The 70338-nt window shown below is 40.9% G+C and overlaps 8 protein-coding genes across 18 annotated transcripts in view; 5 read left to right on the top strand and 3 right to left on the bottom strand.

Moving 5' to 3' along the window:
* The window catches only part of RB195_005838 (uncharacterized protein), a gene marked incomplete at both ends in the record, with an annotated part of 4042 nt that extends 1008 nt beyond the window's left edge, over positions 1-3034 (top strand). The window contains 5 exons of one of the 2 annotated variants that reach the window (XM_064178610.1): positions 1591-1647; positions 1759-1786; positions 1882-2007; positions 2680-2793; positions 2859-3034. In XM_064178610.1, coding sequence (XP_064035639.1) covers positions 1591-1647; positions 1759-1786; positions 1882-2007; positions 2680-2793; positions 2859-3034 — 501 coding nt within the window. The other variant, XM_013440504.2, reaches the window with a different exon arrangement.
* Positions 3035-5003: 1969 nt separating this feature from the next.
* RB195_005837 (uncharacterized protein) lies at positions 5004-5249 on the top strand (the record flags this gene model as incomplete). Its single annotated transcript, XM_064178609.1, has 1 exon — positions 5004-5249. One exon carries the CDS (start codon positions 5004-5006, stop codon positions 5247-5249), a length of 246 nt encoding a protein of 81 aa, XP_064035638.1.
* An 8896-nt stretch (positions 5250-14145) lies between these two features.
* RB195_005836 (uncharacterized protein) lies at positions 14146-14514 on the bottom strand (the record flags this gene model as incomplete). The annotated part of the gene is made up of 1 exon (XM_064178608.1): positions 14146-14514. One exon carries the CDS (start codon positions 14512-14514, stop codon positions 14146-14148), a length of 369 nt encoding a protein of 122 aa, XP_064035637.1.
* A 734-nt stretch (positions 14515-15248) lies between these two features.
* On the bottom strand, positions 15249-15860 carry RB195_005835 (uncharacterized protein; the record flags this gene model as incomplete). The annotated part of the gene is made up of 1 exon (XM_064178607.1): positions 15249-15860. One exon carries the CDS (start codon positions 15858-15860, stop codon positions 15249-15251), a length of 612 nt encoding a protein of 203 aa, XP_064035636.1.
* An 18226-nt stretch (positions 15861-34086) lies between these two features.
* On the top strand, positions 34087-38598 carry RB195_005834 (uncharacterized protein; the record flags this gene model as incomplete). The annotated part of the gene is made up of 3 exons (XM_064178606.1): positions 34087-34176; positions 38159-38238; positions 38517-38598. 3 exons carry the CDS (start codon positions 34087-34089, stop codon positions 38596-38598), a joined length of 252 nt encoding a protein of 83 aa, XP_064035635.1.
* A 4828-nt stretch (positions 38599-43426) lies between these two features.
* RB195_005833 (uncharacterized protein) lies at positions 43427-44409 on the bottom strand (the record flags this gene model as incomplete). Of its 2 annotated transcripts, XM_064178600.1 has the most annotated exons (4): positions 43427-43524; positions 43621-43767; positions 43885-44023; positions 44071-44409. In XM_064178600.1, 4 exons carry the CDS (start codon positions 44407-44409, stop codon positions 43427-43429), a joined length of 723 nt encoding a protein of 240 aa, XP_064035633.1. The 2 variants fall into 2 exon arrangements, with proteins under 2 accessions (XP_064035633.1, XP_064035634.1); XM_064178599.1 differs by lacking the exons at positions 43427-43524; positions 43621-43767; positions 43885-44023 and having other exon boundaries at positions 44050-44409.
* Positions 44410-44778: 369 nt separating this feature from the next.
* On the top strand, positions 44779-60739 carry RB195_005832 (uncharacterized protein; the record flags this gene model as incomplete). 6 transcript variants are annotated; one of them, XM_064178594.1, is made up of 17 exons in its annotated part: positions 46031-46075; positions 46230-46319; positions 46517-46608; positions 46728-46930; positions 47022-47151; positions 47312-47384; positions 47450-47572; positions 47635-47715; positions 47778-47897; positions 51675-51754; positions 51813-51873; positions 52496-52636; positions 53358-53458; positions 54873-54927; positions 55008-55106; positions 60610-60663; positions 60719-60739. In XM_064178594.1, 17 exons carry the CDS (start codon positions 46031-46033, stop codon positions 60737-60739), a joined length of 1569 nt encoding a protein of 522 aa, XP_064035627.1. The 6 variants fall into 6 exon arrangements, with proteins under 6 accessions (XP_064035631.1, XP_064035632.1, XP_064035627.1 ...); XM_064178595.1 differs by lacking the exons at positions 46031-46075; positions 51675-51754; positions 51813-51873; ... (4 more) ...; positions 60610-60663; positions 60719-60739 and adding exons at positions 44779-44817; positions 44912-45010 and having other exon boundaries at positions 47778-48107; XM_064178593.1 differs by lacking the exons at positions 46031-46075; positions 51675-51754; positions 51813-51873; ... (4 more) ...; positions 60610-60663; positions 60719-60739 and adding an exon at positions 44915-45010 and having other exon boundaries at positions 47778-48107.
* On the top strand, positions 51772-66889 carry RB195_005831 (uncharacterized protein; the record flags this gene model as incomplete). Of its 4 annotated transcripts, none has more annotated exons than XM_064178592.1 (19): positions 62207-62284; positions 62701-62897; positions 63486-63670; positions 63786-63909; positions 64011-64161; positions 64223-64276; positions 64351-64438; positions 64905-64982; positions 65064-65178; positions 65235-65394; positions 65696-65752; positions 65810-65893; positions 65953-66069; positions 66213-66275; positions 66351-66434; positions 66532-66603; positions 66668-66695; positions 66754-66800; positions 66857-66889. In XM_064178592.1, 19 exons carry the CDS (start codon positions 62207-62209, stop codon positions 66887-66889), a joined length of 1815 nt encoding a protein of 604 aa, XP_064035623.1. The 4 variants fall into 4 exon arrangements, with proteins under 4 accessions (XP_064035625.1, XP_064035623.1, XP_064035624.1 ...); XM_064178591.1 differs by having other exon boundaries at positions 64905-64991; XM_064178589.1 differs by lacking the exons at positions 66213-66275; positions 66351-66434; positions 66532-66603; ... (1 more) ...; positions 66754-66800; positions 66857-66889 and adding exons at positions 51772-51873; positions 52680-52768; positions 56394-56562; positions 60610-60860; positions 66125-66211 and having other exon boundaries at positions 62206-62284.
* Between the last annotated feature and the right edge of the window lie 3449 nt (positions 66890-70338).

Raw genomic sequence — 70338 nt, 5'->3', positions numbered from 1 at the left:
GATGTTTACTGTAACATCAATATTTATTTGAAAAAGTCTTATAAGAGCCATTATTATATGGCCAATTGAAGAGTTACATCCTAGAGAAATCATTTCTTAAACCTTCATCAGATCCTTTTCCATAAGATTTGAGTACAAATAACATTTATAATTTTACATGAACAAAAATACAGATATAATGGAAAACAGTTCTCATGTTTCTGAAGAACGATGAACATGATGAGGTCCTAGTTGAAGGGACTGTATGGTGAGCATAGGTGTTGCGCTCTTGTGAAAAAGATAATCAGAAAACATTCTAACGCTTGTGAAATATTATGTGCAGGCACGTTTTTCATTCAAGGCACGCTTCAACCTCTCTGAACTTGAAAAAATACATATTCATATCCATGTAATGTATTCACATGTATATGTAATGTATTCATATCCAAACGACATCAATTCAGCAGCATTATTTAGGAATTGGACCTTTTTTCACAAGATTCAAAAGAAAACAATATTTGTATTATTTGCGTACAAGGGTGTGCGAAGATGAGATTATAAGGATGGCCGTGAGTCATACATATTTGTGATGTGATAACTATCAAGGGACATAACGAACTGTTCACGGGAACATGCTCGAATAGAATGTCTGTCGGTTATGTAAGAACTGCCGCCATTTCTCGGATAGCTCTACTGATTTGAATGGATAAAAATAAAGCGGATAAAGTGTCTGGCGTTATTCAATCCACTTGGGATCTGCTATCACGTTCACTGCGGTGCAGAATCGTTTGAGATTTACGAACATGTAACTAGCATAAGGATTGGTTGGCTCTAGGCTCGATTCTAATCTCCGATCGATTGTGCAGACACAGCGGAACCTCGACTGTGCTTCGGCCACCCCATCTGATTTAAATGAAACGTATGGATCGATCGTTTTCGTTAGTCAGCGGTCACTACTAACCCTCTCCAAACCAAGATAAGCATTTAGTGCAGTCGCAATGTTAGTGATTGAAAAAACAGACTTTAGAGTTAGTTTGCGTAGTTGTGGAGATTCGATCGCTTAGATTTTGAAGTGAATCACCCATCTAAGGTGCTGAAGAAGCCGATTAGCCGAAACTTCTGCTAGTAAGATCATCAAACTTGTGCACAGCTTACCAAAAATCAGTACAACAACCGATCAGTTTCATTATGCCGAGATTTATTGAAAGTCGAACATTCCCACCCTCAAATCCCTTATCTCTTCGCATTTTTCTACTCTGCGGTAGATGGTAAGATCGATGAATCGATGGAAAAGACATTATGCATATCATTTGCGTCTTCCCGCAGTTCTTCCCACTTTGACATTTTCATTTTTCATCTTTAATTCCATTTAGTTGAATCAGAAACAATGATAGAACTAAATAACTAGCTGAGATACAGTGAGTGGGTTGCTGTTACTTGTCATGTCTGGCATGTCCGGTAACCGTCTTGCTTGCAATTTTTACTCAAAAATGTCCAGAAATGAGCAAGAAGGATGAGCGCATTGCTATCACAAACGAGTTATCCCCATATCAAGACTTATGCGGGTTTTGATCTGCGGGGCGGACCGTGAGGTCTTTATATAAAACCCTTATGACTCGTAGTTGTGGTACGTGGTGGTCTGTTGCGTTACCAAGTTTAGCTAATGAGGTAAGTACTAGCCAATGTGTTGCTGTTTGAGTTTGCCTACCGTTTGGATGCTTTCTGTAGGGTGATGAGGCGCTTGAGAGGATAAATCACTACTGGCTTTGAATTTTCCAGGCTCTGACGAAGGCGATAACGCCGAAACGTTAGCTGTTGTTAATAAAGGCGATCAATACCAATCTTGGCTACAGCTCAAGAAAATCAATTCAAAAAATGTATTCGGAAATTTCTATTTTTCAGTCACCGTAATATATTCACTACAATACACTACGAAACTTGAGAACATCTTGGATGACAATGGCGAGGGAATGAAACGAGTGGAAGAGATGCTGGAGACCGCACGTCCGGTGAAGACGGGCCATTTAAGTATCTGAGTAAGTAAGTAATATATTCGGTCGGGAGCATGCAACGTTCTCCCACAAACTCACAAGAGTAAAGCAGTGCATCTCATCCCTAGTCGACTTTGGGGAACTTAAGCAATGGACAACATCGAAGTACGACCGGTTCGTTGAATACCTTCAACAGCTGCACGAGGACGGCTGAGAGTTTTAAAACCACCAAGAGACGCTTGTATCTTTGGGAACTCTTGAGCTGATGCGCCAGCGTGCAGGAGTTGCGAGCCGCGCGCAACCAAGAACTCACGTCCGAGTTCACAACAACCAAGCGATAAAGGAAGACCTCAGAGAGAGAGAGGTTGTACACATGTGTAAGTTTTTTAAAATCTTTTTCAACACTTTCATATTGTTATGTTAGGCCCCAAAACGAGTTCTTGGAGCAAGTTAAGATAACATTTTCATTCGATAAGGCATTCGAAGCAACCTAAGGTTAGGATGTTCAGGTTCTGCGCTACCCTTCAAAACGAACAAGTTTTTCTAACCCCGCCAATTATTCTTCCAAGGGGTGGTCAGTCAATCGAATCAGTTTGTGGTTCAACCGGTGGTGAGGCTTCCAATAGTTGTACATTTTATTCGCTGTAAAAGATTTTTTCTTACTATAGGTGTTTTTAGGCGATTTTGTCCATCTATTTTCCCATTTCAGGACGATCGTTTCTCCTACAATCACATAAACTGATTGGTCCCATGGTAGATCAGATTGTTCAAGCAATTCAACTCAATGGTATCATCGTTCGCTTCGAGTGTCCAACCCTTGCAAGTCTGTATTTTTGCTTTTTGTCGACATGTAATTAACTCGTCTTCCAAAATTCTCACTACTTTTAGGCGTTCGAGAAGGTAATGAAGATACGATGTCGGATCGAGACAAAGCTCGCCTTCGTTTACGTAATCATATGGAAACTAGACCATTAACACTCGTCTACGTGAAAGGGCTTGGTGGACGGCCGCCGACTGGGCATTGGCCAATTCCAGAGGCTTTCTGGCATGATCGGATTGAGTGAGTTTTTTTTGTTATCGTATCATTATATAATTATGATATATCTCTGATAATTTTTGTTTTCTTGTTTCGCAAACGAAGTTTTAGCGCAGTCTTATTTATGGCCTGACATTTCGGCAATATCATCTTTATCAAAGCTCTGAAAATGGGTCAAAGTTTCTCATACTCAGCATAACACAGCAAAATCCTCCTCCCTCCTTGTCAAGGCTCGATACCGATTCAGCTACATTACTAGCAACACGATTTACTTGCTGGGAGAGCATGAAAGCATAAATTCAGCGCATAATGCGGCGGTTTCGAGAAGGGAGGACTTTGACAGAAAAAATTGTAACACTAGTTACAACTTTATTTAGATTCCCAACTTAACACCTGTAAATTTGTTTTGTTTAGATGTACGCTGGGAAAAGTGCTATGTCCGTACTTAAGATAGAGCAACTCCTCTTTAAAGGCATCATCCCACGAATCTGGAGTGGTAAGAATTTCCGATGGAGTATTCGTATACGGAATTGTAGATTATTGAGAGAAGGGTGATTCCGTTCATTTCTTCCTAATTGCCGCAGAAAATGACCCGGAAGATACGGTTTCGATCGTTCCGGCGCACTATTTTCTACAAGGAGTTCGATTGGAGCGCGCCAGCCTTGTGCACGAGCCGCATCTTCCGTTTTTTTTACGACAATTAGGAAGAAATGGACGGAATCACACCCCTCTCCATAATCTACTATCCCGTATACGAATACTCCACCTGAAATCCGTAGCACCTCAGATTCTTGCAGTGATGCCTTTAACGCAGGGTCAAGCGTGTAGTTGGGAAAAAAGCTGTGCTGATAGCGACTCCTTCCATAGAAGACCCTCCAGAAAACGACCCTTTCTTTCTCATTCTTCCTAGTATAGCCGCTCATGTAGAATGAAAAATTATAAAAAAAACTGAATTAGAGAAACAAATTGGACGCTTAACAAATAAATCAAATAATATAATATGCCAAATACTAATAAATAGTGCTATGATGGATTATGCTATGTGTGTGTTTGTTTGTGTCACGAAAATACTCCAAAATGATGTGAAACTCTGAACCGGACCATCGCCATGCACCTGATATGCGAACAGTCTACCTTTTCACCATTGTCGAAACCTATGTAGGCATGTATGTTGGCTTTGATAAGGCGAATTAGTTCCTCTCATATGTTAGCGAGGGTAAATAACCTTTTATGTGAATGTATACTGCCAAGTTTGCAAACTTTCATGCTATATAATAACGAGCTTATTCTGTCAGGTGTGTGCGTCTGTGTATGTGTGTGTCTTAGTCAAAAAATTCCAAAAGGAGAGAGGGACGGATATCATGACCATGGCGTTGGTTTGGTGTGGTGGAGCCTCGGTAAAATTGTGTGAGAGGGGTCCCACGGCGTTCGTGCCCCGGAACCAGATAGCTGTAAAATGGGGTGGGACTGTTCCAATGCGTCGGATTGGTGCGCGAGACCCCAAGGCGGTACAATGGGTTTCTATGGTCTTTTCGCATATATACTTCCCAGCATGTCTCCTAATGCTGCTTAAAAGATGTCGCTCTATTCTATCTCTCCTCCGTCGACTTGTAGAATGCCTTCGACTCACTTGAAACGGAAGCTGTCATGGAACCCTCGAACAACCAAGGCGTCCTTACTCAGTACATGAAGTACTGCGAGAGTTGTACAGCAAATAACTTCACGGCCGGAGTTTTCATTTTTTTTTCAAATTTTTGATTCTACAAGAAAATCATCATCGACGTGAAGAGAGGGGTCCGGCAGGGTGACACAATTTCACCTAAAATATTTACTGCCCCTCTCGAGAACGCAACGCGAAACGTGGAATAGGATGATATAGGAGTGAAGGTTGATGGTCGGCTGCTACCCCATCCGGGCTGTGCTGGTAACATCGTTCTGAGAACACATGGCATCAGTCAAGCGGAACGAATGCTAATCGAATTCGACGAAACATGTAGATGCATCGGTCTTCAGCTGAATCTGCAAAAGACGATGTTCATGCGCAACGGATGGGTCTCGGATGCCCTTTAACGCTCAACGGAACGAACATATCCGAATGTACCAGCTACGTTTATCTGGATCGGAAATTGAGTATGATAAACGACCTGACCCTGGGCAGGAGGAGACGAGCGGCTTGGGGAGCGTATAAGAGCATCGAGGATGTAGTGAAGAAGACCAGGAACACCCTGCTGCTCACCTCTTAAACACCACCATACTTCCTGCTTTGAACTATGCTTCGGAGACCTAGACTTTTCGCAGCAGGAAGAAAACGCGGTGGGCGACATTGAACGCGCAGTTGAGAGAGTGATGCTAGCCCGTTTTACGCAAGTGAGGGACGGGATTCGAAGTTCTCTTCCACGTTAGCAATCGAAGATTAGAGACGCCGCTGCATTTGCCAAGGAAAGTGAAATAAGGTGTGCCGGACACGTGATGCGTTTCAACAAAAACTGTTGGACCAGAGCCGTGAGCGACTGGGTTTCACGCGATATCAAGCGCGCAACAGGAAGACCGCCGACCCGATGGTCAGATTTCTTCACGAAGTTCACGAACGGACAAATGGAAGAATTTCTGGTGCCCCTTCGATCAGTTCGAAGATCAACGGGAGTCAAGATGATCAAGGTAAAGCAAACATATTCGGTTGACTGAGAGCTACAGCTCAAACAAATCAATGGGTTAGACTAGAAGAGTCTAGAACTATGCATACATCGTTACGTACTTGTGTCTAATATGTGTGAACAAAATAGCTACTCTCATTTTTTAGAATTGACAACCAATTGCAGTGTTTGTTCGCTATGTTCGTGTTCCATCTTATACGAAAACGTCGCGCGTTGCAAAAATAAGCTCATTTCCTTTGATGTTTTTTGAGTTTTGATGTTTTCACCTGTCTTCTAAAATAATTCTTTTTTTTTTTGCAGAAGACTCTCAATTGGTACGCTTAGTGTTCAAATTTGTTCACGGAAAATCTGTCACCTATTGATTTTGACTTGATTCGCATTTTATTTTATTTTCCGGCGCATTAATGAAGATGATGATTTTTGTCTTATGCGTTTTGGTTATTTTCATGAATTCTTGCAGGTTTTATGAATTCCTCCAATAGAAAGCTCATAAAAAGCTCTTTGGAGCGATTATTTTATTGTGCGGACATTGTTGTTGCGGAATAATACGAAAAGTGAACATACCTTCGGGGCATTACCTAGAATGAGCCAATTCACTCCAATAAAGTGATGTAAGTGCATTATTCACTGAAGGTGTCACGTGTCTTGGAATCTAGCCAGCCCTCGATCAGTATTTCTTGTTATATCTAATCTTAGTGACTTACAACTGTTTAAAAGAGGAATTTCATCTGGCTCCACATGAAGTTATCCTGACTTTCAAGAACAATTCTCTTCCCATGATCGTCGACAATCGCAGTTCTACTAAGCTGAGAAATCTGGTAATTTTTGAGGGAGCATTCTGTTAAGAAGTCAAGAACCCTTCAGGAATCCTCCTCTTCTTGCTTTCCAATCTCGCCGAATGTTGACAAGTGAAGTGAAACTTCGTTTCCGGTGAGGATATTCAGTTGGATTCTCGACGACATCACTTCTTCAACTGTGCACATCAACAACTCGTCGTTCTTTCGCTTCGTCGAACACTGAAAATCAACACGATCATGTTTTCAGGATGAAAAATTAGCAAAGAGTCTGTTGTCGCCATACGAAAAGTTGTGCATGATTTCATCGTGAGGGATCCCGAGAGTAGCTGTGCTGAGGACGTGTTTTTTTTCTGTATCGTGTTTTGCAGTTTATCATCCCTTTTTGTAGCCTTAAAGCGACACCAATCGCAAGTGGATGGTTTATTTAAATTCATCCTATCACGGAACTGACTGTGTTGGAAGTTCTAAGCGACGAGATAGGAGTAAGGGTGACATTCCCAGACATGTGCGTGATCACGAGTAGTTCTTCCTAGTGATAGCAGAACGATGATGATCAGAAGTGAATCTACGACTGTGTTAATGTGTCAGCTTCTGCTGCTTATTTGAGTTATGCTAGTTGTATCGTGGACATAAGACGATGAAGGAGTTGTACGCGTTCTATCGCGTACCAAGTTGTATCTTTGGAAAGATGGAATCATGCTCCCACGCCTTTTTCTGGACTGCTGGATTAGAGGGGATTGAGGGTGATCGCGTTCATACTTGTAAACTAGTCCGCTATTCTATCTATTCGTAGAAAGATCCAAACATTGTTGTTTTGTGACACACTGTTTAAAATTATGAATATCATTTCTGTGTCAATCCTTGTGATTGTTATTTAACTGTAATTGTAACCGTGATTTCTATTTGTTACAGTATTTGTTACAACTTGAAATATTCTTCGGATGGTGACTCGGATACTTGCTTATTTATTCGTTAAACCGCTTAAAGGTCCACGAATCGGCTGGTGTTTGGTGGGTATTCGTCGATGGGGCCGGGGGGGGTCTTATTGCCGACGGCCGGGTGTTTTGGTTTGGTTGTTGGGCCGCTGGCGCGTTGGTTTTGTGGATGGCGACCCCTCTGGGTCCTTGGTTACATAGTAAAGTCAAAACGAGATGAAGCACGGTGCAGTTGCGTAAGCGGTTGCGCTCGAAGCGGTGTGGTGGAGCATAGCGGCTAGGATCGAAGGAAGACAACTCTTGCCACCGTTCATTGGTGCAGTTCGCGGTGGTCCACATCGATTCCAACCGCCATCTCCACCGCGTCGCTTCGAGCGCAACCGTTTACGCAGTAGCACTGCGCTTCATGTCGTTTTGACCGACAATACATAATGACATTAGCAATGAAGGATAAATGATGAAAAAATGGACTTACATGGAAAAACAATGTGAGAACAGAAACAGAAAGCAACTAAACTGTGTAGACTGTATATACAAAGAAAAGCAAAGGGAAAAAACCTAAGAAAAATGAGGCCTTTGCATGCAGAAATGTTTCAGTGGCAATACGTGGAACAGACGTAATTAAAGTTCGTGAATTGAGAAAACATAGTCGGCGTTCATTCTTAAAGTCATTTCAGAGAAGGAGTAACATATGCCAAGTCAAGTCATCCACCTGACGTTGACCAAATCTTCAGATGATGCGAGCACGACAGTAAAACCAATGTGTGTCAATAGCTGGAACAGTTCTAGGGCTGATAGTTTATAAATTTATATACCGTCGGAAGAAGGAGTACGATACTTTCCTGACTACCATTTCGTAGATCGTCGCTGACCAATTACAAGTACATGAGCAAAGTTAACAAATAATATGACTAATGACGATAGGGTGGAGCAGAGAAGGGAAATATTCAAGAAGACGAAGCATTGCCATCAATAAATGGATTAAATTCTACCATGAGAGACATTAAAGGCATCACCCCACGAATCTGAGGTGGTAGTATTTCAGGTGGAGCATTCGTATACGGGATGGGAGACTATGGAGAGGGGGGTGATTCCGTCCATGCCGTGAAAAACGGCCCGGAAGATACGGCTTCAGGCGTGCTGGCGCACTATTTTCTACAGGGAGTTCGACGCCAGCCAGCCCTGTGCGGCGCCGCACCTTCCGGGCCGTTTTTTACCGCAATTAGGAAGAAATGGACTCTCCATAGTCTCCCATCCCGTATACGAATACTCCACCTGAAATCTGCACCACCTCAGATTCGTAGGGTGATGCCTTTAAATGTTCAAGCTAGTAGAAACCTCAGTGTGGAGGTTAGTAATGAGAAGTGATCATTGATACGAGGATTATGATATGACGGACAAGTACGCAAAAATTCGCTTCGGTTTCTAACTTATTTTGCTTCCACTACTTGAGCAGGTTTTTTTCGCTTGCACTTTAGAAGTTTGCAATTGCGTGCTGCAAAGTTCGTCTGGAATTGCATGTAACTGTCGTGAAAATCCAACGGTGTGGTGCTAAAGAAATCACTCGAAAGTCCTTTCAATGATTACGATTCTTTCCAAGGGTTTGCGAGTGATTTCCTTCCTTAAAGCTATCAAATTGTTCGATTTATACGACAATTACATGCAATCGTTGCTGCTTTCTTTCTCCGTACCCTTTTCACTTTCTTTGCACTCTTCGTGGATTTTTATTCTAATGTTCTCGACACATAACGATGCACATAGTTGTCTTCTCCGACGGAGGCACTCATCTGCGGCCTCGATACTGCAGTCGATACTCGATACTACTGAGTAGTACGGTAATTCGACGATTCTTCTTGTAAAAAAACTCCAAATAGGAGTTCGCTTCGTTTGGGAACCAGTTTTATCTGATCTTAGAATTTCGTTGCCTAACTGCTTGCTCCTAGTGCTTTATCGGATTCCGTCTTTTTCGCGTTATAAAGTGAGAATTTTTGAGAATTTTCTTGTCGTCTACTTCCCTGAATTTTTTCAAAAAACACTCATTTGATTTTCTCGACTTTTATATCAATCATTAATGTAGCATTGTTGTTGTGTAGACAGTAGTTTTTTTTTCTATTACCGTCTTCCATCTGCTTTTTTGATCTTCTATAGCGAAAGTGTTTCAATAATGACGTGGGATGCATTTCTTTAGGCGATGCTTGTCGTACCGATTGGCACTTAAGTAGACAATTTCGTTTCTAAAAGTGGGCGGATCGCTCGGCGAGGCTGTCATTAGACAAGCTTCTCTCAACAATACGCATTGAATCTAGCTATGTATACAGACAGGTTGGTTGCACTGCATTTACCGTATACTTCTCTACAGTGTAGCACTAAGTTGGGACACTGTCGCTCCTGTGAAGAGATTGCATGCCTAACACGGAGTTTGCTATTTTTGCAACTTTGTGCAGTGCGTACAAGAAGTAGATTGTTTTTCCTCCTTGGTAAAATCAGTTTGTTAATTGTGTTGACTCGATCGTTCTGCATCGTCCGCTCAATCCGCATCCGGGCTCAGAAAATCACACAATTTAGTGTGCAGTTGTGATTTTCCCTACTTCTGGTAAAGTTTCCGTTCGCTCATATTTATGTTGGAGTTGTGAGAAAAAATTAGTTCTTCGGTTTTCTTTAGAGAAGATGAAGAAAATAGTCCTGCTACCTACTGATGGTTAAGGCAGTTGTTAAGAATCTATGCGTAGGGTGCCCACAAAATGAGGTATAGGTTGCTTACTGTTTCTTTCAGTTTATTTTTGTTTTTGTTCCTTTTAGTGAGGACTTCTTTTGAGTAGATACTTGTGAAAAGTGTGGAAAATGAAGTTACAACATTAAAGCGTGCTACTTATCAGGTGTGCTTATCCTACTTGTCTTCCGTCTTCTTAACTAGGCATCTGTACCTGTTACGTACTGTTTTTACCCAGTTTACGACGCTCTTTCATACTTGAAATTCTTTATGTTTTGTTTGTGAGAAATCAGGTTGAACTTTTATATACTATAATTTTTGTGGCGCTAAATCATTGATGCAAGCTAACGAAAATGTGTATCCTTAGAGTTTTGTCGTTTTTGATTTCTTTCGTTCTCTTTGAATAAAGATGGGACGACCATTTGAAATCAGCTGGTTAACGTTTTCAATTACCATTGTACCTTTGGTATTATCCTCGCGGATAAAAGCAATTTAAAGGCATTAGAAAACGTATCACAAAACTAACCTTGTTAAAATGCTTTGGGAACATATAAATTTCGTGGTGTAGATTACGAGCATGAGCGTTACCACGCTCAGTTCCCCTCAATAGTCCTAAAAAAACTGTGGGAAACGTTTGCTCCTACCAGGTACGTGAAACCGCTCCACCCTCCTGCCTCAGCAGCTTATTCATTGGTTTTACGTGAAAGGGCCGTTGAGAAGACCTCATCGATTTTCGACTGCTCGCTCATAGATGCAGAGCGTGTACAACAAACAAACATCGTCGTAGGGACAGTCGCAATTTCCCACTCTTTCCTTTCACCACGATAAAGTGGACTTAAGTGGAGCCACACTTGGCTATCCGTACTTGTAATCTACAGCCTGAACTCTATTTTTGCCCGCATAGACCCCTAGTTTTTCCGACGCTGCCTTTAAATCAAATCTGTACGTTAGATGAAAAATTTTTTCTCACTTCGGAATCATATAAATTTTGTCATTTATGTTACGATGACTTGTCATTTTGAACTTGGGACTAAATTTCTCTGGAAAAAGCTTCCACAGGAAAATGAACTTTACTGAACCTTTCATTCTAATTTGTTTTATGACTTTTTTATAAGGTAGGAAGTATAAGAGTTGTATGAATTTCAGAAAGTTTAGGAATATGAAACTTTATAAAGTTGTTTAATAGAACTATAAAAAAAGATATTTTGTTAGTAACTCCATATGTCGTGAACCTGTTTTGAATTTAGGAAAAAGGGCAAAGAAAAAGCGTAGCGAAAAGAGCTGGCATCGAATCCCTTTAATTAACGGTGGGACACGATTTGAATCACTGCCGTATGCAAAATGCAAGGGTTATTCTGGAGAAGAAATTGGCCTCGTTATTTTGTCTCATTTCGTGTTGTCTACGCTTTCCATTAATTTCTCGCTAGGAACAGCAACAAAAACAAGAAACGCATCTGTTGTGGATGACGTTAATCGTTGCAGTTCCTCTACAGTAATCGGAGACATCTTAAAGAAATCAAATATTTGATGATAAATAGATGTGAACGATTTTTGAGCATCGCAGGTGTGTGGCGAAGTCATACGATTCTCACGTATCGGTTTATTCATAAGCATATGCATGACTCGTTACGGGAGTGGGAAGTTTTGCATGCTTCCCACGGTTATGGAGATTCTCAGTGTTATGGAAGAGAATGTGTATGCCACCTCCAGGGATTGGACCAAACTGTACAACTACGTCACCATGTTATAATATTTATGATAGTTGTCGGAGGAAAAGGTACGAACTGTTTCGTTGACAAAATCGGCCCCGAAAACTGTAACACTGGTTTTAAAAATAAATTCAGGTAACTGTAATGGGATCTGGGTGTTTGCAATAAGCATACTCTTTCAATGCAGTAAGCATCCAATAATTTTCGATTCACTTTCTTTCTATTCGATGATAAATAGATGTGAACGATTTTTGAGCATCGCAGGTGTGTGGCGAAGTCATGCGATTCTCACGATTCGATTCTACGATTCTTCCGATGTCTCTAACAACTCTTTGCAACCTTTCATTTCCCTTTTTTAATTAAAAATAGCCTCGATTTCAATGATTCTACTCATCTTCATCTAAAGTTTACCGAAGAAATGCGGCTTACAAAAATTTAGCAAAATCAAAACAAAAAATTGTCGCCTGTCAGCTACTAATCTAGTTGTAGCGTTGTTTTTTGTAGCATTGGTTTTTGAGATTTCTTCTCTTGTCTGAGCAAAGCAGAGTAATAAACGTCTTTCGTATAATTTTTTGGAATCTCGGATCCTGGTTCTCTCATAGCGTTGAATGGGACGTTATTATCCTTTCCAACATGTACAAGAACTGAAAAAAAAAAACGAATAAAACGGAAGAATAGGCAGTTTTCCTTTGACCATAGTTGAAGTTCTCTTGCATAATTCCTTAGGTTTGCTAAATTAGCATAAAATGGCTTCACATCACTCACTTAGTGAACTGGCAACCAGAAAACACATAGTTCACGTTCTTCATTCGCTTCAAACGGCAATGTGCACATTAGGATAACACGACTTAAGTTTCACATGACATTAAACAGGTAAATCGACTGCTACCATTTCCAAAACCACTCTAGTTTCTGGATTGGGCTCTATGTGAATTGTTCGATAAGTAACTAGAAAGTTGCGCAGTTGCTCGAGGGAAGCTCAACTGTATAGCTCTTGATACAGACTATGTTTTGAAATGAAGACGATTTCTATCAAAATAAGTCTGCACGCTTTTACAGAACTTATGGAGTGATTGTCGATCGTTGCAAGTGACTGTACTTGTCCTAGCGGCGACACCCCATCCTAGCTTTCTTTGCTTACATGGATTTCTCTGCGCTCTGGTTCGCACTAGTTGAAGGTGCTTTGTGGTCGTCCAAGCAAACATAATTACGATGCCTAATGCTAGCGGTGGTAGTTTTTCCGTCCACTTGCAATTTTAAGGCATAAATTCAATTCCAGTCCTTTTCATAATTTCGCCTTCTAGTCGCCGCTACGAGAAGAAATGAAGGAAAATAATGGTGACTTTGCCTGATTGTTTTCCACATTGAGCAATAGAATGAAGATTGTTTCCGATTTGTTGATGAGCTCCTAATGTTCACGATTTGTAAACGTTTTTTCAAACAAGATATTTCAGGACGGAAGTAATATGTCTGTGAATGTCACACCTTGACGTGGATTTGGCAATGGAAATATTTAAACAAATAAAAAGAGACTGTATAAGTTGGAGCTACTCAAATTAGAATATCGGTTAATCGGTTAATCGGCGGGTAATGTCATCGCCTGATGTGCTTACCCGCAACTTCGCCGAAGTGTGCCGTCCTTGGACATAGCTCTGCCCAACCGTCTTAATCTTCTGCGAGAGCTTGCACGGAGTCAATCCATTCGTCGCTATTCCATATTGTACGAAACTTTACGTCTGAACTGCCTATCCACGCCGAGTGTCCTCAGGTCCTCTTTCACCAAATCAGTCCAGAACTTCGGCTTTCAGCCAGGTGGCCTCTTCCAGCTTGAACCTGACGAACTCCTCAGAGCTCGTCGAACAAAGCGATCTGCCGGTTTCCTTAATATATGACCGAAGAAGCGAAGACTATTTTCTGTAGCCACTTCCTGGAGGTGCAAAATGTTGATATCTTCCACGTGTTATCCGTAGGTATACCACATCAGTTTTCGCGTAAAGGTTTTACGGCATACCCTAGGCTAAAAGTAGCCAAGTGGCCGTCTAAGCAGCTTCCTTCCCGTGCAGTCAAGCCTTTCCATCACCGTAGATGGTGCTGCCCAAGCCTCCGATCCGTACATCATGATAGGGCGAATTGCGATTAGGTAGACTCGTAGCTTGAGTGCACTGGTGATGGGGTCTACCATAGGCCAAGGAGTTAAATGCAAAAATGGCCTTGGAGCATCTTTGCTGAATTTCTTTCTCGCTTTCTCTAGCTGCTGTTGTTCTTCAGCATGCAGCCCAGGTAACAGAACTCATCGACGAGTTCTATCGGTTGTCCGTCCACCCTGATTCCCGTTCAAAGATATCCACATCTGCTTGCATTTATCAGACGTAGTCCATAGGCTGCAGCCAGCTTCGATACAAGGTTGACAACGTGTTGAAGTTTCGTACTGCTTTCCGCGAATATAACAACATCGTCAGCGTACTCGAGGTCAGTCAAGGGGCATCCTGACGGTGCTAAGACAATGTCGGCAGGACACTGATCTACTGTTCTTCGCATAATGTCGTTGATAGCGAAACTGAACAGGAAGGGTCCTGCCACTGCCCCTTGTCTTACTCCAGTTACCACCTCGAATGGTGTTGTACATCCGGCTGGTGTTCGAACTGCAGCAGTTGTTCGTTGATTCATGTTCAAGCAAGCGAACGAACTTTCCTGGTATTCCATCGGGGCGGAGCGCGTTGAGAAGACGGCCTCGATGAAGAGAGGTCGAACGCGGCCTCAAAGTTCAGAAACGCAAATTGCATTGGCTTCGAATACCGATGCCAGATTTCGATCACTTTCCTGACGATGAACACCTGGTCAGTCGTAGATCGGCCAGGACGAAAGCCACCTTGCTCTTCGCACGTTGTTTCTTCGCGATGTTTAATGAGTCGGCTTAGGATAATGCACTCCAATACCTTGTACATAACACACAGCAAAGATATTCCTCGATAATTCCTAGGGTCCATAACGAATGGCTTCTTGTGAAGGGGAATTATGATAGCGTGTCTTCACAAGTCAGGTATCCTTTCGTCTATCCATGTTCATCTTTCATCTTTCTCATCTCACGAATTCCAGACGGAGGAAGATATTCCAGCATTTCTGCGCGAATCCCGTCGTCTCCACTAGATTTTCCATTTTTTTTTTCTTCTGGACCAGAACCTCCGATTAGGTGTCGGTGGCCTTGAAGTGATCCCTCCAAATTGAAAAGTCTTTTCAAACTCCTTCGCTCTTGACATCAATTCTTTTTCGTGGTCTTTTTGCAGCTGACGACACAACTTCTTTCTCAAACGCTTCTCCTTCTTTCCTTCCTGGCTGAAGTCATTAGTGCTGCGGGCGGCGCATAAAGAATTATTCGTGAATTTTGTTTCAGTAGATGCAAAGGCAGACTTCTTCTGCGGCAATAGGACTGGTATCGTTTACCTTGCGATGCAAGGGATGTCAGCGTCCTGGATGCACTTTGTAAAGAAATCAGCATTGCAAAGTTTCTTCCTGGTCCGTTCTCCAGCATGAATGTACACAAGTTGGCGAATATTCGTTCTGCATTCTTCGTCTTTCAGACCTGCCATGTCGATTTTTGTTTGAAGAGGAACTTTTCGGTTTCTGTTGTGAAGCCGTATGAAGCTGAGAAGATGGTGGTCAAAGTCGAAAACAACGTTCCAAACAGCTCTGGTTTTCGGATGTCCGACTGAGTCGAGTTGAGGTTTGAGAGACTTCATCTCATCAAGAAAGGTTGACCCCTGCCACGTGCGCTGATGGCGTCGATGATTCCGCTCGAACGTGGAAGCGATGATGAGGCCCGTCTGTTCGCACAAGTCAACCAGACGGTCACCGTTGTGCGACCTGCGTTCCGCTAGATAATGCCATTTTCCTAAAACATCGGACTGTTTTTCGAGTCCAATCTTTGCATTTGCGTCGACTTCTACAATGACCACCTGCTGGCCGGGTATTTTAGACATCAGCACATTGATTTCGGTTTCCGTGGGTGTGAAGGCAATTACAATCCAGATCTCTTTTCTTCTCATCAGCATCGCCGCGGTATATGGTGTAATTTTCGATGCTGATGACGGGGCGATCTCTCGCAGAGGGTACAGAGATACCGCAGAAGAATAGATAGGCCTGTTTGTTGGAGTTCACTCGACTGTTTTCGGAAGTTGAGCATGACGAAACGAATGGTCGTTGCCTTCAGTTTCTTTCAGGCAATTGACCTTCCAGGTTCTGGCAATGTTCTGGATGAAAGTACCTTTTTGCAAAGTATGGGAATTATTCGCCATATAACAGTGCAGGTGCTCGCACGTTTCTAATGCGTACACTCGAACGCCTGATTGCATTTGGTAAAAGGAGGGCCACTAGCAGGTAGCAGTCAGACTCGTATTCGCATCCCCATACCAAGGAGATCAGTTAAATAAAATTTGGCTAGTGTAACGCCCTTTTTTTCGGTTTTCTTTTTAATGGATGTAAAATAGAATGCGTTTGTTTGACGAAAGTTTGACGAATAACTACAAAAGTGGGAAAAAGTTGTTGTTGGTGCGAATTTCCCATGTTATTCTTATCTAACACGTTGCTCGAGGATATGTTCTGCTTTATTGTATATTATACAGTAGAGATCTATAAGAAAGTGGAAAGGATACGTTGTCATTGAATAAGCTTCACGTTCAGTCCAATGGTAATTGCTCTATTACTTCTATTCCAGAATTGATTATTTCCGTTCAGAAACTTGTCACTGGTATCTGTGATTTATCGCCAACTTCCTTCACCTTTATATATAACCCGCATCCCATATCCCTGGGTATTTTTCCGCTCCGTACTACATTCTTTCCGAACGCCGGGATAACTGAATACTTTAATCATTTCTAAGGTAGTCTTTCAGTGTGTCAATTTCTCTCTGACGACTAAGTTCATACTGAAGATGGCATTGGGATCTTTTGTTTGTTTTCAAAAATAGGCCTGCATCTATGCTTGGAGCTAGGAGCTAATGAATATGCAGTCCTGAACGTATCAAGACAGGGACATACAACACTCGGGTGATGAAGTGGATTGCTGTTGCAGCATCGCACAACCATGCACAACTCAACTGAGTTGTTGTTCTGAGTGATCCACACTCGTGATTAATAATTTTGTTGCTTTTGTTGCTCAAAATTATTGTTCTAAGACGGGCAGACTTTATCGAAATCCGACATTGAACTCTTGTTGCAGTATTTTCTCATTTTCGGTTAGGATCGAAGAGGAACCTTACTACGTTCGTCCGCGACGGTCCCACCGAGATTCCGACCGCTGTCTCCAGTGCTCTGCTTCAAGCGCAGCCGCCTAAGCAGCTGGACTGTTTCGGTGTTTCATGCCATTTTAACCCGACTATACACATGAGGACACCAGGATTATCGTGCTAGATCATCCATTCAATTCGAAATTGGTTAGTTAGAACTCTTCAGCGAAGTAGAAAGTAGTTCATTGATTCATTCGGGAACACATAAGCGTCACGTCTTCCAGCGAGCGAGAGAGGTAACATCAGCAGAATTTGCAAGCGATGGCGTTTGCGAAATAAATACTCATAGCAGTTATTCAGTTGAGGCCTGAGCTATGAACATTGCCATTGCACTTCCTCAAAAAAGTACTCTCCTCATTTTTTTAAGAAGTGCTTCGAATTCGATCCCATCAGCTGGCGAAATTGTTGACTAATAGTTAGTTATACTTAATGATTTTGGGCGCTAACACCAGAAACGAAGGATGCCGAACAAAGTGGCAGGATTCTCTGAGCATTGGCGGAGAATAGGCGGCTGGGTGCGCAATGTTTGGCGCTCCTAAATTTCGTAGCGGAACTTTCCCTCCGCTGTTAACAAGTACATCTTTGCAGAGATTTCACGCGTACCTCGTTCAGTTCTTGATCTCCCGGAAAGCAGTCAGATGAGATTTGGTACACCCTGCAGCGATTTGAGAACATTATTCAGATTCGCGTTTACATAGACTGTTCTGACATTGTAGCTACAAATCTTGGAGCAGCAAAACAGTTTTCTCCGTAGTAAATTTGCAGAATCTTCTGGTGGTGTGTTTAGTTTTCGCCAATTCATAGGTAGTCACCAATTCACACATACATCAGGGAAACCATCTTGGTTTTTGTTTCTTGTGTCCAGAAAATTCTTCAAATCAGCTAGCTAGCGCAGCTCGTAAAAATCAAGCTCCTCAGCTTGAGTGCTCGTATAAGAGGACGAACTTCTGTGCATCGTAGCTTTCTTTGCTTAGCAACAACCCATGCACACACATACCTATTCTATCAGTAAATTACCATTTAGTGCTTTTGGTAATTGCAGAGCACTAACATTGAAACATCGAAAACCAGGAAAAAACTATGCACCTTGCTGAATTCGCTTGAGTGACCATTCTAAAGTCCCTCAAGTGATTTTTTTGGCTTAGACTGCATTTTGTTTCTTTTTTTTTGTTTCCTTTTTGTTTCCTTAGTTCTACAATGAGCTTACACAAACACTTATTTAGTTTCAAAGGCCTTATTACTGCTGTCCTTTCCAGTGGCACGTCAAAGCTAGACTGGCATCAAAGAGTGAGTTCGAAAAGTTCTCGGAAGCCTTTTGGTTCTTATTCAGTCTCAGAGTTTGACATTAATACTGTTTCTCGTTTTGCACTAAATGTTTATTATGGATTGGAAATAGATTTTGTATCTTTTTCGCGTCAGAAGGATCCGCAAGTGCAGCAGAGGAAAAGGGTGGTTTCAAAGAACTGCTGACCACTGACGATCTTCTCCGCAACATCAGCTCCAAGCTTTTTTTTTCTCAAACCAATGAGAAACCATCAAAACTGTTGCAGCAGTGCTAAAGCTGCCACATTGCGCTAGATCCCTTTTTTCCACAATTCCGCAGTCCCTCCTATTCCTTTTTCCCCCTCTTTAAAGGCAACATACCATGAATCTGACGTAGTGAGAGAAACCGCTGGACAAGCTAGAGATGGAGTTGTAGATTGTGGGATCAGGGGTGGTTCCACTCGTCTTACCTTAATCGTTGTAAAAGAACAGCGTGGAAGGCGCCGTTTTCTACGACTATTTCGGCTATAACTCGACCCCATGTGCGCGCGCCGCACCCAGCTGCGCGGCGGTCCAAACCATAGAGTTCTCCTCGACCGCCTATTCAAGTGAAACTGAAAAGTGAATTGTTCAACTTCAAGTGAATAGGTTACTGAAAGGACCAGAACGTATATGTGGAGGAGCGTTCTAGCGTTCCTCGTAGGAACCAAGGTGGTTCCCACGCTGTTTTTTTAGGACGATTAGGGAGAGGTGAGCGGAACCACCCCTGATCCCGCAATCTACTATCCCAGCTCTAGCTTTCCCCACGGATTCCCTCACCACGTCAGATTCCTGGTATGCTGATTTTAATGTGTTGGAAGCAGAACCACGAAAGACATCAGCCATGACGGCTATATCACCGCATGAGCTGTTAAAGACAAGCAGGTGTAGGTGACAAGAGTAGCAAAAGCAAAAGCAGTACGTCCCGTCTGCTAAAATACTACAGCCCCTGTTTGCCGGCCATGACAAAATTAGCAAATGAAAGAAGAAGATGAACTTTTGTTTTCACATTTATTCATAGAACCTCTTTCCTCATTTCTGTTTTAACGGCGACTCTTTCCAGGATTAACTTTAAGGGCACATCAATTCTAATTTTTCACATGTACATAAAAGACAGACGTTCCGATTTTGATGTTTTACGATGCACACAAACTGTGCTGTCAATCGTTTCGCGACGCTATGTACGTAGCTAGCTTTTTTGGTGTCAATTCTATAGTTACCGTAATTTTAAGGTCGTTGAAATTGCTCGGCTAGTTTGTCTGTATAGCAGCTAAAAAAGTTCGATGGCGTATACTTTCTGCGTTCTCATTTTATACTTTTGGTTGAGACATTGTATGTTCATTGAAAATGTTTCCTATGAAAAATGTTGGTCTTTTCATCTAGCGTCGACAAGAAAAGAAACATTTGCGAAAAATGGGGGTGGGGTTCTATTTGCAACAAGAATTTTTTTATACAAATATCTTTACGATTGATTCGTCACCGTACTAAGTGAACTTTCTTGTAATCGAAATACTTGAAGTTCTGTGATTTCCTGCATTATTTCCGAGGATCAACAGATCACTTACAGAATGTTCGCAGGTGTTTCTTATTCCGCTTACTCAGTGAGATCAAAGTAAAGCGAACACATGAAAATGGAAAGAAAAATAAATTTTCTTCAAATTTTTAATAGTTTTTCTCCTGTATACTTACAACGTATATATCACCTCACTTCAGCAGGACTGGGAATTATTAACAAATGTATATGTATGTTTGTGCTGGTTGATGTGACCATGCTTTCATAATATAAGAAAAGCGGTTATTTTTTGGAAAAAAAAATGATGGACGAATTTTTGGACCTCTGACTGATGAATGATGGAAAATAAAGAAATCATACGTTTCCTTCTCTTTCAAAATTTGCACAACTCTGAAACCCGAAAAATAGATGTTTCCCTCCTGCACATCGGTCGTTCACAAAGCTCTCAGTCGTTGATCTTCTAGATAATATAGTTCCCTAACCCATCGTATGAGATGCTCAGCGTAGACAATTGCAAATCGATCTCTGATGTCGGAGGTCAAAAAGGTGGAATTGGTTGAACGAACTGGTGTGGTTTTTCTGGAGAGAAATTGTTGTATGGGGAATGCAATGTGCTAAAAAATTGCTCGTTTTCTCTACGCTGCAGCTTTTGATTGACATACGACGCTAAATCATGTTTAGTCACAGAAATAAGGAACAAATAAAAAAGGCGTAGGATGTGACCACGTGAGATGTACGGGATGTCGTCAAGATAATTTAACTACTCAACTTGTTTTCAACACAATGTCCGGTCTCCGAAACGAAAATCGGACAAATTTGATGAATATAAGGATCATAGGGATCAAGGATAGGTGTGAATACTTTGTCAAAACTTCCGAAAACGCTTTCTGTTTTCTCCGTTAAAAACTCCTCGAAGCACTCTTCGCCTTGGTGCTTCGCTTCTTTCGAAGATCACATGTCCTCCTATCAACTTAGAAACAATTTTACTACCTGTGGAAATCTGGGTGTATCCGAACTCAACTGAAATTACTTATTTGAATCCTAGGTCAAAGACTATATAACGGATGCTTAAAACGGAATTGTGATCTACGAAACTTTCAAATGTCAATGTCCAATGAACTAGAAACAACTCCAGCTAATCTTTTAATCTCCTGATTGTGCAGTACAATGTACAGCACAAAATACTGTACAGATTCTTGTATCCTACGGCTATACAGTGATTACCTCAATTTTCACTGTCACCGTAGTCGTGAGTCCTGTGAATGACTCTTCTTCCCTCTTTGCTCATTTTCTACTTTCAATTCCGTTAACATGCGATCCTGACTCGTTTACAAAGATTTCAGGATAAAGGACAACTTGCAGGATTGCCTGTTGCAGTAATCTATAAACAACGCGGACAGATACGATAGATGAACCTCCGTGACGTAGACAGTTTTCGCCTCTGGACTTTCATCGTTGTTCCTCAATAAAAAGATGAGAGATGAGTACAATGTCTCAAAAAATCCTGTTTAGTGCTTAAATGAAAAGATTTTGATTTTTACCTTTTAGATATCGTGGGAGGTAAACCAACACAAATTTCGTGACTATACCAACACAATCACGATCACGAGTTCTGCTTTCCTACTAGCTGAAAACCATTTCACTGTTCTTCTCAGTTTGTCCGTCGACAAATCGCTCACTTATTTATGCTCTTGTATCATCTTCTATCAATTTTTGCGGATTTCCAGAAGCGTCAATTCGTCCTCAGCGAACAATTTAAGTCATCTGCCGACAAGCGAATCGCAAATCTAGGTTTCGTCTGTTCGAAGGCAGACAACACCTCTCACGTTTTTTCCTGCGATTGTTGACAAGATACTATCAATTTTCAAAGACAATTCATCAGAGAAAAATGATTTATTGAGATAAAATACGGTATTTCTTCCACTCTGCAGACACATGCCACTGGTTAGTGATTTGCGACGAGCTCTGGGTTCAAAATAACTATTTTCTTGAACTTTCTATCATCTTCTTCGATAAGATGGTCTTTTTTGACAAAAAATATTGGTCGTTCATGTTTGGAGACCGATCGTTGAGCGAACTAATTACTTTGAGTTCCACAGAAACAAAAATGAGAGCTCCGCAGTTGCTGAATTGCTGCAAACCAACTATCATTATGCGTTCTCCGTGGACTGCACGAAATTCTTTGGTTGGCCCATGACTGGACGGGTTTTTTGTACAAAGCAATACCCTGCAAGTTGGTGCCCCTTTTTAAATATTCGGTAGATTTTCTGTTTTTTCCTGGTTTTCTTTGCAAAACTGAGGTAATCATTGGGATATTTTTTGGTTTGAATGCTGGAGACCTTTTTAGCACGGAATATCATGCATTGAACTACAATCACAGAATATCTTTTTTAAATCGCAGATCCCTTACTGCACCGAAAGCTCCGTACATTTTTTTCTGACGCGGATAAAAGTGAGGATATGAAGGTATTCTTCGGTTCAGATATTTTCGACTTCCTTTAGTGGGTAAAGTTATGGACTCGTTTTGTTACTACTGCTTTTGTGGATGAATTTGTTGTTCCTGTTTTCTCGAAAGTTAATGGCAGGTTACTTTATCTTTTTCTGTATGTAAAAAAGGACTGTGGCGACTGGCTGCTGCTCCAAAAGTAGTTAGCGACACTTTTTTTTAAAAGGTCCGCAAATGAGAGGTTGGTGCACAGTTGCAATTGTAACGAAATAACTGAAGTAGCACTTTTTGTTGCTCATGCGCGTAGGCGACTTTTCCGAAAATGCACAATAACCCATTCAACATTCCCCTAAGCATCAGTAAGTTTCCTGAACTCTCGGATATTTCATGATTGAGTCTCTGCACGTAACTTCGTTTATGGATAAGCATGTCTTCAGCAAGTTCAGCTTTCCACAAGGTTTTTTTTTGTTTCCTGCAAGGTTTTTTGTTCAAAGCAACTTCATCAGTCCAGGTTTCATCGCAAATCGCATGAAGATGACGTCATTTGTTGATGGATTTGCTGCGGGAATTCGTCGAAATATTGGCGGAGGAACAGTTCCATGTACAGTAGTCCGGTCTGCATTCATTGACGTATCGCCGTCGCTCGCTTCCTGTACTGCTCAATCAGCACAGCTCTACTGCTAAGCCACTGATGCACGTAAAAGGAAAATTTCATTGCTTCCAGGATGTGAGCACTCTCCAATGCTATCCATCGCAAATTCTTGGAGTAGGCGCATCAATATGCTTACGCCATCGATACGACCCTGCAGCGAAAATCCTTCTTATGGGGTGAGGACAGTTGTGCTGTGTGATTATTAATTAAATCACCCTGCTATAATGCAATGAGTGGGCGTGTATTCTTTGCATAGTTATGTTCTGGTGCGTGGGGTTGTGGTAATATTTGAAGCGCGTAGAAATATTCCCGTTGCGGCGCTTTCCTCCTTTTCTGTGAGTCGCGTTTTCTTTCTGGTGCTGAGTTTTTGGTTAGAAATTGATCGAGGTGGGATAAAAGCACTTTGAAGGTAGCATACCACGAACTTGATCTGTGAGGGAAGCCACGGGGAAAACTGGGGATGAGGTTGTAGATAGCCGGCTTCGGGGCGGTTCCGCTCATCTCTCCCTAATTGTCATAGAAAAGGGACCTTTTAAAAGTGAGTCAGCCAGCAGTACCCAGACATGCTATCCTTCACTGAATTCTGTAAGGAGGTATTGGGAAGAAAGTGGTGCGTAAAGGGCAATAGTAAGTACAACACGAGCCGTAGATTCAATTTTATCGCTTTGCTACTCATGGTGATGCGTTGTTCGCAGGTGGAAGTAGTACAAACGCCCTTGAAAATCAACTAGCAAAGCAAACCCTACTCGAGTCATTCAGCAAAAGCAATTCTGGGACAGCAACTAACAAGCGTTTATACTGGGAACCTTCTTTAATGCTAGGAACGCAATCCGATGCAAATTGTTCGCACTTGAACGTCCTACCGTACTGTTTTACCGCCTTTCTCACCACCCATCCGCATTTAAAGCTGTGTAATTAATAATTTAATTCACCATCACCCTATTCTGTCACGTGATTTCACACGTGACAGAATAGGGTGATGGTGCATCTAAGTATGTGAATTTGTGAACACTACATATGTACTTGCTGCTTGTCCAAATTTTATCTAGAAATGATATTGCGAATTCTACCGACGGGATTAGTAGCTTTTTCCATGTGTCATATTTTTTTAGTACTACTTGCTTCTTCAATACAATTATCAGCCTCCGTTACTCGTTCAGTAGATATAATATGAACTCAGCCCATTTTTTCAATTCTGTTCAGCCTATTTATAAGGTTGTGCTTAACAATGCGCAGAACAACAAGAATATCTGATACCTCTGCTTCAGTGAATGAAAAGGGATCTATCTTTCTCCCACAAGAAAAGGAGGCAACCATCCGGCTAGCAACTGACTAGTACTAGTACACAGAAGTACCACATTCTTCCAAGTCATCACAACAATCACGCTCCGAAAATGACGATATGGGTTCGAGTTGCACTTCACTCGAACTGTATTTCTCTCTCCAGGTAGGGCATGCTCTTGAGATGTCATCTTTCCTGAGAGCACAGCGCTGTAGCGTCGCTTGAAAATGGTTAGAAGCGTGTTCTCAGGTCAACACACGAGCGGAGTGGCTCAACATTCAAAGAGCATTCGTGAAAATTCCCACCTCTAAGGAGCTGCAGCGTTTTTCATGTAAAGAACCGCCGCTGCGTAACTTCCCGGAAACAATCATCCATAATCGGTAACGAATAAATAAGATATGTAGCCGTGCCTGAGATGCTACGTCACGGGCGACCGACCAAGTTCAGAGTTACAAACTATGTATACCTTCTGTTCCTGGTAAATGATTGTGACGCTTACAGTGGTGATCTGATGTTTTTATGGATTTTGAATGACATGGGTAGCATGCAAAAGGAAAATGAGCGATATTTGCCAGCTGTCGTTCTCTGTTAGTGCAAAACAGTGGAGGAGAACACGAAATATCGTTGTGAATCATTGCTCTGAGAAGACTTTTGTCTGAACGTTTAGAGCTGGTTTTCAACCTCTTTTCTCTCTTCCTACTTCGAATACCTCTCTTAACTGTTTGGATCCAATTTTTTGCAACAAAAAAAAAACACGTTCTTCTATGATCAAAACTGTGGAAAATTTGTGCGTCATCTGCTGATGCGTAAGTGTACCCGTACTATTATAGTAGTGCCGCATACAACTACGGATAGTACTGTACTGACACTTTTAATTAGTTCACTTTAATCTTTCGTCACACTAATGGATGGGGCAATCATCATCCATAAATGCCTACGCCTGAACGCTTACATGTTATCTTTCTTCTGTAATCGCTCACATGACGAAAAACAAGATTCGCTTGGACTTTGGTTGCACTACGTGCTTCTTAAATCACTGCAATGTCGTTTTTTTTAGTTTTTCTAGCAATGTTTGATGCCAGTTTCCTGGAACCATTACCCGGAAATGCCTGCGCCTGTAATATCGTGAAGCAAATTACGAACTAGGGATCAATTCGTTACTACTGTGAAAAAATCCACAGCGTTCAATATTGAGCAGCAGTTTCTGGACCATTGAGCAGAGTTATTGGGCGTGCGAGTGCGTGGAAATGGCGGGTGGAATCCACAATCCATTAAGATGCATTTTCCCTTCTATCTAGGTGTTTTGTGATGGATGTTGATAAACACACAACTCATCTCTTTACATGACGATTTAACAAATTCGCAATTTATTACGAATCTTGTTATTTTCGAGGAATAAGTTGTGTGCATCTGCCAGAAGCTCCTCGTGAAATAGAAACACTATGAATTCATAAGTTGAGTTAATAACTCCTTTAGCGAAATTTCATCAAATACGCCGATTTTGTGTTTTCATGACTTCGTATTTACGTATTATACACGGTATTTCTTCCCAAACAATGATCCCAAAAGTAGTCGTGAGTTGTCTCATCGTAGCTGCTGTCTTTAGGCAGTACAATGTAAGAATTCTCTCGTCATTCATTGCACCAATGCTTGTAAAGGGCGGTTGTAGTGCAGGTGCTAAGAAGTTCGTCTGCGAGTGCACGGTCGATGGTCCGAGATCGAACTAAGTCACCCAGCAACTTTTCATCCCATTGGTATCTATAGGGCACTACAGATAGCACTTATCTGCGATCATAAAATATCAACAAGAGCTGGCTCACCAAGTCATGCATACGCCGCATACATGCTTCTTAAACCTGAAAAGAATCTGAATTGAAGTTGATCGTGTGGACGTTCCTCAATCGAACACTGTGTCCTTTGCCCTTTCAATACCACTAAATTTTCAGGAAGACCTCTTTCTTTCCTCTTCTGCTTCAATCCTTGTTTTCGTTTCCCTTCATTTCTATCGTTGTTCTAGGAATTATTTCCTTCGCAGCATGATATGCAGTAAGCAGAGAAATACGAAAAACATAATAACATGCGTGACTTACCTATCGCGTTCTTGGCAATAGAACTGCAGCTATTTCAGTACGTAGACACCAAACAACCAAAGCCGGGAGATTCGTTGAGTGAGACTTGTTTAGATTCTCTTTAGGTTGACATATGAAGTAGGAATATTCGTTAGTACTATTTATAAAACTGACTAACAGGTGTTGAAAGATTTATCAAACAATATACGTACGAAATTAGATGGATTATCATTAAATAAGCGGCAAAGTTTAGTTTTTGTGCTTATACTTGAAACACTGCTAACTATGATTATTGCGTTACAAAAGAAGAATTAAACAACTATTAGGTCCGGAACATCGGCAAACATAAAAGGAAACTACATGTCGAAGCTCTTTCAAAAGAAACCCGTTTACAATGTTTTCTTCTTGTTTGTGAACTTTGGCTGGATATATGAATGTTTAGATATTGTTGATCTCGGAGTCTCTCTCCTAGAATGACTCTTTAAGAACTGCCGAGTGTTCCCACTACTTCAGAGAAATGGTGAAAATTCTGTTCTAATGTGGTCGCATGCTCTTTACATAGGAACATCTGCAGCCGGGTTCACAAAACACTCCGGTGCATCGGGATCAGATTGTGTATATCACGAGGCATATGGAAAGTTGCAAAACAGTGGCGCTGGGAATATTACGGATTAGGGACTCAACATGCGAACTCTGGTCATACATATCTTATCCGTTTTAAACCACGACGAGACTGAGGAACCTGTTAAAATTGTCCACAGAGGCATTTTAAACAGATATGTAAGCACAATCTGATTCTGTATGTGTAAGTTCTGTTGTATTAGCCCTTCAGTGGGACCTTCAATTTCTTCCAAAAGCTTCTATTCAAGTCGGTCATCACAATTGTCGACTGGCTCATCTTCGTCTTCAAAAGAAAGAAAGAAAAAACAAAAAGAAAGAGAAAGTCGCGACACCTTTTAAGGTTCAGTACAACTTTAGCACGATTAGGTGATGTCTCCGCTCATCCAAGTTTCCACAGCTTTGTTGCAATTCATTCGCTAAAATTGAATCCCTTAGCAAAGTCGTCTTCAGTAGATCTACGACGCTGCAATATTGCTGGTGAACTTCAATGCACTGTAGTTATAAAAATGTTGGATTTGCTCCTTAGTCGATAAAATTAGGCGAAGGTGGAAGATACTGTGCCAATTTTATGAAAGAAGTAACCAGAGTTTCCTTCACTCGATGAGGCTTGCTGTCTTTGATGGTGAATATCACGCCAATCGCAATAACTACACTGATTTTTGAAGTCGCAGGAGGCAAACCGACAAAACAACATAGAACATTGCGACTTAGCTGTATCAGTTCCAAAGCCTAACACTATTTATTCCCTAACAGATAACGCGAAAAGCTACGAGAAATTTAGATGTTTATAAAAGGAGGGCAAAAGTTTCTGTAGATCAAATAATAAGTTTCAAATCATTTGGTGAACCGGCTATTCGTTCTAAGTTCTCACATACAGTCACCAGTGCCAGGACTAGTATGACGAAACGCATCTCGATCAAATCACTTTCTCAAAATTATTAAAGAAAACTGTCTGGTTCTTATGTTGTATCGGACGACCGCGTTACGTCTGCGCAGAATTTGTTGATCTAATTGACTGCACCCTCTCTGTCCGACGCCCTGTTTCGTACTATCTGGAGCAGTGGGAACACCTGGTCATCGGATTTAGAATAAGTTCCAAAGCGTTTCCAAGGAAAAGTTTCTTCTCTCTTTCTTTTTTCAGCATCGTTTTCCAAACATTTGAGCTAAGAGAGCCTTCCAGAAATTTGTGAAGTCTGCGGATGTCAGTACAGAGACTGCGTTCTTCGTGAACTTTCTCATCGCACACAAAACAAAACACACAACGAAAGCTAGCTGTGCTTATTCGGGCTGTGTCCTTCATCTTCTCGTGGATTACCAGTTCGGTCAAGCAAAGCAAGGATCCGGACTCACCCCGAGTAACTTTTAGAGCCCCTCAGGATGGCGAAATTGGTGAATAGCTAATGAAATTTCCCTTAAAAAAGGTTGCAGGCGGGGAATCATCAACAACCAAGTGAACGAGATCCTTTCTGCGTAAGCGATCGAGGAACGTTTAGTTCCTTCGCTTGCCACTTCGGTTCAGCATGCTCTCTACCATTTGATCAGATTACTCGCAGGCAATAATCTCGAGGCGCCTCACTGAAACTGTGAAAGGACAACTTTGTTGGGTTGTTTCTCCGGTGTACTTTTTTCTTTGGCATAAGAGTCCTGTTGGGTTTTGACGGCAGTGAGTAGTGCGGTCCAAACTTGCGAACGCGATTTAAAAGAAGTCAAAAAAGTGAACCCTTGAAAATGTGTTGTTGCTCTGAAAAGGTTCTTCATGAGACCAACAATCTTAGAGTAGAAAAACTATAGATGTGTGAGCTATTCTGATTAAGCTGTCAAACACCGTGGTTGACGACTTAATAGAAGTTATTTTTCAACAAACCAAGCGGTGCCGGATATTTAAAGAAATCAAAAAGTGCAAACAGCCGCTAGCTTTCATCTCTTAATTTAGTCAGCTCAAACGTGGCATGAACTTCTTTGTCGCATTAAAAACACAAACTGCTCGAGGAGCGAACTTTTATGTAGCTCACCGTTATGTCGTATTACAAACATTATAAGATAGTTGTGCTTTGTCCAAGGTCACGGAAATACTCTCTTTATAATTATCGTGCATTTAATTATGCATAATCTTTGGAGGGCGAAAAAATGAGCAAAACTGCTATCGAACAACAAGAAAAACGTCCATAAGAGCATCACTTATCCAAATATTAGTAAGGAATTGTTACCACTACAATTTTGGAAGTTCTTTGGACTGGACAATTTGGAAGTTCTTTGGACTTCATTTTTGGCATAAGGAATTTCCTTATGCCAAAAATGAAGGAAAACAAAGAGGATTTTTCAAAGTTAAAATAGCATAAACCATATTTTTACTTCCAAGAGACTTGCTGAAAGCAATTGCACGAATCCAGCCCAAAGCAAAAGAATCTTTCCTCTATGAATTTTTGCTCTGAGCAAATTTCTCCTGACGGAAAGCTTTGAAACTTGAAAAGTAAGCTTTTTAAGGAATTTTTTACAAGGCAAGATGTGGCTTGAAAAATTAAGCTCAATTGATATCACTATGATCGACATTTTCATTATGTCTCCTTTTTCGAGAAAAGAGATTTTTTTAACCAAGTTTAATTCCTTCTTCAAGATATTTCATTTCTAGCCACACTTGTTCGTAATTTAGTATTTTTAGATTTTTTTGTCAACGTTTCTGCCAGAGTATATCTTAGATCAAATACTTCTCCATGAGATTTGTATTTTAATGTTTTTCGTTCCCACCATCTTGAACTTTGCTTCAGTTTTTTACGTCATTTCGGCCCTTATGTGTCCAAATATTCACTTGTCGCGTCGACGTAAGCAACGGCACGTAAGTGGCTGTAATTATTATAAGACTGTGTTTTTGCCCGCCGGTGTGGAATAATGGTCCACCGAGACCTTAACCGCCCGAATATTAATTATAGTACAATAGTTCAAGATCCCCTAAGAACTCACATGCTTTGGTGTTCTTCCAAGAAAGAATGCAGCTGAAAGGATTAGAAAAAGAACAATGGAGAACCTAGCGCTCCATATCAATGGTAGAAGCGACTCTCGAAGCAAAAGTTTCAGGTTGGGAATTGTGATGTTCTACGATTGAACTTATGCAACCTTTATAATTCACCGGATCCTCTAATCTCCACACCTTTTCCTCTTAAAAACATTTAATCCTCGTCTTCAAAACTAGGTTTCAAAAGGCGAGAACTAGCTAGAGATTGAGAGTTCCTAGCGAATTTCTCTACGAAAGCTGATCTGGTGCGAAGTGAACTAGAACAGCTTACAGTTTTCTTTCTGTCTAACATCATAATTACTTCCGTTCATTTTTCTCTTCGGGGCGGACGTGGTGTAGCGGTTAGAGGTTCCCCTTCCTGCACGATCGATCGGAGGTTCGAATCCGCCCTAGTGCTCACCAAGCCTTTCAACCCTCCGGGGTCGATAAATTGGTACCAGACTTGTCTGGGAAGATAAAAACACTGACTTGATCACCGACTGGCCCCCGCAAGTCATTGTATAGGCCAACACGCGTTCCAAAAAGCCTCAACGATTACGAATTCCAGTAGAAACGCGTTGGCGCACCCCAAGTGGATTGATACGCCAGTGACTTTTGCTTTTATTTTTCTCTCCGCTCTTTCACTTCTTCGTCGTCATCTTCTCTTTGGTGGGACTTTTGGGGGGAGGGGAGGGGGCGTGGCATCATGGCACCGCCCAGCGGCCACGGATCTCTCTGACGTCTCATAAAGGAGCTCATTTCGTCTCAGTTGTACGTCCAGCGTGAATGACTCCGGCGATCTCTGCGACTTTCAAAAGAGATTAGTTATAATTGAGTCTGTGTTTTCCAGTATTTGAAATAGACAAACACATTTCCATGGTCTGCTTGACATTACGTTTCTATAATTGATCATGGCCTTCAGTTGGCACATGAATTGCATTAAAGCTGAAAGTGACGGTAGGAAGGAAACGCTTACAAACATTACTCCTTACTTACTCCTAATGATGCGCCGTAATTTCCTTTCTCTTTTTCTAGGTGCTGTATTTTTAAAGTTTCTTTTCGGTCCTCTAAATGAGTTGAACACAAATTTTTCTAGGACTTCAAAACCAAGTGAATTCCTCCGGCTACAAATTCTTCTGCTTCTGCGAAAAAAATCGCTTCTTTCTTTGGTAGAACTACTTTCCGCAGACGGAGTAATTGTACTGAAAACAAGTGGTAACTTGTCTCTTGTCTCCGAGAAAACAGGGTCCTTTTTTCTGTTTTTGAGCCGTCAGCAAAAAAAAAAAACCAAGTTGAAGGACTAGAGTTCAGAGTGCATGCTACTATTTTATTCATTTTAAGATCTCAACATTCACTGCATGGTCGCTTAATACGCAGCTATTGATTGCAGGACTATAAGATCTTCATTAATAATAGCGAGACTCGAAATAGACAGGTTTTGATGCTGTGGTCTCTTCGTTCAGAAAGTGTTGCGCGATTATACAATGTGCTTGTAAGTTGGCTACTTAGCAAGTCTTTTTTCCTTCAGAAATTATGCCGTAATTCTCTGCTTTATCTCTGTTCTCCAGAGAGTGTTGGCTTCAAGTAATGCGCTGGGCTAATTAATCCGACAGTTCACCTCTTATTCTGCACGTGTGTAGAGAATTGAGCTCCCTTTCATATACCTTACGCATGGATCAAGCACTCATCCAGTTCTCGAGTACTGCTACTAGTCATCCATAGCTCATCCTAAAAAATACCAAGCCAGCTGAGTTCAGCTGAGTTCCACTAGACAACCTAGTCCGATGACATTGATTTAGTGAGAATCACTAATTGTTAGAGAGTTCGCTAAGAAAATACATGTTTATAATAATAATAACAAGTTTTACTATAGTTAATCTGAATTTCACTTGGTCATCTACTTGCAGTAACAGAAATCGTACAACTAGTTCTCCTAGATAAGCGCGCAGGGTAGGTGTACAGCTGCGTTTAAAGCGATATTTTCAGGCTACTATCACTATTGTTTCCTGGTATATCACAGACATTATCCTCAATGTAATTTACTTTTATAATTTCTTAATACATTTTTTAATTTTTTTATGTTTTTTTAAATGAAACTATTGAATATTGCTACGAACCCTTTTATAGATTTAAAAAATTGCTGATGAATTAATTGTCGTTAAAGAAAAGTTGCAAAGCTTCGTCATTGTCACGAGTTTCAATGAACCGTAGAATGACTTTGAATGTTATTTTTGCTAGTCGATAACGGCTTGTCTTCAGAAGTTTTATTTTTCGACCTCCTAAAGTGGTTGAAGTGACTGGAATTAACTCTATTTGCTAATATTTTTCACAACTATGGCAAAAATGCAGCCGTTCAACCGCTCGACATACTATAAAGAAAGAGTCCATAGATTTATGCCTATAAGCGAATATTTTTGCGCACAAAAAAGCTTCTCACATGTTCACATGTTGCTTTCTTGCCCCAACAGCTGACCGGAAGTGGTGGGTGCCTGGTCCAACTTGCTTTCGATGAATTTCACTGAATTCGTTTGAAAGGTCTAAAGATGAAGCTAGTATTCGATTTAAATTGGTCACAGCCGGCGACTGCTCTCTCATGGCCGAACAAAACGTTATATATTAAATCAGGAGCGTAGCGCATCCGCGTGATTTCTATTTAATCACAAATTGTGCGGTAGTTGCGTGTATTTGTACTTCTCCTCTTTCTATTGGGAGTTCTTTGAATATTATACTGACATACTAAAAGGATCTACAAGGAACTTAGGATATTCTCTTGTCCTTACCGCTTCCCTTACCTCTCATTCTGGTAGCAGGAACATGCAGAAGTTGTTGATTGGGGCTTTGAGCACAATTGTATTTAGTGAAACAAATCTCGTAAACCTTCTCCGACGTCTCCATCTCTTCCCCATATGCAAATCCAAATTGTAACTCCTGGCACCTCACTAGTAATGAAATCTTCCTCAACCTCATTCAGACTTACAAAACGTACTTTCAAGAGATCACTTTGAATGTTCGAATACATCTACAGAAAATTCATTTTGCACTCTTTTCGCCAGTTCCATGTGTGCACTTACGGGATACGGTAGTGGCCACTTCCACTCAGGAGCTTCCCATTTCTCATCTTGAGCGTCTAAATTGCGCTTTTTCATATCCTTTGCCTCTTCTTTGCTCTTCGTATGTCGATTTGGTCACATAATTGCATTTCTTGTATTCATTTCTTAACAACTACAAGTGCGCAGAACATTCTGAATCTCGTCATTTTGTTTCGTGCCATCTCTGAATCCTATCCTTTCCTCCTAGCTTCCTTCCAAGAGAACTATCTGGGCTTTTATCACCTCCAGCTAAGCTTACAAATAAGTGCATTCTCAGGCAGTATCCCCTTCAGAAATATGAGCTTCGCTTCAAGGCGCACTTTTTGAAGGACTAGCAGCAGGAATTATGTACATATACAGTGCATGCATGGATCGCGTACTGATAATGTGTGCACCTCGTCATTCGAGTCATGTTACTGTTCAATTTTTGGAAATGAATTATTAAACAGTAAACAACAACAAAAGGACGTACGAAGACATCTTCGTTACAAAAAACTCACCTCTCATCTCGTCTCTCGAAGCTCAACACTGTTGACGAAGCGAAAGTATCGAAAACAATGCGTAGATAAGCGAGAGCGAGGAGTGATAGGAACACCAAGATCAAGGCTACCCAGTTTGTGTTCAGCGCTACCCGTCACAGTTTCCTGCCTTCTTCCGCGGATACAATACGAACTCGATGTTTCAAGTTAGTACATGAAGCAGGTAGTATGTTTTTGATGAGAATGGGAATATTCGATCCAAATTATGTAACTCCTTAGCAAAACGGGAACATCAACAAAGTGAAGAAAGCCTTTATGTCCATCTTTGCAGCTAGAAATTGTAAGTCGCCATAAATGGTTGCTCCACATCACTATGTATCTGAGATGTATATCTCCTGAAATATTTCTCTGGGAAAAGTGGAAATCCCAGATAGTTTTCTTTTCGGTGCAAGATACAAACTATTATGATTTGATGTTCTTCCGTAAATTCTCGCATATCACCACACAATTATGTACATTTATTGTTCCCTAAGTTCCTCATTTACAGACAGAATGCAGCGGTTAGTTGGTTTTGTTCTGGTCTGCCTACTTGCAGCCGTCTGCACAGCACAAGACATCGAGGATTTGCCTGTGGTGCGAGCGGTAAGTGTCGTTTTTCCGGAATTCAACGCATACCGTAAAATTGCGTGAAAATGTGGGTGCCAGATATTGCACACTAACTGGTTTGAAAAGATGTAATCATCAATAATTCACTGGAGTGCGAAGAAAATAGTTTAAAGAGAAAATGACGAGAAAAGGTGGTAAAGCAATGAGAAAGTGTACTCACAAAAATTTATGTCCGCTGTCCTTAATGGGACGTGTGGTGTTCATAAACTTCTCCAAGAATACGCATTGCAGCTGTGAACTAAGTTGGACAATGAAAAAATAGTCACAAGAATGATTGTGGAGATGAGATTTTGGGTATTCCTCACAATTTGGCGTTTACTGTTCCTGCATGGTGCAGACGTGAAAAACAACTCTAAAGTGATCTGGTTTTTCAAAACAAGAAAAGAAAACTTGGTTGGTGTTGATCTTCACCTTGTTCGTTCCCAAAGTTAATTCCTGTAATCGATGATTGTTTCTGGAACTATTTTTTTGCACGTTTATGCTCTATATGTCCTACCATGTTAGAAGAAGATGTTCTCTTTGAAAAAAAGAATCCCGCGAAATTTTTGATGTCGGCGTTCTCGTAGTGGCAGCTAAAGTTGAAAACGTTTAGAGCACAGTGAAAACGAGAAGAAGACTGCAGAAATGTAGAGATCAGATGACTAAAAAGGCTTGCAGGCAGTTCCACCGACGAAGAACTCTTTACACGAGTGGTTATCAAGTTAAATAGTGTACCGGCAACACAAAATCCAAGGCGCATTGGACGAAAGAAAGAAAAAAGGAAAGAAATTTGAAAGAACTGGTTGACAGTGAGATTCATATGTTTTCTACCCCTTCAGACGTTTTCATTTCAATACACCACTAGCCTAAAAAGTGGCTTCGTCGTTCCAGCTGATACCTCTGAGTACTTTTGTTCTTTGATTTTTGGATTTCTGCGCAATTTTTACCGTTTTCACTGTCTTCTTTGCAATTTACATCTTAAGCAAAATTCAACATAGAGAATCTCGCCGTTGAAGACTCTGACTAGAAATAAAAATTAGATAAAACATCAATTGCACCTTCACTATATACATAATAACATGCTTTAGTCCGTGTGTGTGTAGGTGAGAATGTGAATGACGGTCACGAAAATACTCCGTAATGATGCAAAAGACCACACTGGTGAGGACCGAGCCGTCCCTACACCCTTGATAGGCGGGCGCTCTACATTCGACTATTGTCCAGAGCTATGCTTAGATGCATGTTAGCTTTGATAAGACAAGATAATTTCTGCCATATGTTGGTGAGGGTAAAAAAAAAACTGTGAGTGTATACGTCCAAATTTGCAAACCGTCATGTTATATAATAACGGGTTATATAATAATGTTCCAAAGATGTGGAGGTTTTGAAGAAATATAGATGTATAATAAAGTCTGAATGTTCTCCAAATTTAGAATCGACGCTTTTAGGAATAAAACTATGAAATCTTTCATCTATGAAATCTACCTAAATTGTGGGAGGAAAAATTCGAATAAAGCATTAATAGAAGAAAACCAATTCTAACAGAAAATGTCACTGCTGTTAATCTTTGTTGATGTTGAAGTCGAGCGAAACGAGGCTTTAGCCGGACGTTCAGATTGGTATATATGTGTAATATATGAACGGATAAAAATGATTTGAAACCTAGAGCTATTACGTTAACTGTTGCGCTCAAGGTGGGATCCTTGCTGGCTCTAATCAGACTACAGAGATGAGTGGCGCCACTTCGAGCGCACTCTTTTCCGCAATAGCACCGAGTTTCCGGTCGTTTGAACCTGAAACTTGGATTTCGCGAAACACTGCGCTGCCGCCATCATTGCTGATTTTATGTTGTTTTTATATTCTTATTGGTCCAATAAAACAGGTCGAAACAGGCACACGAGTCTTCTGTTCATCCTCCGTACTCCTCTCGCTGGCTCAAAGGCGGTTAAAAACCTCAAAGACAGGCACCACGACTTGTTCCCTTAATGTGATGAATGGTTCGATTGAGCTAAGCGCTGCGTGGCTTCAATTTGATGGAAGGAGATAGAGGTCGTGAAATGAATGGGTTAAATGAAACGACGCCTTGTGCGGTGATTTCCCTGCCGCGCCTAAGTGAGGCAATAACAAAACAGCAGTCGCTCAGGTTCCCTATAAGAATGCTTCTTTGTACGCTGCTAGAGATTGGTTTCTGCGAACTTTCTGCAGTGATTCAAATGATTTCACTTGCACCAGTTTATTGTGCATCGACTGTGCTTGCAGCACAGTAACAGCAGGATACCAGCTTTTTTGTCCAAACTCTGGAGGACTTGTTATAAATAGAAAGTGAAATCGAAGTACTAAATTACTAGCTGTTTTCGTGACGATGCATTGTTATGTGTTCTTGTTTTTTTTTTTGATTCTTCCTGAAAAGACTGGAAAATTTGATTCGGTCATCGGAAATTACGTACATTGCAACAGAGCAAAATGAAGAGCACAAGAGGCGTCAATAAGTGAATTATATACTTTAGTTTAATCTGTAGGAGTATTTCGAAGGAATCCGTAGTTTTCCAGCTCGGTGAATCCTGCGGTAGTACCGGATTCAAACGATTGGTTCAAACTTTGTTCCCTTTCCCTTTTCTTTGCGGGGTTTGTTTTTTATTCCTTATCTCTTTGTTTTCGCAGAACCGTTGTTTCTGATCGTTTGAGCGTTCTCTGATAGAAAACAGTTCTGTCTGGTTGCAAAGTCGTTTTTGTGGTAGTTTGTGGTCCCGCATGCATCTCTGATCTCGCGAGTAGTCGTTGCACTCCCCAAGAGAAAATGTTTTAAAATAGATAAGAAACCTTAGGAATCTAGTAGTAACTGTAATTGTTGGCTTCATGCAGTATCAGTAGAAAAACCAAACCTTGATTAATTATGTCATTGAAAAAGTTGCTCATGCGCATCGCATCGTGAATATTCGCTTTGGATGTGTTTGGAAGACGCATGAAGCATAACTAATTAGTTGACAACTAATAAATAGTAGAGTAAATGTTGGTGTAACATGAGGCAATGAAACTGACTCAGACCATAGCTGGTTTAGGAAGAGATGTACTGGTGGCAATTTCATAGGGTGTATCGTTGAAGGATAGACAAACACTTTCACAATTATAGTTAGTTCTTGAAGAATTTTTGGTTTGTGGTATGTCGAGATGATGAGATATGTTAGCGGATGTGTGATGCTCTAGTCATAGCTATTATCATGTCAGTCCTCACAATAGGACAACTTTAATTAGTGTTCCATGCTATCGAAATCCCGAGGCGGCCGAACTCCAGTTGTAGCTCGTCGCAACGGGGCGCGACGTTTCCAACTCGACGATCATAGGGACGAAAATTATGACACCAATCACAGTAGCAAAGCTATCTAGTAAACAATGTGATATTCAGTGTCGTTTGAGTTCTAAAGCATGTGGTCACTGTGTTATTGTACAGAAAAACGATAGGAAAAGGAAAATAAAAGGGCAGGGATGATACATCAGAGGACCATAGTATTTCTCTTGCTTTTTTTTGTAGGAACCTCTCTAGCGCTTTGTTCTCAGTTTGCGTGGGGAGATTAAATATTTTATACCATATATGTCATATTTTGTTGCTCAGGTTAAGATTTAGAATAAGGGCTTCCAGAAGCAGATTAGAACGTATTCTAAGAGGAAGAGAATTTTCTTGCTACTACAAAATGGGTAAAACTTTCTTGTTATTACAGAAACTCTTTCAGCTGCTAAATATTTGGAGTAATGTTCTCCTACTATGTTTGGCATCTTGAGATGTCCGTGCTGTGATTGCTATAATTTCGTCAGTTTAATAGTATTAGTCCTCCATAGTAAAAAGAACGCGTGTGTAGTTGTGGTTATTCGGAGAAACTGCCTTTCTAATTAAATTAGAAATTTTCAGGAGGTTGTCCATATAATATATATATATATATATATATATATATATATATCGTCTTAAATGAATCGATAGTTTCAGAACGTGCCATCATTCAAACGTACGCCATCAGCAAAATGGATGCGATTCGGCAAACGATCGCCAAACGCAAAATGGATGAGGTGGAAATTCTTCTTTGGATTTTCGATAGATTTTCTCACACATACTGCCGTGCAGCAGTTGCACGAAGATCAAAGAGAATTTGCTTTTCAAAAGTTTTTTTTTGCTGCTAGGTAAACAATTCCGATATGTTCTCATTCGTTGAAAAAAGAACTTAATTTTACAAAGCACCTGACATTTTGTCGATAGAAAATATCAACATGTAGCTGATTATTTTATAATTTGACATCTGAATACTATAGATGCAAGAAGAAGACAGAATTACTGTTTTCTTTTCTAGGTTCGGCAAAAGATCACCAGAAGCAAAATGGATGCGATTTGGCAAGCGATCGGACTACGAATCCGACGATGATTTGTACTGAAGAATCCGTAAAATTCCGTGAACCGACATTATAATCCAGTTATTAGCACTCTACCGTAACATCCACGAGTGTAATATTATAAGATCATTAAATATGCATATTGTCTCGACAGTGGTCGGCCTCTAGTCCTTACTGTTCGCACCCACCATCGTCCACATTGATCTCATTACTCTGCGTCTCGCCGTGTGCAAGGCCGCCTGCATCGGTCTCCATTTGGTATTATATCTATGTAGTCCTACAGTGATCTCATATATCGATCGATAAATGTTGTATTTTGTTGATTCCAAGAGAAATTCTGTATAAATAGATATGTATTTGGCTGCATAAATGCTCTACGCGGAGTCACGAATTAAGTGATATATTGCTTGGATCCAATAATTGATCACTTCTTCTCATTTTTGACCTCCTTGACCCAGCAAATATTTGCAGAACCTCAGTTTTGAACAGTATTGCCTTATTCGGATTGCTTGCAACGTGAGATATTGGGACTGGCAAGTTTCGAGCAGTTGTGGCAGAAGCACAACTATTTTACACAGACTTGGTGAAACCACTCTTCTTTTACCTTGGGATTACCATTCTCAAAGATCTCTGGAGAACTGCCAAGAGAAGAACCGTCGTTTTCCCCTCGTACTGTGTTGTAACGGGTTGGAATTGAAGTGGACGGTAGTCTGGTGCAACACAAGTACTGGACACCCGAACTAATTGGGTGCAGCCGACAAGACAACACTAGTTAAGACAACTTATGACAGAAAGCCTAACTAGTGATCAGTGGAACTGCGAAATGCAGTTGAACTAAGTCGCCCGAGAACAGCTCGAAGCCGAACGTTTACTCGCATGAAAGGAAATAAATATATCATATACGTATAATAATATAAATATATCTTTTATATAGTCTTCTCCGTAACAAAGCAAGTCATTTCACTTCAGTACTCGTTGATAGTTATTCTGGTGACATAGTTTCTAGATTCGAATTCTTCCTTGAAACCCACCAGTGGGTCGTTGATCCTTTGTCGGCGGATTCGGTCCCTCCACACATGTTTTTATAGTACTCATATATTGAATGTGTTTATATTATGAATTTTGACATGCGTCAATCAGTTTGTGTTAACTTCTCTTACTTAGTCTTGTCTTGTCGACTGCACCCAACTAGCTCGGGTACCTCCTGAGCGCCCACCCCACCCCACCGGAGTTTGATTGGTTCGGTTAAAGAATGGATTATTTGGGGGGAGGGGGAGTTCGTACGTAATTATAGTAAATGTGGGGTTGAAAATCACCTCTATTCTGGATAAGTTCCGAGAACAAGTCTGTCGCACAAAAGATCGAAACCAAAGGAAATTAATACAGCGGATATGATTGCATCGGCAGAGCACTGAATAAGACTGTTCCCGACAGTATGACGCCTCTTACCGACTAACTGACTCCAGTTCGCAATTGCACAAAATTTGACGAAACATCAGTAATTGGAAGTTTCAGTTTCTAGTAGTAATAAATTTTGCTTAGGGCATTTACATCTTTGGAGATGGAATTCTTGAAGCATAGCCAGTAGTTTCGGGAAACTTGAATCTCTGGGACCTAATGTACGCTTGCTGAAGAGCCAAACTAAGCATATAGAGCATACCATATACAACAATACCCCAGAAATAAAGAAAACCTTTGAGGATTTCCAACGATTTTTTTTTGCGATTACGTGCCCGCTACTCAATTTGTGGTTATGAACAAAGAATCGGGAAACTTTAGGAGAAGGAATCCAAAGGACCATTTTGATGATTTCTGCTCATATAAGCTTACAGAGAGATTCTAGAAATAGTGGTCAGCGATGTTTAATATTACCTCAGTGCCAGAAGAACTGAAGAAGAGCGTTCAACGTGTTCGCAAAGCAAGCACTCAACATCGCTGCAGGAATATTTCAGGCAAGTGAGAGTTTGGCATGCGCGTGTAGAACTCGCATTCGATCCGATTAGGGTTTTCAGTGCTTTGTGTATTGCTGGTGGAGTAAATGATGCTCCAAGAATTCTTACTCTCGAGAATAACTTTATTCTACTGAGGGATCTTGTGACGAATCTAAAACAAATTGAGAACTGCACTTCTAATTACTGGGATTGTTATATAGGGCCGCTAAAATGCTGCCACGCGATGAATTATTTTTTGCTCGTCCGACGTGGTAAAAGAGCGACCTCAAACCTGGGTAATTAAACCCACAATAAAATGAATGAAGTAAAGCAACGAAATAAAATTCTACAAAGTGAAATGAATTGAAGAAAAATGAGAAACTCGAGAATAAGAAATGGAAGAACGAACGAAGCGCACATCCCCTTCTTTTATTGTTGAATTATCGCTATCTATTATCAAAATCCTGGCTTCGCGCATTCTTTTGCTTTGCTCATGAGAAGGTTGCTCGCGTAGTTGATCGCCTTAATACTTGCATTCTGCGATAGAATAAGAATAGAGAAAACCTCTCTAACATTAGGGGGCTATATTAGCGAATCGGGAAAAGAATGGGCGACTTTCAAAGAGGTATGTAGCTAGACGAATTTGGGGTCAAATTTAACTTTTTGAAGGATGAAAGGATAAAGTTTCTGGCGTTAATCCATCCGCTTGGGATGCGTCCCCACGTTCACTTCAATTCAGAATCGTTTGAGGTTTACGAACGTGTAGCTGGCCCATACAATGACTTGCGATGGCTAGCCGGTGTGTCAAGTCAGTGTTTTCATCCTCCCAGACAAGTCTGGTACCAATCAATCGACCTCGTAGGAATGAAAGACTTGCTGAGCACTAGGGCGGATTCGGAATACTGGTAAAAAATGGAAGATGAGTCACAGACAAGTTCTTACTACTTTACAGGAATCTTAAAGAAAATTCATTTACTGAAAAAGGGAAATGAGGTTAAGAGAACATCTGAGTTGCTATACTAATTATGAAGTGGTTATAATCAACAAGCCATCATCAGTTACGTTATTGCTACTCACCGCATTTAATTTTCGTTGCAAGGCGGCTTTCGCACATAAATTTGTTCTACTAATGTTTTGTTCTCTCACGAAATCGTTTAACGTTATGATGTTTGCGATTTTTGGTGTGAAGTTATGGCACGGCACATAACAATATTCTACTGAGCTGTTCAAAGAAATTAACTGCAATTTTTCAAAACCTGAGCCCAAAAACTAGTCTATTAGACGTCTAGTCTCATTATAGTGCCATGAGGAGAGCAACCAATTACGTTGAGCTATGGATACCCATAACTTAGCAAGAGAGTTCATTGCTTATCCACTACTTCCTAGGAACTGCCTCTCAAAACGCGCACTTTACGATTGCGTGACCAAGCGAAACATAGAAAATGATTCACTCTGGTTAACAAGTTCCAATTATGGAACGATTGCGAAGAATTTCTGGAAAAGTGGGAAACACTTTACTATTCGAATACCTTACATTTTTCTCAGCTGCAAGCTGCCACTAACTACCAGCACGTAGCAACGTGAGATATAGTGTACTTACGGGAATTCTCACGGTTCATTCTGATTTTCATGGGTGCGAAGCCTCAAATTCTATCAGTATGTAGTCAGCAGTAAGTATATCTTACTAGCTGACACTCCTCATTAGATGTATAGTGAAAACGATGCTAAACTTAGTACAGGCGCGTAAGTGGCTGCGTTTGAAGCGGCGGCGTGGAGCTAGCAGTTGGGATCGAGGTGAGACCATCCCGAACTGCAGTGGTGCCAGCTGAAGTAAAATGAAACTGCATTTCAAAATAAATTAAGAACAAAATTTCATGAATTGTCAATTAGATAAGGCAATCTGTAAGGATATGTGAATAAATAATTAAATTAGATAGATACATCTTACCAGATCGCTATTACTGACGGATGTAGCTCGAAGAGAGGATTTTAAATTCGGAGAGATGGTCAATGAACACCAATGGGTTGCAGTTTTACCACTACGCAAAAAAAGGGAAAAGAATCGGTGCATTTTAAATCACTATCACATTGTCACTGATGTTTTACTCGAATAAATTTCAAGATAAACTTGTAGTCGGGCTTTTAGCCCTCACTCATTTCTGCAGTCTAGCTACAGCAAGCAACGTCCTGCCTCAGTGGCAGCGGCTAGCTCCTCCGTCGCTTTGAGCGCCACCTGAGTGATCGTCTCAGCTCTCACGTCATTTTGGCCTGACTTTATTTCGTACTGCTGCACACTGAATTCCTACTAATATCCTATCTCTACCATCTCGTTCAACATCAGGGATGGTCTAATGCGGTTATCCTGCCTTCTTAGATCAATGAATGTGCACAAGGTCACAGGGCTCCATTAAAGATGCACTCCCAGCTCCAAAGATCTAAGCAACAAAACCCCACGGGTAAAATGTAGTTGTGGGGCACTCACTGGCGCCCTTCTTTTCCGGCGCTCTAACTTACTTTTTTCTGTTAGTGACTTTAGTTTACATGTCATAGATCCTCTAAGACTAATGCTTAGGCCTTAGGGCCCCGATTGATTTGATTAAGTACTTCGAGAAATTCGGCGTCACTGAGGGCCCCCCCCCCCCCCCCCCCAACTACACTTTACCCAAGCTCCACAATTCTTCACAAGCTTCTGCATGATTTTGAATCACAGTGAGTTTCGAGAGGAATAGGCCTTGAGAGGATAGCGACATTGCATCTCCGTTGCGGTTTTGTCGTTGTTTTCGAATCTTATCCTATCACGTTTCTACTTTCTATTAGGTTGAGTCGAAAGTTCTCGGACAAATTGACAATATTTTTATTTATTCTACAATTTTTAAACGATAAGCGCAAATCATTTGAAGTATGTCTCATTGGTCGCAACGATGGTCTTCTGCCAACGTTTAGGCAGATCGTAGATGCCCTTGCTCCAGAATCGCTTGGGACTGCTCCTTGAAGAACTGCTCGAATGCCTTTTTGATGTCGTCGCGGGTTTGGAAGTCTTGACCATCCAGATGACGTTGGAGATAGGAAAAGAGGTGCTAATCTGAGGAAGCCAGGTCTGGAGAATACGGTGGGTGTGGTAAAATGGTCCGACCGAATTTCATCAGTTCGGCTTTGGTCGTTCTTGCAATGTTCGACCGAGCGTTGTCGTGCTGGAAGTAGACTTCGCGCTGCTGCGGACGCGCATTTTCGAGATTTGTCTTCAAATTCTTTAGTTGCTCAATGTAGACATCTGCGGTCACTGTAAATCCCTGAGCGAGCAGCTCCCATTATTCGACGCCGTGTACGCTCCACCAGATGCAAAGCATAATCTTTTTGGCGTGTACGTTGGGTTTAGGGACGTCTTCTGCATCCGTACCTTTGTCAACCCATTGGGCACGCCGGTAAGTGTTAGAATAGAAAATCCACTTCTCATCCCCGGTGGCTATGTGCTCAAGCCAAGTGTGGGTGCGCTTGAGCGTGAGAAGAGAAAGCGCCGTATCAGGCGGCAGTCCATGCTATACTACGTCAGAGCATGAGGTACTCATCGACCTAGTTTTCGTACCTCGGCGATAGGCTTCAATCCGCGAACAACTGTGGTTTGACTCATCCCAAGAGCGACTGTCTGTTCGCGTGTGGTTTGGAACGGATCGGCTTCCACTTGTCTCCGCAGCAAGACCAAATCCAACTCTATCGGGCGTCGCGAACGGTTTTCATCTTCAATGGAATAGTCGCCCGACGCGAGCTTCGAGTGCCACTTGTAGACTGTACTTCTAGCGGGGGCGTGCTCCTTGTAAACTTCCTTCAGACGTCTATCGATATCCGCTGGTTCTTGGCCAGATAGATGGAGAAAGAGTATGACGTTGCGGTGGTGGAGTGACGAGGGCTTGAAATTGCGCGGCATGGTGGCAGAAACGGAACTGGCTCAGTGTAATTCTTAACCTACACTTTGAAGAACCTTTTATACTCTATCAAACGGTAGCTAACACATCTATTTTTGTCGGCTCTTTGCTGAGTAATGATCTCTAGAAATCATCACTACCACATTGTCCGAGAACTTTCGACTCGACCTAATATTTCCTACTTTCGCGCTAGTTCTAATACAACAACAGTGCGCCTCACCAGGGCATTCATCTGCACCACGGCCACTTTCTGTAGAACTGCATTGTTCGTGCAATTGCACAGTTACCTTTGGAACGACGGTTAATCATCCCTTCCGGGTCAACTTTCTCCCTTTTTCAGAACCGTCTTTCAATGTTAATGTTGTTTTCACATGCTTGATGTTGGTGAAAGTACCATACAGGGAACAAATGTCATTTCCCTCATATCTATTTTGTGTTAACGTTTCTCAGAATCATCAGGCTCACACCATTAGGTGTCATTCATTAACGCCAAGGATTTTGCAGGGGATGAAAATGTCCTCTGACATCGAGAAGTTTCATGGGCCAACGTTTAGCTCATTGGTTGATGTTTCATTGCGCAAGGAGCGATCACTGGTGCAGAAGGTGGCTTTCCACCATATGTTTCATGGCTTGGAATCCTTCTCAAAGTCTTTTTTAAACTCAATATTCTTACTTCACATCTTTTAAAGACATCACCCCACGAATCTGACGTGATATGGATTCCCAATGGTCAACGACTATACGGAATCGTAGATTGCAGAAACGGGTGCGATACCGCTCATTTCTTTCTAATCGCCATAGAAAACGGCCCGGAAGATGCGGCTTCGAGCGTTCCGGGCCGTTATTTTTCACAACGAGTTCTATTGGAGCGCAGCAGCCTTGTGCACGCGCCGCATCTTCCGGGCAGTTTCTTACGGCAATTAGAAAGAAATGGACGGAATCACCCTCTTCCCCACAATCTACTACCTCCCATAGGCACAACCCACCTGAAACCCGTACCACCCCAGATTCATGGGGTGATGCCTTTAAGACTGCCAAGGTTTCGGGGAGGGGGCGCTCAACCGCATTCCCTTAGGCTTAATTCAGAGTACTTGTACTGTACTTCGGCGCGCAAAGAAAAGTCCGTATAGCACAAAGATTGTTTTTAACAGTCAAATGTCTTCTTATTTTTGCTATTTGAGAAAGTTTGAAAAGTGATAGTTCATCAATTGACATTCCATCACTGGAATAACTAACTCAGTCACGACCCTTAAACTTAATTATTAGTCTTCGGGGATCCGTGACACGGGAAAAAGGCAAGACAGAGCACTTTTTGAATACAGATCAGTGTGGGAAGCAGTAGTAATTCCAGCTCTGTCTTCCTTTTCTCTCTTAGTAGCTTTAGCTGAGTAAAATGTAGTTGGATGGGGAAGGCAGTGGCGCCCTTATTTTTCGAAGTAAACAAGGGCCCCACTGAGTGCCTAATTAAATTGTAATCTAATCAAGTCAGTCGGGAGCCTAAGGCCTAAGCATTAGTTTAGAGGATCTATGACATGTAAACTAAAGTTACTAAGAGAAGAAAGTAAGCTAAAGTGTCGGGAAGTAACGGCGGCACTGAGTGCCCGAGTACGTTCTTTGTGCTCCATGGACGATGTTTTGCGTGCAGATGTAAAAGCCAAAGAGATCGCGGTTGAGTGCCCTATCTCCCAACCGTCTTTTTCGCTTTTTCGAACTGACTTCAAGACTTCTTGTTGTTTTCTTGAAGCTTTTGCGATAGCAATGACTTTATCTGGGAACTCCTCGAATGACCGTTTTCTATGTGTTGAATTTTGTTTCAGTTCAGGTATCCTGTTGTTCTGCAGTCGAACTTGGAGCAGTTGTTGTCGGCAGTGCCGTCTATGAAGTGTTCATGGAGCTGCCAGAATGCGAACTTGTGAGTTTTCCAGAAATTAGACCGTTCCATGTGCTATTTCCACCAATTTATTTACGTATCTCTTTTTTTATATATTCCCATTGTGTTCATATCTCCATCTTATATTCGTATGTTCATATTTCCATCTCTCTTGTATGGTGAGCTGTTTCTACCACTCTCCTATAGTTCTTTTTTCTGAAATGTTAGTTGGTTCTCAGCTGAACGAAGCTATGGTTTCACTGAAGCGAAAACAGGATAATCTGCCGCCTAAAAGAGCTCTGCTATGGATGAATGAACACATGTCAATGGAGTGAGTCGTTTCGTTTTGTGGAATCTTTTCTTGTAACTCACTGTCTTTTTGATAATGACAATGAACTACAAAGTTGTTTTGTAACAATAGCAAATGTTTTACTAGTGTTATGCCTTGAGGCAAAAAGAAAAGTGTCGGCTCATGGAATATCATGACATGCGGTTGTTCTTGGCACGATGTCCTATAAACATTCTTTCCAATACAATATTCAAACCGTTTTTGCCTATTGTGAAGAACTTTCTGCTCAAGAAACTGTTTTTGTTCACCAACAAGAGTCCACTGTACAGGATTCTTCCAGAATTCCCATCAGAACGGCATTTGCGTAAGTTTCAAAGTCTTTACTGTCGTTTTTGCTCTGTTATTTTTCTCCAAGAATTCCGAAAATTGTTTACAGATTCCTTTTTTTATTTTAGCGGGGATAGTGAATGCTCTTGGCCCAATGGAACAACTCGCCGAGAAATATCCACATCTGGCACGCATGAAACACGAAATGATATTTAACATCATGGATTTTGCGATAAGATATTGTCTGGATTGGATTTGGTAAGTGGTAGTCTGCATAAGCTTTTATTTCGACAAAAGTACCAGTCCGCACATGCTTTTTTTTGACAGAAATATAGGTAAATAAGTTTGCCATGTTACGGCTTTTTAATCTGAGTTTTCTTTCTCCGTGGAAGATCTATGTTTGTCACTTTGTTTCTAGCGAATTACTGTTGTTAGAGTGCGACAACAAAGGAAAAGTCAAGTATTACTGCCCCCGTGTCGGCCAGGGAAAGGTGCTCTGCTTTCTCATCTGTTGTTTCCGTATGTTTCCGAAACATACCCTTCTTCACGATTTCAGCGAAAAAACTCTACTGGAAAGAAATCAAAGCGAGCAAACAGAAGCCAGGAAAGCTCATCACGAAAATCAGACGTACTTCAGCCTAAAACTGATAATGATGATAGCGGTTGGGAAACCCAAATGGTGAGGAAGGTTTGCTTTTTGGTTCAAGATAACATCATGGTCTTTTCTTTGGTGTCCTTCAGATGACGAATTCTTCGTCAACGAACGTATCTAATTTGGATTATCTGAAAGAGGAGCCTGTCGCAAAGCGTGCGAAAGTGAAAGTAATTTTACTCTGTTAGGCCTTCTATTTACCAACATTCTTAATTTTTTTTCTTTTTTGCAGGTAATCAAACTCAAGGAAGAAGAAGAAGAAACGCATAAGCCTTCAATCGCTCCGTCATCTTCTGGAACTGTAGTGCAACATCCACAGAAACCAGATAGTCCACAGTTCACGTCTCAAAAAGTTTCTCATACGTCCCCTAATTTGAATTTGACACAGTCTTTGTCTGTTCCCTCCTTCTCAATGATCCACGATAATTGGTCAGATATGTTGACTATGGCACTTACCGATCCGAGTTTACCAATGCATTACAAGACGATGATACACTGTTTAGTCGCTAGCAATAGAGACATGAAAAATATGATAGTTATGATGAGAACACGGCCTCCGTGACATCACCGCTGCTCCCCAATGCTGCTTTTCTTGTCTATTGCTTTGTTAAACTAATCGCTTGCTTTAATCTTTTTAATGTATATGGCCACGGGTATCTTCTAAAAATGTGTCCGGATGTGATCTTGCCGTTGCTGCTATGTTCAAATGTTATTTTTCTGTTGTTTTTAGGAACTGATTTGTTATTTTTATGGACACTACGACTTCCCACTTCTGCATGCGTTGTAATAAAGTTTATTTGTGGAGTGTATCCTGGATGACTTGAGTGGTTTAGGGCTTGATAGCCTCAATATTTATGGAGTACTACTAGAATAGAATGAGAAAGGTCGTAGTTCTTAGGAAGCTTGGTATTTTCTCCTCTGGTAATGGCTATGTTTAGGGGTCCCCATAGCTAATCATTTATTATTAGTGTGAGATATTTGCTTCAGTGTAATTCAGAGCGTGAATGCAAAAAGACGTGTTTTATATGAAAATTCTGGAATTTCAAAAAGTTACTTCTAGATGTGTATTCTATGTTGTGACTTCTTTCTCACTTGAATAGTCTTTATTTCTTGGCATGTGCTAGCATGCAGTTGTTTTTGGTAGGAACGTTAATGATTCGTGGTTTCTACAATTCACGGCTGGCACAATTCTCTTTGTTAACGCATTCCTTATGTAGTTGAAAATTGGGTTTCTTTTACGAGTTGTTGTCATATGTCTACACATGTCCACTGATCTTTATGTCTCCCCTTTAGAGATTGCATTCCACCTTACTCTCCTTCCTCGTTGCTGATATCATTCCATCTCTACTCTGAACAGCCCAGTATTGCTTTTCAAATAGTCGTTTTTAACTATTGACTTGTTAAAGATACGACTTTGCATTGTACGACTCCGCAGTAAAGAGACTTTTAACAACGATAACCCATGCATTTAACAAGTGGACACCCTTATAATACCCCAAATAAAGTACAAAGCAAAGCAGATGGAGTGAAAAGAAATATGGACGTTGACAAAGCATTGTAATATACAAAAATCACTATGAGTTCAACGAAATCCTTACTTCGAACGATTGCAGATCATTATCCCATTAAAACAGTATGCTCTCCGAAAACCGTACCTTCGACAAGTCAATAGTTAAAAACGATTATTTGAAAAGTAATTCCGGGCATTTCAGAGTAGAGATGGAATGATGTCAGCAACGAGTAAGGAGAGTAAGGTGGAAAGCAATCTCTAAAGGGGAGAGATGAAGATCAGTGGAAATGTGTAGACATATGGCAACAAGTCGTAAAAGAAACCCAATTTTCAGCTACATAAGGAATGCGTTAACAGAGAGGATTGCGCCAGCCGGGAGTTGTAGAAGCCACAAATCATTAACGTTAATGCCAAAAACAATCCACGCTAGCACATGTCAAGAACCATAGTGGGGTCGAAACGACATTAAGCACGTACGCAATTGCGTACACGGCTTCTCTCGAGGTACTTCGGTGGAGCATAGTGGCTAGGAACGTAGTGAACCCCTTGCACCACCCATCGCTGCAGTTTGCGAGGTCCCACCTCGGTCCCAACTGCTGCCTCCACAGCGCCGTTTCGAGCGCGTACGCAAATGCATCGCAACTACACTCGTGATTCATGTCGTTTTGACCCGACTATAAATACTACTCAAGTGAGAAAGAAGTCACAACATAGAATACATATCTAAAAGTAACTTACTTTAGTCAGCAGACACTTAAAGCTAGAATAGGAAATGAAGCAGGTGTAACGAAGGTAGAAGCTATCATTTTCACCAATTTACCTCAGGTCTAATAGGTACGAGTGCTCTAAAGGCCCTCACGCTTGTGAAGGGCCGCCGATTTGGCAGAAGCGGCAGCGGGCCGGCGCGCCGCGGCGACCGCGCAGTCGTTTGAGTAGACTTATAGTTGGGTGAACGACATGAAGCGCAGACAGTTGCGGTTGCGCTCGAAGCTGCGCGGTGGGACGTAGCGGTCGTGATCGATGAGAGATGAGAGGTCGTGTGAGGATCCTCGCTACCGCCACCCATTTTTGCAGATCGCCATGATCCCACCTCGATTCCAACCGCTGTCTCCACCGCACCGCTTCAAGCGCAGCCGCTTGCGCAACTGTCTGTGCTTCATGTCGTTTTGACTCGACTATAGATGGCACCGCTGTTTCGGTGTTAACGTAGTTAGGTGGGGCTGAGTGGGAAACAGGTGCGCTGTTTGGTTTGTACTGTACTTGTACGGTGCGTAGTAGTGTATATAGTGCAGAAGAACATTTGAGGAGGCGATGTTTCATCAATCAACAGTTCTTTAGTGGAAGTAAATAGCTTAGTCAGTCGGGACCTAAGCGTTAGCCTTAGAGAACCCATTACATGTTGGCTAAAGGCACTAAGAAAAAAAAGACTGCTGGAACTACCACTGCTTTAACTTTACCAAACCTTTCAAAAGGCCTGCCAGAAGTGAATATCTCAGCCATCTCATGTAGTACCTTCGAAGAAAAAAATAACCAAAATGGCTTCCACAACGATCCACGATCAAAAAGTATGCATGCAACAACTTTTACTCGCACAGTTTTAATCTGTATTCGCAAGTTGGTAGTCTTAAAGAGGGCATCGGGATATCTTTTGTGAAACTGTTCACGTTTGCCTCCTTCGTGACTTTATAGGGATTTCCACAGTTGGAGGGTAAGGTCTCGCCTTCCCCAGGAATTATGCAAATGAAATGATTTAACGACTAGAACGGTTAATGTACTCTATAGACGTCTTTGCGCCTGTTGTGCTACATGACCTTTTTCGCGCTCTGAGTGCAGATCAGTAGTACACGCTATTACAGTACTGGAACAGTCGAAGTACCCGTCACGATAACACAAAATACATTGGGAAAGCAGTTCTGTCGCGTCAGAGTGCCCCCTCCCCACCCAACTACATTTTACCAAGATATGCGTGCACTTGGCTTCTCCGCAATCCGCATTTGACAGATACGAACGATTCTAGTGCTATAAGTGCAGTTCGATCAGAGCAATTTTGGCTGCTTGCGATTAAGGAGGATTTTGCATGTTGCTGCTCGGCAATGTTCTTTCCTGTTGACAGCGACCCAGTTCGCTTTATTCGCTTCTTATGCTGATCGAGAAAATAAACTGTCTGCAAAACCAAATAATTCTCTCTCTTTATGGATTCTGGTCCTTTATTATCAGTCGACGCATGCAAGAAAAACTTTTTTGGAAAAACAGAAGAAGGTTGACATGTCTGACAGCATCAAAAAAGCTATAATATTTCGCAATTTCATTCTTGTACGACAAATTTTTTGGACATGCTTGCTAGAATACACCTAATATGCTACGTTTTCTTCGCATTTGTTGACAGCATTTCGTACGTTCCAGTGAAGATAAGATGGGGATGAGTAGGACTTTAATTATAAGACATTTTAATTCGTTCAAAAAAATTCGCTCTGAGGGAGGTTGAAATATCATTCATGAGGTGCCTCTTTAGTAATTTTACATGAAGTAGATGTGGTACATCCAATAAATGTTGTTATTCGCTATTTAATCAGTACCATCCATTGCACCCTTATAAGTGCTAAGAAGTGATTTTTTTAGAGTTTGGCATGTCTCAAATCTATCGATGTGCTGATATACTACCATTATGACATATGGAATGTATACATATACTTTGTCAGGTGAGAGGCGCTCAGTTATGCGAACAGTTCGTGCAGGTGCATTTCACGTATTTGTTAGCTCTCCCTTCAAAGGCAGGAAACATCGAAAGAAGAGAAGCAAACCGGCACCTGACAGAGAGGTGAGTGAAAGAAGATGCTACAACAATCATTTGTCTAATCAATGTGTGTGGCAGCAATGGTGGACGCTTTTTCGTGGAGAGAAGTGCTGGTAACTAACGTCCACTTTGTGCATTTATGTATATAGTCCTTCGAATAGGTGTAATCTGGTAATTTTCTCCTTTTTTCTGCGAAACGATGAGCTGTTAAAGTGTGTTGAACTATAATGTCTTCGTGTACATTTCGTGTTTACGAGCTAACGAGAAATATATGCTCATGTTAATGAAGTTAACTGATTAAAAAGAAGGGACGGATGCATAGCAATGTAGTCATTAACATCGCATCATTCACAGCGAATCGAATAGTTTATAACATCTTTGAAAATCTTGGAGATTTGCGAAATTTTGACGTGGGTCGGCTTTTTCTAAGTTCAACAAACTACTTGAGTTTCGGGCCGCATTCGAATTCGAAATTCACAGGAGTTTACGCTTTTTTTTCATCAGCTAGATTCTCGAATATAGCTTCTTTATATATTATATTTCGAAGGAAAATCATGAGAAAGAAACTTCTTCGTATACATATCCACTTTTTATGTGTTGTTTAAGCATAGCTACGTATGCAAACAAGTAATCAAAATTGTAATAGTTGAATAGGAGAGCCAGCCGTTGTCCTGGATGCTCAGTGCGAGTTAATGAGCAAAGGACGTTCAACGAACATTGTTGTGAAGCACACGGTGAAGAATATGCAATCAGAAGTGAACGTTTCAATTCAGAAGATGAGTTCTTTGTAAGTGCGGTTTTCTTCTTTTTTTTCCCTTTTTTCCTTTTAGATTGCAGTGCTCATTACTGCTGTGGACGGTGAACCTGCGCGATTCCATAAGCGTTTGAAGTCCGTTTTGTTGAATCTTCTACGACTAAGGTCTGTGTCTCTTGTTATCACCACGTCGTGGTGTATTCATAAGAGCTCAAGAACACAACCGTATGAAAATGTAATTCGTGCGGAAATGGTGATGCCATGAACTCTCTGGTTTTCTACGATACTTGTCGCTAACAAGATTTTCTAATACACGGGGCTCCTGTACTGTTTGCGATTGAGAAACACAAGCTAATTCGAAGTAATTCTTCCTGACTTATTTTCCGCACTATCCACTAATTTAATCTCACAGTAACTCTTCTTTGGTCTACGATGTAATAGGAAGCTCGGTGGAGGTACCACATACATTTGATCTACGCGAGGAATGTCCTCGAGGAGGAAGGTCTAGGAGATCGATGATAACATGCTAAACTCTCCGAGGAAAGCTTTTTCATTTGCGGCGAAAGCATTTTAAATTAATATATGATTTGTGGGGTGGTATAGGCGAACATTTTTTGTGAGTTGATCTATATTTGTCTTTGATGTGTGGGTGAATTAATTGAATATATAATGGGTAAGTAATTTAGGCATACCTCAAATGATTGTCTAATGCTGATCGTGATATCTACGGAAGTAAAGTGTATGCATTTTCAAGAGATGGAAAAGGGAGCTAGAAAAAGAGCATCAGACGTGTTGGTATTTGGGCAGGAGTAACAAGTTTGGCCCTTTTGTGAGGAGACACTTCTTCTGTTACAGGTACCATATTTAAAAACTGGGAGAAGTATTTGCATGTAAGTCTCCTGAAATTTTCTTCTTAAAAGATGACATAATAGATTAAAGTGAAATTCTGTAAAGAACAATTCATTTGAGAAACTTTCTCGAGCGTATGCACCGTAGTTTTACTTTTGTTTTTTCGGCAAGCTTTCGTTCGTAAGATTTTGCAAAGTTTTTCTTCCGTGGATTTTGTTGATGTGAACGGTTATGAATAATGGTTTGGTTTTTTTTGAAGTCTACGAGGGGATTGTTATCGTATGAACAATCTTTTTGAAGTCAAGAGGCTCATTGTTTAGCAGAGGATATTCAGTTGCTTTCAGTTTGGAACCACATAGTAATGTACAGGCGAGAGATCTTCCGCTGCGTTTATACTTTGTCTCGTGCAATTTCGCAGCTGTCTTCGGTCACGTTTCTAATGCGGCTCTTTTAAAGGACGGATCAGAGACTTCCACGCATGCACACTCAATTTCGGTTTCGAACTGCATTCATCGTAGAGTTAAAAAAGATAAATATGTGAAAACTGAAGAGGCAATTCGTGTCTATCCCTGCAATGAACCTGATTGAGATACAGTGGAACTAGGAAGTGGAAGTAGAAAAAAAGAAAGAGTTAAAGAAAGTAGAATCGAACAACAAAGAAATTATCTATCATATGGGTTCTCAAGTTTTCTTATATATAAGTTCTATGAACTATTGCTGCACACAATTAGTATTGAAAAGGACCTTTGCAACATAATGTTATTACTAACGATTCTTCTTAATTTCATGGGTCTCTGGCAAAATATACCACAGCAAACAGAATGGTAAACTATAGACGGTAAAAAAAAGATCATAAGAAAAAAGGACAGGCAATTTTTTTTACCACTATTCATAATGTGCGTCACATCAACATCAACATGGAGCGAAGCATCTCCAAATCAGAACAAATTGGATAAGGACAAAACCGTTGTCCTCTAAAGTGTGCAGCAAGAATTTTTTTTTCATAGGAACCTGTGACACGTTTTCGACGACGCGCGTACTATTTTTTGTTGAATACACACTTCCTCTCCCTTCAGCCTTTCAGATCCGCCTCTTCAACGATAGGAACCGCTTTCTAAAGAACAGCTTTTGCGCTATGAATTATTCCGAGTCCAAGAGTGCTCAATCTTGAGAAAAAAGACAACGCATTAATTGTGAAAATAGAAAGAGTGGATCAATTCTATTTCTTAGAAAAATTGCCACTGATTCAAAAGCCATTGAGGGCATGGTTCTGATAGGAGAGTTACAGCAGCAGATCGGAGTACTCCTCGTTGTTTATGTCTATAGGAAAAACGTAGCGTGATTGCAGAGAAACGTCTAGATTAAAGTTTTGTGCCCACATGACTTGAGATAGTGATAATTCTAATCTATTCATTTCCAGTTGCCGTGCACCTTTCGAAAGCAGTTCGTCCAAAATTTGTACCTCATTTATAACGGTGAAGCTTTTCTCGCACATTTGTTTTGATTATATCAGTTTTTAAGAACTTCTCAACCAATTTGTTTCTTTTCCCTGCAGGCCACGTTTTGTAGAAGGATTACAGTTCGATACTGCATTGCACATTTTGGTCATCGAACGACTAATTTTGTGGACCATCAAGAGTCGGATGACTACGTGGTTTGTGTTCTGAATAATTAATATTAATTCGTCCTCAAGCTTGCAATCACACACTGGTTTCATGAGTGCAGTTGCGGTTGTGAGGTTTCATGAATAGTTCTCAGTCTTCTTCAGCTTATAGCGTTTTCCAGTAAACAGCTGCGTCAACTTTCGTTTTCATACGGTTAAGTTACACTCCACTACAACACGTAGTGCGTGCGTGTTGGAGTGACGCGAAGCGACACGTGCACCGAACCTGATCCACAGTGTGAAATGGTCCCCGAACTCCTTTACTTCTTGCTCCTAGAAGTTTTCCGGTTCTTTGATATAAAAGTGTACGAATAAGTCCAATTATTCTTAGCAAATTTATGTGTTCTTGTTATGCCAACGAGGATTAGGTGAAACTTTTTTATTGGCCTGTTTCGACAAACTCGTCTTTTTCAAAGGTCTGGAAATGGTTCGAGGTCTTTGATACCATGCATATCCCACCAAACTCCTCCTCTCTCCTCGCCAAGTTTCGATATTGTTCCAAGTGCACCACGCAAGACCTTCAAAAGGAAAACAACTGACCAGTTCCACCGACTAGCGCGGTTGGTAGACCACCGCGTTCTTAAAGATTGTCACCAAAGCGAACAAGATCTACGCACTGTGCAGTATCCTTAAGTACTGGTGTCTGGATAACGTTAAGGAACTGCATTTGGGGCAATCTTATAGCTCACAGAGTGTTACGAACGGCAAGAAGTCATTGGTAATTGATAAGCACTCATTTTTGTTATTCATGGACGGATTCCTGACGGAAATCCAGAATGCTTCCAATGCCTTCCTAGCAGATATTTCTTTCTCATGGGCATTTCTTTCTCATGGGCTAATATCGTACATTTTACTTCAAACTCATTTCCATCATGCTTATCGTTTTTGTGGCGATTTAACGGTGTCATCGAACTCCCTCGCCTTTTACCGGCCAAATGTTCTTGATAGGCACGTTCAGCATCCTTCCAGTTTCTCCAGTATAAATGGCGTTGCACTTTAGGCATTCTATTTGGTAAATAACTCCGATGCTCGTGCAATCACCGGCCTTACCGAATGGACAAACCACTCAACATGCTGACACGCATTGCCTATCGTAGAATCTATTGCAAACTAACTGTCGCTTGATGCTGTCGTTTGGGATGTTCACCAACACAATATCATCTTGCAGCTGTGCTCGCAAGAGAGTCCGGTGTATAGCAGCAATTAAGGAGTCAGAGACGAAGGGGATGCATAAAGGAATTCTACCTTCACGTGGGATCCTCACTGTCTTGTTTGTAGTTCGAGATTGGATGTTAGATTTCATCGATATAACGGTATCGATATAACGGCTGGAGCAAGCCTTTGGCCCATAGCAGGTCCTCTTATCCGAAATATGGTCAAGACAGCAACAGCAATGTGCACAGAGGATAGAGAACGGGAGGAATCACTAAAACTAGCCACAAGCATAGTTAGTTCAAACGGTGTCTCGAGATTGAAATCTAACACCCAATCTCGAACTACGAACAACACAGTGAGGATCCCACGTGAAGGTAGAATTCTTTTGTGCATTCCCTTCGTCTCTTACTCTTTAACTGCTGCTATACACCGGACCCTTTTGCGAGCACAGCTGCAAGATGATGTTGTGTTGGTGAACATACCGAACGACAGCATCAAGCGACAGTTAATTCGCAATAGATTCTACGATAGGCAATGCGTGTCAGAATGTTGCGTGGTTTGTCCATTCGGTAAGACCGGTGATTGCACGAACATCGGAGTTATTTACCAAATAGAATGCTTAACGTGCAACGCCATTTATATTGGAGAAGCTGGAAGAATGCTGAGCGTGCGGATCAAGGAATATTTGGCTGGTAAAAAGCGAGGGAGTTTGATGACACCGTTCGGGCGCCACAAAAATTATAAGCATGATGGAAATGTGTTTGAAATAAAATGTGGGATATTAGCGCACGAGAAAGAAATATCTGCTAGGAAGGCATTGGAAGCATTCTGGATTTCCGTCAGGAATCCGTAAATGATTAACAAAAATAAGTGCTTATCAATAACCAATGACTTCTTGCCATTCGTAACACTCTGTGAGCTATAAGATTGCCCCAAATGCAGTTCCTTAACGTTATCCAGACACCAGTACTTAAGGATACTGCACAGTGCGTAGATCTCGTTCGCCTTGGTGACAATCTTTAAGAACGCGGTGGTCTACCAACCGCGCTAGTCGGTGGAACTGGTCAGTTGTTTTCCTTTTGAAGGTCTTGCGTGGTGCACTTGGAACAATATCGAAACTTGGCGAGGAGAGAGGAGGAGTTTGGTGGGATATGCATGGTATCAAAGACCTCGAACCATTTCCAGACCTTTGAAAAAGACGAGTTTGTCGAAACGTCAGGCCAATAAAAAAGTTTCACCTAATCCTCGTTGGCATAACAAGAAAACATAAATACACTCTCAAATGCCGAGGTTTCAAGAAGAAAGGACTTGGAGATTATTCTTAGCAAAGTCTCTCATTAATCTCATTGTTTGTTTTGCTATCAGGGCGCCTCTAAGATCTTATAGTTGAGTTAAAACGACATGAAGCATGGACAGTTGCATAAGCGGCTGCTTTCGAGGCGGCGCGCTGGAGCGTAACGGTTGGGATTGTATGAGGATCCTCGCTACCGCTACCCATCTCTGGAGTTCGCCATGGTCCCACCTCGATTCCAACCGCTGTCCCACCGCACCGCTTTGAGCGCAGCCACTTACGCAACTGTCCATGCTTCATATCGTTTTGACTCGAACATAGTCTGTAATAGTTTCTGCCCATTTTTGGGTGTGAATGTTTAATACACATTCGCAAAGGACTCCATCAAATCGATGCAACAAATTTTAAGATCTCAACTACGCGTGTTTATAAAATTGTTTTATTTAAAAAAATAACCCTGCTCTGTATCACGTTAGAGTTGCCCAAGTAAGAAATAGATATTTTCAAAGGATATATTCAGTGACTTTTGCATGTGTAGCATTTCTGACGAATAAACAATATGGAGTGCGATAGTATGATGGAGGGAAACAAACTTTTACTCCAGATCTTCTTAAATTGCACTAAGCGGTCCGTCTTCCATTCACAAAGGTGTTGATCTATTTTCTGGCTTTTAGGGAGGTCACGAAGCAACAGTTGGTCTGATTTCCTCAGAGTTCCTCGAAATGCAACAGAATGATCACTCGTTCCAAAGATGTTCGCCTTCGTATGTGGTTGTCAGTAAAAAGGTCGACAAGAAAGTCCGTGAATATGTTACCGGCAGGGTCAAACGTGTGAATTTTCCATCGGGGTGTTGTAAAGGGAGGAGATTGCAAGGGGAGGGGGTCGTAAGGGAGTGTGCGGTGGGCAGTTGTGAACGAAGTTGTGTGAACATCATAACTAAGGCACAATATTACGTAGTATTAGATAATTGCACACATAAAATATAACAACAAATAATATTAAATGATTGCATAAATTACAAAATATTACATTTAGTTTCAGGCGCAGGAGAGTATGGAACCCCCAACATTTTGTTTTGAAAACGTATATGTTAACAATGTAACAATGAGACCAAGCAGATTCGACATCTCACTGTGGTAAATTTTTGCAAACGAGATGGAAAATTGACTTTTCTTCTAGAAGATGAACAATTGAACTATATGTAGTGTTCAGCAATTTAAACGAAGCAGAATTTAATGGCTAAAAAAGCTCAGATTCTGTGCACTGTTAGGGTTGGCAGATCGCGAGTAACTTCGTCAAATAGGACCGAAAGAAAAAATTTAGGTAGTTTTTCGGAGAAAAAGGTCTGCCCTAGAAAGAGTTATATCGCTGTTTTTTTTTCACCACGTAGTCCTTTTTGGAATTTTGATAGGACAGAACTTAAAATTTCACATTTTTAAAATTTATCCTAAGTTTTAAGAAATCCATATGGTGTGGGAAGGAGAAATTTTGTACATAGGAGCTTCCTTAGACGCTCTATCCGAATATGTGGGTGATTTTTTAAAACACCGTTCCACTTTTCTGGAATGGAAAACATGCCAAAATCCCAATTTTTGCTCGCGTGCCGAAAAGTTAGGATCGTGAGTAAGATTCAATAACACAGAGTAACTCAGTGCAAGGCAAATTGACTTCCACTGCGTTGTAGCTGAGAATTTTTTCTATCAGATGTTAGATCACTCGATTTTCAGGGCCTCCCAGTTTTTTCAAATTTTTGATAGGAGAATGGTGGGGAAAATGGCATTTTTCCAAAAAGACTGGGAGATTAGAAAAAAAAGGCGATATGATCCTTTTGTAGGGCGAATTTTGTTCTCTGAAAAACTACCTAAAATATTTCTTTTGGTCCTCTTATCGCGAAGTTTTTCGCGATCTTCCATACTTACCAATGTGGACAGGATTTGAGCTTTTTCGGTAGTTAAACTCCATTAAATCCACTTTTAACCTGATGAACACCACCTATAATTGAATTCTTCATCCTTTAAGAGAAGTGTCAAGTTTCTATCTATTCTGCAAAAATTCGACACTCACTTGAGTGCCGAACATCGTCGTCCCACTATCACATTGTCGAGACGAGGTGTTAATTTTTTCGTAATTTTTGTCGTTCTTCTGTGACTCGACCTATGCAGCCGACTCTTCTCTTTTTTCGTCGTATTATGTCCTTTAAAGGCATCACCCCACAAATCTGAGGCGGTACGGATTTCAGGTGGAGTATTCGTGTACGGCATAGTAGATTATGGAGAGGGGGGTGATTCCGTCCATTTCTTGCTAATTGGCGTAAAAAAGGCCCGAAAGATGCGGCGTGTGCACACGACTGGCGCGCTCCAATCGAAGTCGTTGTAGAAAATAGCGCGCCGGATCGCTCGAAGCCGTATCATCTGGGCTGTTTTTTTTTACGGCAATTAGGAAGAAGTGAACGGAATCAGCCTTCTCTCCATAATCTACGATCCCGTATACGAATACTCCACGTGAAATCCGTACCACCTCAGATTCGTGGGATGATGCCTTTAATCGGTATTTGAAGATATTTGATAGATTTTAGAATAAAAATAGAGTGGAATAAAAATGAAAATATTTCACCACTATTTCACTATACCAATACTTCAACAACACTACAGCAAATTTGCTTCTTCTTCTATTTGGTGTTGCCCCGCTTCTGTCAGCTACCGATTTTCTCATGTTTCACTTCTTCCACGACGAAGTTTCCAACACATTGAACTGGCAGCAACCGAGAACTGTCGCAGCAACGTTGGAGAAAAAGAAGGGGGAGGGGTCGTATTTGAGAGGGTCGTATCCATGACCACGTTTAACCCTGGTTACCGGCTATAACCATCACTAGCGACTTTGCTTAACTTGATGTTCATCCTTTACGTTCACCTATCATTTCGGATTTTTATCTGCTTTGTAATGTTACTTCTTTTGAGATACTATTTTAGTTCCTGTGGAAAATATTTTGCCATGCCATGTTCGAGCAATATTTTTCGTCAGTAATCATGGGACAAACTGCAATTTTAGGCTGATGGAAATCCTGTCAAGTGCGAGTCGTCAACAGTAGAAAACTCAGATCAGGTACCATTTATAAAGAAGGAGAATGAAGAACCTACTGTTTTCCCATCCTATCCAGCAGCAGAGCAGTCGACAGTAGTTGCGCAAGAATGTCCTTGCGTTACTTCTGGAACAGCTCCATTGCCGACAACTGTTCCCTCACAGGATAACTGGACGGATATTTTGGACTCTGCTTTGTCAGATCCCTCTCTTCCAACAAAGTACAAGATGTTATTGCAGTGCCTAGTAGCTACCAACAGGGATTTGAAGAATGTAATATACATGATTAAGTTGAAGCAACAAGGCTGAAGCTATTCTTTTCTAAAGCTGGGAGTTCATATTGTGCTTAAATATGTACTAGCTATTCTGAGAAGTTTGTAATTTCTGTACTGCTTGACAAAACCTGAGATGTATAGCGGTGTTTTTTTTTAACTTACATGTAAGTTCAACTCATTGTGAGCGTCAAGTTTGGCATCAACGTGAACTTAGAAGCTTTTATCACGTCTCATCTGGACTGCTTTTAAAGGCAACGTGTCAGGAAACCGACGTTGGGAAACTTGTGAAAATATAGAGTTCGTAGTGTATATTAGGGTCAAAGCGACATGAAGCACGTACGCAATTGCATACGCGGCTTCTCTCGAGGCGCTTCGGTGGAAGTAGCGGCTAGGAGCGCGGTGAAAGCCGTGCTAGCATCACCCATCGCTGCAGTTTGTGACGGTCCCAACTCGGTTCCAGCTGCTGCCTCCACCGCGCCGTTTCGAGCGCGTAAGCAAATGCACCGCAACTACACTCGTGATTCATGTGGTTTTGACCCGACTTTAGATCGACTATGAGCGTGGCCACGCGCAATTATCTCTAATTGTCCCGAAAAACGGCGTGGGAAATTGCGTTTGTTTGTGGGAACGCTCCACCTTTGTGCACACTTGTACATGAGGGTGTATTCTAGCGTACCTCTTAGGAAAAAACACCGTTCTCATGCTGTGTTTTAGGACTACGGTAGTTGAGGGCTGCCAGGCTTATATTCGTAACCTACACCCGGAACTCTATATTTTCCTACGGATTTAACAAATTGGTCAGTTGATACGCTGCCTTTAAGCATAAGAACGGACATTTTCGGTTCTATTTACTAATTTTTTAAAAAAACTTTTCATATTAGTAAGTGTACTGTGTTTTGACCTGGTGATTCTGCTCTAACTTTGATTCCGTAGTACGTTTTATATTTTTTGAATGAAGGATTAATAGAAACACTTTACAGCCAAAGATTACGTCGTTCCTTCGTTCCTATTCAATTTTCGCTATTTTTGTACTGTTGGTCCTTGTGCTTTACTCCTCTTTCTATGCTGGTCGACTTAGTGTTTTTACTTCGATTAGCGCAACACGGAAAAAATTATCCTGGAGGAGAGTGATCGTGTTTTTGCAGTCGATTTGCATAGTGTCATCATCGACGAGCAATTTCTTCGATTTGATTTTAAACGATGCGTCTTTTTGTTCATAGTTCGTCTCGTTGCACTGAAGATGCTTAACTCTGTAATATAATCTACGTTCCGCAACCATTTTTCTTTGAAGAATGTTTCACTGCCTGACCATCGGAATTAAAGGTTTGGTACAAGAATTGGGATTGGCAGAATGCTATCGATTTAAATATGTTAGTTTTAGTTGAAGAAACAGTTAACCATTTTTAACATTATTGATTTAAAGGCATCATCCCACAAATCTGGGGTGGTGCAGGTTTCAGGTGGTTTATGCCTATGCGGAGTTGTAGATTATGGAGAAGAGTGATTCCGTTCATTTCTCCCTAATTGCTGTAAAAAACGGCCCGGAAGATACGGCTTCGAGCGTTCCGGCGCGCTATTTTCTGCAACGAGTTCGATTGGAGTGTGCCTTGTGCGAGCGCCGCATCTTCCGGGCCGTTTTTTACGGCTATTAGGAAGAAATGGACGGAATCACCCTCCTCTCCATAATCTATGACCCCATATAGAAACTCTCCACCTGAAGTCCGTACCATCCCAGATTCGTGGTATGCTGCCTTTAATTCTCATGAACACCTTGGTTCCTTTGAAGGTCCATGAAGGCAACTTGGAAGAAGTGAAAGAAACGGTAGTATGCGAGCTATCAAAAGTAATCCTGGAAACTGAAGCGGATCGTGTTCTGACGGCTGCTATAACTTCTTGCAAGGGAAGTATTGCTGAAGACGGATTCCATCAGAGGATTAGAAGTGTATTTCCACAACGTCTGAGCAGCGCACGGGAGTTTTTGCGGTATAGGGCTTTCTCTTTTTCCAAAAAAAAAAAGTTTGAATTAATTGGAATGCTTGTAAATATTTGCACCTTAGATGTGCTGATCGACTTTTTCGCTTTATAGAACGTTTCCGACTACTTCAGGTCGTAGTTCATTTTTCGTTTTGCTAAGAAAATGTGTTTCTGTGAAGAATTTGAAAGCAGCGATCACAGTTTTTTTTTTTAAGATTTCGACTTAAATTCACTTTAGCAATCGCGTGAAATTAAGTTCCGGTAGGGATCGACTCAAGTCAGTTTTATTGTGTATTATGGTATCTGGGAGTCATCACTGTATCAGTGATTCCACGCAGACTGCGCTAATAACACCGTTTTAATCCATCCGTCCCCGTGGATCATCTAGGAGGAAATCGATCTTTTTATTTCATTTGCGCATCTTAGCCATAACGTAAAATTGTGCTGACTTTAGCTTCAGAACAGTAAGTTTTTCCATAAATAAACCTATTATCGTTCTTATCAACACCTTTAACTTGTTTCCATCGCAAATCCCAAGCACTGTTCCTAACACCTGCATTCTGTCGCCTCATGTTCATAATCCGTCCTTATTTTCAGAAATGGAGCAGCTAGCGAGGAGCATCTATATCGCTTTATAGAAGAGACGGCAAATGTTTTTCCGAGAGGTTTTCTTGGAAGAAGGAACACTGAGAAACTTCTGAAAGTGATTTCCCACACTCTTTGTTTGTGGAAACCCAAGCAGGCGTTGTCTATTCCTATGCTTTCTCTAAATATTTTGGAATGTGGGTTACTTTTGTATCAGTTCAACGTGTTTTCCCCTCATCACTTCTTTTTTCTGTGTTTCTTTGGATTTTGACACTCCTTTTTTGCTACCTACTTCCAAAGTGTTTTTTTAAGGTGATGTTTGTCGAGCACTCAGGAGTCGGAAGGCAGCTGTTGCGGTGCCAGTCTCAAATCTGCAGCGACAGCTGATACTTAGGATAGCAAGATTTTTAACAAAATTTATACTAGCCAATTTGATGTAAATATCTCCATGAATTTGATTCTCCATTAACTCACAAATTTTATAACGCGATTACTGGATTTCTCGTTTGAAAATGAGGGTGAACCATGCTATATTAGAGACTTCGCGTTCTTCTTCTCCGCAACCAAAAACTCTGAGTATCTGATTTTCGACAAGAAGGGGTTCAAATTCTGGAAGTCAGTCGAGAAGAGGAAATTCTTGCGGGATTATCATGTGAAGACTGCTCCGACATGTGGTTACACGTCTTCTGTGAGATATTTTTGTACTAGAAACCAGTTTGATTTTGATGAGAATTCTATTTATGTTACAGCGTTTCATTGTTAACTCTACTCCTTGCAGAACAACTGTCAAAAACATCTCTCAAGTGAGTTCTCGAAGCCTAGTGAAACTCATTTTGCAGAATGTCTTTTTAAATGTATAAAGTTTGGTTTGTTTTAGGACGGTTACTTCCGTAGGAATCAACTAAGAGTGCTGGCTACTTGCTTAGATGGTTACATAAAAGCAGCTAAATTGAAACCAGCCGGTGGTAAGTGCAGTCTATGTGTAACCCATTGAACTACGCTTGAGCTTTAGATCTAGAGATCTTAAGACTTAAGAGCTAGATCCAACCAGAGATCTTAGGACTTAAAAGCTTAAGACTTAGAGATCTTAAGCTCTTGTCATCCCCACTTGTATATCTACATCAGGATCTAGGGTAGTAATATGTTTCCCTTTAGGCTAATGGTCCACTGATTTTTTGGTAGTGTTTACCTTTTTTTATAACTAGTTGAAGATCTAAGTACATCAAAGCAGCAGCACATCTTGTTTTCCTTAAATTTCATTGCATACGAATTTTTCTTGGACCAGGAGACCTACAGCAGGGGATGTTTGCTCTTTTTCATGTCTTACTCATTTTTCTGAACTTTTTTAATTACAACTCTGAATTCCCTCAAAATTTTATTTTGTTCCATTTGTGGTTTTTTTTCGCACCTGATATGTGTGTATTATATCAGGGCTTTCATATGAAATCAAAAGGTTGAAGCGATTTTTAAAAGGACATGATTTGCGGCACCGTCTTGTCGGAAAGTCAAGTCAGAGAAGTCATCCAGTTTTCGCATTTTTATTTCCGATATTCATGAATATTTTGTAGTCGCAAGAAATTTTTGTTACAGAACTGAAGGTTCAATATCAAAGGTTGTATTTTGCGAAGGCGGATATTAGCAACTGTTTTGCCAATATCGATCGAAAAATTCTAGAGAAAGCACTAAAAGATCTCTTAGGTGATCGGTAAGTTAGTCTATGCTTTAATTCTTACATCTTGAAGTATTTCTTTCTAACTATAGGAGTATGACTTTTGTATACGGATATGGTAAGGTTAATAAGTCTACAAGCGTTCGTGTTGATGCAGCTGCGGCTACCTATGAGGAGGCTGTCAAGTCCATGATACTAGCAATGAAAAAGAAACGCTTACGGGATAGCACACGAATCCCAGTGAATGCTCAGGTATCCGTTCGACTTGGCATTTGAATGTGGAGATATGGCTGCTCTTATAATAGCTTCTACCACAAGTTTCAAACATACTAAAATGTTCCACTGTTTTCTATCTTTGAGAATGGCAATCATTCAATGAATTTGCCTTTACCTAACTAAAACTAATAATTAATATCTTTAATTTCCCCCTCTAAAACTTCTTTTGCTTTGCCCATTTTATACCCCATATACCATATACAGATTTGCAAGCAAAGGGATTGTCTAACAAGCAAAGAATATAACGATGCAAGCTTAATGATTCCTTTTGTTTCAGGAAATAGGAGCTAGCCAGATCATTACTACTATAATGAACCTCCTGAATAGCATTACGGTGAGACGTTGAATCTCTATCTCCTAATTCATCTTTGACAAATTCTGATCACATCAGTTTTCCTTGGACAACAGTGACACGGTATACAAAATGGGTAAAGGAGTACCACAAGGATTTCAACTCTCTTGTCGCCTTGCTCATGTCCACTTTTCCATTGTTTCGAGTTTTCATTTCTATCTTTTTTTTTTGTTCGTGTTTAGATATATCTTCTTTACTTTGAGCAGATGTCATGGAAGCATTTGTCTTGGCATACATGCCTATTGCGTTATGTTGACGATTACTTAGTTTGTTCATATAACCGTTCTGAAGTGCAGCAGGTAGGTTTTTGTAGCAGTTTTTTCTCCTTATTGTTAGCAATTTATAATTTTCCAGTCAATTATTTTTAAAGGGAAGCCTAGAGCTGAATGCACGCTAATTTATATTTCTGCTTTGTTCGTTATCCATATTAATCTTGTCTAAGGTTCTGAATGCTCTGCAAACACCCAATGTTTTTGGAATATCTGCGAGAGTGAATAAATGCCAGGTATACAATGTATCGCCGCATCCTCAAAAGTTTTACGTGTCACATGCGCTCGAAGATGAACGCTTGGATGTTCAGGCGTCTTTCCGAATCCCAAATATCCGAAGGTCCGGGAGATACATGAAGTGGTGTGGGTGGAAAGTAGACACGAAAAGAAATGTGGTAGGTTTTATGCTATATATCATTCTAAACCCTCAGTAATGTTGAAAATTGGTTACATTTATCCAATTCTATCTTCTAATGACTTTCTTTTTTGGAGGTATTTCGCCAGTATTCAGCCGCGCGACTCATTCATTTGCAACGGTGTGTATCTCAAGGCGACTACGCAAAAGTAAGTTTGCTTTTCGGTTGTTTTGGATTGAACGTGTTATTTAGGATGTTTGTTTTTATTCTAGAAGCGCAGTGCTTTACGAAGACTCTATAGTAGTTATATCGGATAGACATTAGAAAGGTTCTTTGTGTTTCTACAACGGAATAACAGAATCACTTTTTTCTCTTCGAAGATCCGCCAAGGTTTTCTCGTTTCAGGTAAGAGAAATCATTATACATCCCACAAACTTGCGTTTTCAGCATTTTATTTTCAGATTTTCTTGAAGATTTGTTTGTTCACTATTTGAGTAGCAGTTTTTATGGGACAGCTATCAAAAAATCTGTATCCGATGGCTAATGTTTCGACATAAAATATATCGCTGACATGGCAGGCATTTAACCATAAAGGTTAAGTGATTAGATAAAAACAATGAAGAAGAGAATCGCAATCAAATCATAACTAATTTGTCTAATCTGTAATTTTGGTGCTGATGAAAATCCTAGGAAAATATGACTAATTATATTACTCGTTTGCTTTTTGTATTGTGTTTATACTGTATCCTGTATTACTCCATTGTCTTATTATAGTTTCTATTACTATATTTTAATTAATGTTCAGATTTCATGCTCTTTCTTTTTTCTTTAATGTCGTTTTCTCTTTGGAAACATTCTTCTTTTGATCTCTTGGTAAAGTTCTCATTCATACCTTCTACTATTTTCCCTTTGAAATAAAAGGATGAAAGAATAAATATCATGATATATAATAACGAGTTTAGTCCGTGTGTGTGTATGTGTGTGTATGTGTGTGTGTTTGTCTGTGTGTCACGAAATTCGAAAATGGGGGTGCGACGGGTCCACCCGGCGTCGGATTGGTGCGCTGGGGTCAGATACCTATAGAAGGGGTTGCGACGGGCCCACCGGCGTCGGATTGGTGCGCCGGCGCCACATACCTATCGAAGGTGGTGCGACGGGTCCACCGGCGCCAGATACCTATAGAAGGGGTTGCGACGGGTCCACCGGCGCCAGATACCTATGGAAGGAGGTGCGACAGTTCCACCGGCGTCGAAATAGTGCGCAGTAACTTCGTGTAAATGACGCAAAAAATAGATCGTTGCAGCCGTTTCAAAGCCGTGGCTACGGGCGCTTTGCTTTACACCCTATATGACTCCTCCTTTGTTCATTTCCTTCTTCGTTCGCCTCAAGTTGGTAGCATGCCGCTCTCAGAAAGTGGAAACACGCATGCAAACGGGTGCTTAAATAGTAGCAAGATGTTTATGTGATCTGACGTGGAACGTTATCTTTATCAGTAATATGATGTCCTTCACGTCATTTTATGCCGAAACATCATTCTTTGATAAGTGTTTATGGAAAACAGGAGAAAAACCCATATTTCGCGTGATACTTTTAAATTTTGTCTATAATATATTGATAAGGAGTGTTTGAAGCTGAAGTTCGAATGTACTCCAAATGTAGAACTGACGCGTTTAGAAAGAAGACTATGAAATATTTCGCTTATAGTTGTAATATAAAAAAGGAAGAAAGATTGTTGGAGTCCAATTTCATAGAACTAATAACACTAATATTAATTTTCGTTGATTAGTGAAGGCGAGCGAAGCAAGCAACACAGAAAGTCTGAAGTACGCACCAATTTGACGCCGACGGACGCTCGCCCACCGGCGTCGGATTGGTCCACCGGCGCCAGTTACCTATACAAGAGGGTGCGACCGGTCCAACGGCGCCAGATACCTATAGAAGTGGGTGGGACGGGTCCACCGGTGCCAGATACCTATAGAAGAGCGTGTGACGGGTCCAACGACGCCAGATTGCTATAATATGGGGTGCGACGGATCCACCGGCGTCGGTGGACCCGGTCATTGGAGCGCAATAAATTAGTGTGCATGACGCAAAAGGTAAATGGTTGCAGCCGTTTCATAGCCGTAACCACTTAGCGCTTTGCTCTTCACCTTTATGACTACTCCCGTGTGCCTATTTCCTTCTTCTTTCGCCTCAAGTTTGTAGGATGCCGTTCTCAGAAAGTGGATACATCATGCATGCAAATGGCTGCTTAAATACTAGCAAGATGTTTATATGATCTGACGTGGAACGTTATCTTTATCAGTAGGACGATATCTTTCCAGTCATTCAATGTTAAATCATCATTCTGTGATAACTATTGGGAGAAATCAGGAGGAATACCCATACTTCGAGTAGTGCTTTCAAATTGTATCTATATTATTCTGGCTTCGAAGGAGTGTTTGCAGCTGATGGTCGAATATTCTCCAAATGTAGAATTGACGCGTTTAGAAGGAAAACTCCGTAATCTTTCGCCTTAATTTATAATATAAAGAAGAGAAGGAAAGCATTGTCTAAAAAACACATCTAACTTACAGAAAACACCACTGCTATTAACTTTCATTGATCAGTGAAGGGGAGCGAAGCTAAAATCAGTTATATTCTTACCAGTCTGAAAGTCCGGCTTTAGCCGGACTTTCAGACTGGTAAGAATATAACTGATTTTAGCTTCCGGCTTTAGCCGGACATTCAGGCTGGTAAGAATATAACTTCCAGAAGTTTTTTCATGACCATTGAGGAATTGACTCATAATGGAGCATAAACTGGACTAGGAAGCTTGTTCAGAGCAGCTTACAGTCGCGAAGGACGTTGCAAACTGCTTTTAAATGCAGTGAAAATTATTAAATTGAACTTAAAGCACTAAATTAAAGCTTTCAAAAGTGATAATTTTCAAATCTTACGCAACAGATTTTCTAGCCCACTTCCATGCTTCTTCGGTTGAGTGATAATGGCTGGTGAATTCCAGTTATGTGGCTTAAGGGTTCACTGACATATCTGAGGTCATGTCACTAAGGTGTGAATGAAGTCCAGCCCATAGATGAACCTTTCCTTTTAGAGCGAATTCGCTTCTTTGTTGGTGTTATCGCTGTAATTATCGTTAGTTATCAGTTTAATTAGTTGTAAAGCGGAGCTGGCGGAGATTACCGTATGTATTATGTCCAAAGTGATTCATCTGTCATAGAAACTGTTTTGCTTTTGTTTGGGATTCATCATTCCAAAAATTATGTCTTGATATTTCCATTCTATGAATAATGAGAAATGTTTGTAGGTTTGCATCATTTCTCAGCTGACTCCATATTTAAGAAGTCATGGCGCTGACGATGGTATCACGAATGAGTTTCTCCGGCGACACAAACTGAATGTGCTCTGTTTCTTTTTTTTTGAAAAATTTGAGCAAGGAAGGTGTTGATAGTTTTCTCGGGATTTGATGCAACTCCGATAAAACAGCAAAAAAGAAAAAGAAAAGAAAACCGATGTGTTGCAAGCATAACCGATCATAAATATTGACCGGTCAAAGTTTTGATGTGTTTACCTATTCACCACAAAAGCCTCAATTGCCTCAAAATTCTTCGGTGCTCTCACACCATCCTCATCCATTCGCTCAGGGAGTTTCACCTAAGAAATCTTCCCTTCCCTTTTTTTCGTAAGCTAGCTCTAAATTTCGCTCCAACCGTTATAAAGTAAGTTTATTTGAAAAATGGTGGCAGTAGAACAGCATCCGCCCTTGTTTAAGTGAAAATTTTCAGTGGAATTGTGATTTTCTAACTTGTCATAATATATGTCCTTAGGTGTTCCTACAGTCATTTTTTTCTTGGCTTTTCCAATGCCTCTAGCTTTCAAACTTCATTGAATAATCAGCTGCGAAAAATGCAGGTAGACAAAATTCTGAAATACTTCGATTGTG

This window comes from Necator americanus, chromosome I (genome assembly GCF_031761385.1).
Source record: "Necator americanus strain Aroian chromosome I, whole genome shotgun sequence".
NCBI lineage: Eukaryota > Metazoa > Nematoda > Chromadorea > Rhabditida > Ancylostomatidae > Necator > Necator americanus.
This window is presented reverse-complemented; position numbering and strand designations above follow the sequence as displayed.